Source organism: Genypterus blacodes, unplaced genomic scaffold (genome assembly GCF_046128005.1).
Source record: "Genypterus blacodes isolate CSIRO-AG114 ecotype Tasmania unplaced genomic scaffold, CSIRO-AGI_Gbla_v1 ptg000020l_1, whole genome shotgun sequence".
Taxonomy (NCBI): Eukaryota; Metazoa; Chordata; class Actinopteri; order Ophidiiformes; family Ophidiidae; genus Genypterus; species Genypterus blacodes.
This window is the reverse complement of record NW_027466833.1, coordinates 1,022,584-1,094,440: the sequence shown is the minus strand read 5'-3', so window position 1 is coordinate 1,094,440 and position 71,857 is coordinate 1,022,584. Positions and strand designations below refer to the sequence as shown.

Genomic DNA, 71,857 nt, shown 5'->3' with positions numbered 1-71,857 from the left:
TGTATGTATGTATGTACTATATGTCATGTTAGGACACGCAGATGTGCCAGTGGAGCCGTGCTGCCTTCACTGACACGTTCATGTGAGGCAGCGGCGTACAGTTAGTTTGATCTCACAGCAGTGTTTCACCACCAGGGATGTTATTAGTGGCTGATGTGCGGTCAAACTAACATTCTTCTCTCTTGACATCATTGCGCAATCATCACCACGTTTTCTGGAGATTTCGGGCCAGTTTGCGATGAATTCACCTCGCTTGCTTGTCTCTGCGTGTGTGTGTGTGTTTGCCTTGCTGTGTTGATTCAAACACACACACAGCTCCTCTCTGTTCTATCGCAACGGTTTCCTGTCCTGTGACGTGGAGCTGGAGGTGACTCCTGCCGGGGTTAATCTGGGGTCGGCGCTCGGGGGGGCGTGTCTGTGTAATGTATACGCCGAGCCGAGCCGAGCCGAGCTGAGCCGAGCTGAGGCGAGCGGCGATGTAGGCCGTCTAGTTTGGGCCGAGAAACGTGAGCGAAAGAGTAATATCTCTACACATTCCATTTCTAATAGACCCACCACAGAGACACAAACACACACACACACACACACACACACACACACACACACACACACACACACACACATACACACACACAGATGGTTACTGTCAAGTCGAGCTTAGCGCTGACTCTCACCGGCTCAGAGCTTTAATGGCGTGTTCAGCCTTTGAGGCATACGTGTGTGTGTTTGTGTGTGTGTGTGTGTGTTGTGCACATGAGGTTATCTGAAGTAAAAGTGTATGTAAGTATAAAGGCTGCAACCCCCCCACCCCCTCCAGACCCCCACACACACACTCCTACTTAACCAAAAGGCTAAAATCTGAAACCTTTCCCAGTGTTCAGACACATTTCCTCTCCTTTCACCTTTTCTGCATCCATTAGATTTTACTGCTGATAGAAGCGGCCAGTTTCTCCTCCTGGGAAGAATATTATTCCAGGGTCAGGAGCGCGCAGGGCCAGTCAAGCATCGACATTCTATCCCCCCCTCCCCCCTCAGAACCCTCTGCAGTCCTGACCTCAGCTTCCTCGGCCCTCCAGCAGGATGCATCATATAGCATGTCAGAGATGTTTAAATGAGTGTGTAGTTTAATTGGTGTTGCGTGTTATAGCGTGTGGGGGGTGTTGGACTGTCTGGAGTGTGTGTGTGTGTGTGTGTTAAATGAGCGGTGTCTGAACGCGTGGCTGTAAACATGCTGTAATTGAGCCGCCTGTTTCTGCTACATTACCTAAAGGAATGCCGCCTTTATTTTGAAAAAGACGAGAACATAAACTTCCTGCTGTGAGCTGTGAGCTGTTTGCCCTGTGTGTGATCTGTGAGTTCAGTCGGTTGAAAACATTACATCATATTTCATAGTCACATATAGACTTTGCATTATTGTTTGCGTATTAAACAGCAGCAGCGTTTAGGTTTGGCTTTATTTGAGTTTCTGTCCGTCACAGAATGAAAGTTAAGCCTTTGTTTGTACAAAGTCACACTCGGGGTTGGATTTCTGTTTGCGTAACATAATAACGTAGGTATGTTGTGTGTGTGCGTGTGTGTGTGTGTGTGTGACTGGGAGCATCGCTCTGCCTGATGGTTCTTCATACATCTGGAAAGTGAAACGTTTGGTGCCAGAAAAATGACTTCAGCTGAAGAAACAGTAAGAGAACAACACAGGAAACGGTACAACAATGTTTAGATGAAGAAGAGGAAGAAAAGGGAAGCGTTGTCATTTAGCTGGAGCGAGGCGAATCGCTTCACGGCGCCTGAAAGCCACCGACTTACCCTGCAGCTCTTATTGTGTTAATGAGGCAAAGATGGATCAGGTTGTTATTACGCAAGAGACTCAGAGAGGAATGGAGTTCAGAAGGTCGGAATCAGAATCAGAACGAGTTTGTTCACACAAACAAGTAATCTGACTCAATCTGGAATCTAAATCAGACTTAAACTAGGGATCTCTCTTCTCTATTTGTTGGCTGAGGTGAAGGACAGGCCGCTCGTGGACAAACAGGCGGTTGATCTGGCTCAGGGTGCTGCAGCTTCATCCAAACATGCACTCAGGTCCACAACGGGCCGTGGCTGCAGGCCTGCTGCTGGCCTGAGAGGATCCAGGTGTCGGCTCCCCTCTGCCTCAAACCTCCTGCTCCTCACGCTGTTAACTACAGCAGAACAAGCAAACAAGACATAAACACACACACACACACACCCTCCTAACTAGAACATACAAACATCCAGTCTCTTCTAATCATCCAACCAACAGGACAGAACCAAAGGTAGCACACTCCTAAAGTCCTTCTATGTATAAATCACAATAAAACCTAAACTTATCAAACATTTTTCGTCACTCTACTTTGATTAAAAAGCAGATAACCTCTTTCACTCACAGGAGGTTTTGATTGCGTGTGTGCAGAGTGACAAAGTGCTTCATAACCACAACAAGAGGCGAGCGGCTCCACGGACGCTGAGCCTCGTTCAGACAGAATCATTTGTTTAAGTCGAGGAGGCTTTGGAACAGAAAGACGCTCGCACATCTGCAGTGAATGGAAGCGGCTGGATACGATACCGTCCTCCATGAAATAAGTAATGTTCTGTTAAACAGGAGCAGCTGTGTTGAAGCCAGATGCTCCGTAGTTCGGACACACACACACACACACACACACACACACACACACACACACACACACACACACACACACACACACACACACACACACACACACACACACACACACACACACACACACACACACACACACACACACATACAGAGAGAACACTGGCTAAAAGCTTTGATCACCTCCTCTGTCCCTGTCCTTGACACACTTTAGCTGCGGTCCAGAGGCATGCACACACAGGCACACGCACACACACACACACACGCGCGCAAACACACCCTGTCTGCTTCCCCTCTGCTATAGTGTGTCAGTGTCTGAATGCATTCTCAGAGAGGGCTTGGCTGGTACTTGGGTGCCAAATGCGTTGGGGATGGGTTTGGCGGCACAGATTCAGCAGATAGCGCCGAGTGGAAAGGTCAAGTCCCCGTTAATGCTGCGACCTCACCCCGCGGACACACACTCATACACTCACACACTCACATACTGACCATGGCTTTCTGCTGTTGCCTCTTTTTCAGAGACTGCGGCGGCTCCGGGAGACGCAAGTCAGGTAAGAATCACCCCAATCTTTACTTTCATACAGATCCATTCATCAACAACTCTGTGTTCTGTTTGCTTTACGTCTTCATCTGACTCACTTGGATAATATTGTGATTCAAACGATATCTTTCAACTTTAAATGTTCCTCTTCACAGTCGATAACCTTTTCTCTGTTGCGCTACTGTGCGTCCAAACACACACCCTGACCCCCTTCTGTCCTATTGTGATGAAATGGTTAAGAAAATAGCGTTGGGTGGGAGTGGACCACCGGTGTGTGTGTGTGTGTGTGTGTGTGTGTGTGTGTGTGTGTGTGTGTGTGTGTGTGTAACTCAGCTGGGGATAGAGGCGTAGGAGGCAGCAGGAAAAGTATGAGAGGGGTTTAGTGCACAGCTGCGCAAGTGTAGTAATCGTGTGTGTGTATCTACAGAGTCTCAGAATACACACACACACACACGCATGCATTACTGAGTTACATGTGAGTTGTGCAATCAGATGCTGTGCGTTGCCTCGGCCATCTTTCCTTCCCTCCCCTCTGCCCCCTGAAGTATGACATCATCGCCTCACTCAGTGACCTGTAAGTGAATTTTCTGCTCCAGAGACAGAAAACGCCACCAAACCAAGCGAGACCTCAGCTCTAACGTGGTTATGTGTTCCACCGTATCCACGGCTTTACGTAACAGAGAATTCCTGCGACGTAGCAAAATGGAAAGTTTGTCTTATTTCAGCCGTGTGAGTGCGTGTGTGTATGTGTGTGTGTGTGTGTGTGTGTGTGTGTCGTGGCCCACATTCAGTCTGTGTAAGATATTAGATTGGTTTCCAGTTGTATTCATATCGGAAACTTGCTCACGGGCTGCATCCCGGCTCTAAATGACACCGGAAAGCCGTTTCCCTGGATGGTTGGGTCAGAAAGCAGATTTGTTATCAGCTGCACATCTATATGCAATTATACAAATGTCATACTTGTAAGGATGTGTGTTTGGTATCCATGCAAACGGAGCTGCTGCAGGCGTCTCACATTCCACAGATCAATGGAAACCAGTGACCATCATGGTTTATGTATCACAGTATTCCAGGTTGAAGCTGTACGATTGAAGTGAAGTTCTTGTGCGTTTGTGTTAACTCAACAAAATCTCTCCAGTATCTGCTTCCACACACTTCTGCGTACTGAAGCTTTATTCCGTTCCAAACAATCCTGGCCGTGTCCACAAAGTGTTTTCACCTGCGCCTCAGCGTCACGTGAGCGCAGGAAGGCAGAGCTCACATGGGATTGGTTGGTTCTGCTCCTTTGACATCTGGAAATTCCACATGTGGCGGCTTCACTGTGTGTGTGTGTGTGTGTGTGTGTGTGTGTGTGTGTGTGTGTGTGTGTGTGTGTGTGTGTGTGTGTGTGTGTGTGTGTGTGTGTGTGTGTGTGTGTGTGTGTGTGTGTGTGTGTGTGTGTGTGTGTGTGTGTGTGTGTGTGTGTGTGTGTGTGTGTGTGTGTGTGTGTGTGTGTGTGTGTGTGTGTGTGTGTGTGTGTGTGTGTGTGTGTGGTGCTTTGTATGGGTCCACTCCACCTTCACTTTGCCACAATAACAAGTCACCAGGCTTCACTTCTGTCTCTCTCCTCCTCATCTGACATCTTGGAGCTTTAGTTCTGAATTGATGTTGTGCGTTAAAGAGCGATTCATCAAGCCGTGAGTGAAATGACAAACTAGGCTGAGAATTAGTGAGCAAACCTGCAGAGAACAGAAACTAAATGCTGAAAGTGTCAATGGGAGGAAATACTACGACAAATACTCATCTAATCACTTTATTATGTCTTCAAATGTGTCTTTAATTACTTTTAAACACCGACAAACAACTTCCTCCTCTGTAAGTCGCCCCCGTGGTCCTCATGCTGGACTTTAGCGCTCATTTCATCTGAAACATAATATCGATCTCCGCTTCTTTAAAGCAGGACGGCAGATGAAGTCCACAGTGAGTCTGCGGTGAGTTTGTGCTGCGGCTGCAGCTTATGGTTTCCATAATTACAGAGTGCCGCTCTCTCCTGTAAGAGCTTCACCGAGCCCCTACAGGAGAATGTTGCCATTCAGCCACAAAACTGCGAGCCCTTAAAAGGTTTGGACCGGCAACTCGAGTTTTAACCTGGCAAACGGCGAAGACGGCGACAGATGATCCGTCACTGTTCATCGTCACCGTCGCGTCTCATTAACATCCCAGCTACGTCGTCATCGTTATCGTCACACTCGCGCTTCTTTCTCGTTTGTCTTCGTACGTCTCCCTCTCTCTCTCTCTCTCTCTCTCTCGCTCTCTCTCTCTCTCTCTCTCTCTCTCTCTCTCTCTCTCTCTCCTTCTTAAGGACAGAGATCAACCTAAGATTCACCTAAAGCGAGTGGAGAACCTTCTAAAGGGAATTGTGTTATTTGTTTCACCCTTCATGTGTTTTGATTCAGATTCTGGCCTGTGAGTGTGTTATTGTCCTCCAACTTCACATTTGGAAGTCAAATGAGAAACACTTATGAGTTTGAGGCAGAAAACATCACAGAGAAAAGGACTTCCTATCATCTGAATGCTTAATGTGATGGATTAGCATGATTCTACCCGATCTAGGACGCGTAGATGCACACAAACGAGAAATGAAAACTGAAACATTCACGCCTAAAAAGAAGCAAAGCTGACTCACTGAATCGCCGATCGGAATCGTTCGATTGCCTTCAGATCATTAATGACGACGACAAGGACGCGGCAGAGGATAGGAGATGGAGCCCACGACGAGGATTGAGTAAGAGAGGGAAAGAAATGGAGTGCTCGGGGGTGTAGTGCATGTGAAAAGCAGATGGAGAGGAGAGGAGAGGAGGTTTACGTGGCAAGTGGAAACCATTTCAGTGTTGAGCACGGACGGAGGGAGTGTGTTTATGTGCGCAGACTTGCTGTCTTTATTTGAGCTGCAGGTCTCTGGGGGCATATAGTTTGCCTGTGGTGTGTGTGTGTGTGTGTGAGGGGGGTGGGGGGGTGTTTACTTGTGTGGGTGTGTGTGTGTGTGCGAGCTCTGAGGCAGCCAAGGGGTTAATGTTAGAGGGTGGGAGGGTCAAGAGGTCTGTGTGTTTGTTTGTATGTGCAGATGGATAAGATTTGACTGGCACAGAGAAGCTTTGTGACAAACGAGCGCTCGCAACTCATTCTGACAATCGTGTAACAACACCATCTTCTCCCTCAGCGACTGAGGACTGAAGGGAACTGGAGGAGGTTTACTCCGCCGCACTCAGGCTTTATCTCAGGCAGGCTGTTTGCTGTTTTCTTTGCAGATTCAACAAATGTCTCTGCTCCTGTTTTAACTGAAGTTGTTGAAGAGTTGCCCCAGATTGTAGCTTGGTTTGGAGATCTGAACCAAGGTGGGGTTTCATTCTGGGTGGGTCGGAGTCCGAGTTGAGGTTCTCCACCCCTCAGATGTTGGGCGGGTGCCTCCAATTTTGAGGATTTCCATCTTAAAAAGGTCTTAAAGTAGTCTAGTGCCATATTTTCAATCAACAATTCACCTCAATAAACAGCTATAGAGTATTTAAAGGATGATTGACAGTTATGCTCTGCGAGTGTAATCAGATTTAAATTGAGCTTCAACGTCCAAACATGTTAAAGTTAGCATCACATTCAGACGGTGTGTGTCGGCCCTCCAGCAGAGGACGGATTTAGCACAGAGCCCTGGTGTTCCTGATTAAGTGGCCGTTTATCAGCGTGGCCTCCTGCCTGGCCCCTCCCACCCTGCAGCCTGGCCCCTCCCACCCCTCCTTCCTCTTCTTCAAAACATCATATGCAGGCCAGAAACAAAATGTTCTGCGATGGATTTGATTACAAACCGAAACCAAAGTCGACATTGCCCTGACTTTATTATCGGATATTGCGCAACCCCGGGGGCGTAATGAGTGACATCTAAGGGGCTGGAACAGAACAGTCCAGGTTTAAACGGCTTAACTGTTTGTTTTCTACCTCATTTCATAGTGTATTGTCGTATAGAATGTGACAAAAACTCCTAGTCCTTCACCTAATGCTACAGCCGGCCAATCACAACAAGATTATCCAGGGGGTGTGTCTTAAAGGGACAGTACCTGTATTCTCTAGGTGTAGCACTGATCCACGTGATTTTTGTGCGTTAAGCTAGGTCATAAATGTAAGAAAGGACATGAAACCGGAGGATAGGATGTCTTCTTTACACTTGGAAGGGCAATTACTGAGTTACTGAGTGGAATAAAGACATGACTCCACTCTTTGCTCGCTGAGACACGCGTGCATCGTTAATAATCACGCCGGCCGCTGTTTGTTTATTGTTGTGGAACGCCGCGCTGCACATAATGGTTGAATCTGTGTTTGATATTTCTGCGAGTCAGACTTTTGTGCCTATTTCCTGTGTATTTTGCCGTGTTATGACAGTTGCTCGCTTTGATCCGGAGTGATTCACAGCACCGCTCAGTGTCACAACACCACCAACAAATCATACGAGATGATTTAACAGCCGCCTGACAACTCGGTAAAGTCTTTGTATGTTGGTTTTGGAGAAAGTTTCTATGCTATTTGTTTGCGGTCTGCCCTTCTTCATCCCTCAGGGGTCACATGTTGATTCGATGACTCCGGTGCATCTGTACTACATTGAACAGCAGTGCGATGTCCCTTCCTAATCCCGCTGCACATCTGCTGCTCATGAGCCAAACAAAGCCGCCGTGCGTTGCCAGATTTCACTGCTCTCCTTCTCAAATCCTCCCTCTGATAAAGATAGCCCGGGGTAAATATGAGACTCGGTTGCCAAATACGCTATCAACCCAAAATAAAGCTAGATCTGGAAGAATCTCCCATGAAGTAGAAATTCCTGGGCATGAACAGGCAGAGCCCTCCAAACTCTCCAGACTCCCCGGTTTCCTCTCCTCCTGATGATGAATTACATAGAGTTCCCAACTGTCGTCCCCTTTGGACGGAGCCGATGATGGGTGAGCGGGTGGGGGTGGGGCGGGTGGAGTTTGCGCAAAGGGTGGGGAGCAGGAAGCTTGTGTATAAATCTGAGTGAGGAGAGACATAAACAAAGCGAGTGGCTAATAGGGCTATCTGATGGAAGCCAAGAGGAGAATGCTTTCTTTGCAGAGCTCATAAATACTTTGGCTCTACGATTCCTGATACATGCGTACATTAAAAACACACAGACACGGAGTGTAAAAGCTCCTTTTTCAGGCATTGAGTGACAGAAGTAGCTGCTTTATTGCTCGGTGATGTACAGGCTTCACACACCCCTCTGCATACAGAAAGGCTCTCTCACCTCACACACACACACGCTCCCGGTGCTTTGGCCTCGCTCTTCCTACTGTTGCAAAACATTTCATTTCCTGAACAAGGTTGAAATATTAGTTTTTGTTTTTCAGGCCTACTGACTTTGCTGACAAAGTCTTTACTCACTCTCTTTGCTCTCAGATTTACACCTCACACCCACCCAGCCGTTCGTTGCTCCAGGCCTTTCAGAAACGCCCCAACGCTTCATTTGGCAGGTTTAGAGTTCTATCAGGTCATGAACTCATAGATTTTCTGTGTGTGTCTGTCTTGAGGTTACACTGTTGACAGGCACATGTTTTCATTCCTGATAAGAGATGATCAAGATGTGATAGGATTATTGGAAGCAACAGGTCAGAAGAACATATGGGACATAAGTAATGCACGTATAGTTCTGCAGATGAATGTTGTGTAGAGGCAAAGTCTCTGTTGAGGAAAGGTAAAGAATGGGTATTGAACTCTATATAGAGTAATGTTTAGGGCAAGTAAGACATTTGAACACTTAAATGTATTGTTGTAATTTCGGAAGACATCAAACTGTAAATCCAAACTAGACTAGATTAGACGAGACTTTCCTTTCCTACCTTCCCTACTAATACAGTGTTTTTAATTAGTGATAAACTAATGAACGTCTTTATAAAGAAAGCTGCAGCGCCGTAAACAAATGAAAATGACTTCATTATTTCCCATTATGAGGTGAAGTCTCCGTCTCTCTTAGCGAGAGCTCTTAATGGATACAGAAGTCAAACAAAACCACCAAGCAGGCGTTTCCAAGTGTAACGTCCAAAGAAATCTTAGCATTTACTCCTAACTTAAGTAATTTCTGTCATATTATACTTTTGAAGGACAAGAATCAGTACTTGGAATTTGAATCATCCATACTTTCCAGCGCTTCTGCACCCAGAGTTTTGGTGGTTTGACAAACGTCTTGTACAAATAACATGAAGCTTCTCCAACCGCAGCCTAACCGCTGTGATCAGTGCCAGACACGGGCAAGGTTAGACTCTTAGACACTAATGGCGCTGAGCTCATCTTCATAAGTTATTAGCCCCCTGCCACTCCAAGTTGACTTCTTGAATTTTTGGAAAGTTGAAATCAGATATTATCGGAATCCAGTGAAACAATGTGAATCTCTGGTCTGGAGGAATGTGGACGGCTCGGCTCCGGGGGGAGAAATGGCAGCTTGGTTCCAAACCGTCTCAATCATTCCTTATCTAAGCCTCAGACCTTCCATCTATTGGACTGGATTCTCCTTATTTTCCATCCTCGGAGTGAAATCTAAACGCTCGCCACCAGAAACTGTGTTGACCACATTTTGATTTGATTTGGACTTTATTAACTTCACCCTGCTATTTGTGACGATACTTTCTCTGACATGTTTGTTGATTATGTCAGAAACAAGGCAGCAAACCAAGCCCCCACCCTCTCCTGTCTTGTTATTGTCAGTTTAACATCTATTTTAAAGCCTTTGCAATCCGCTCTCTCCTTCGCTTACAACACCGCTGTGGACACTGAGTGAAAACAGGTCTCCCTCCAGAAAACCCCGCTCGGTTCCTGATCGGCAGGCCGTCTCAGGCCAAACTCACGGTTGCCGGCCAAACGCTGCATGCCTCGCACCTCTGGGGTGTGTTTAACCAGGGGAGTGGTGGGAAATCTGTGTGTGTGTGTGTTACATGTTGACGTAATCATGCTACAGATGTGATACAGATTTCAGGGCAGCTCAGGACAGATAGGTTTGTGTTACTGGACGCAATTATGTCCGAGTAAACCTCAAGGTAACATTACATTACATTACGATCATTTGGCAGACGCTTTTATCCAAAGCGACTTACATTATATTACCACCATTCGCAGAGGGGGGAGCAATTGAGGGTTCGGTGCCTTGCTCAGGGACACCTCGGCAGGGACTCGAGCCGGCGACCCGCCAATTCCCAGGCGGAAGCTCTACCGACTGAGCTACTGCCTCCCACGCCACTCAGTCCATACGTTTACATACACACAAGACTCAGGAGTGTTTGTCCGTACTGTGATTAAAGGCGGCAACAAAGAGGTTAAGTACTTTATTAGTGTACGTGTTGCTAAAAATGCTGATTGAGGAAATGCACACTGAGTCCTTTGTGCCAATTTCGACATCAGGAAAAGCTGATTTATGTCTTTAATTGCAGTATAATCCAAGTTTTCTAGTGCATGTAAACATACCTGGTGGTCAGAAGGAGTTTGAGATTATGTGGGAAACAATTTGGGCTGGTTTTAGACTCCAGCAGATGCTTGTTTGTCCTCCTAAACTCCTAAACTCAGCTTCATATCCTGACCTACTCTTAAAGACTCCATTCTAAACTGAGCCTCACCTACTGGGCTCTATTCTCATCTAGTTCTGTCGTCAGAGGGCACTCAGATACTTGGACAGCGTGAGCCGTGTGTCGGTTAAGTAATGTGAATATGAAAGCGCTCCGAAACTCTGTAGAAAGTAAGTCACAGCTGGAGCTTACATGGTTAACCCAGTGGAGCACAGAGGGGAAGGTTTCCATTGGCTACTCTGCATGCTGGAGTCAGAGCTCTAGTGTTTCATGGAGACAGAGGGCCATCCCTCCCCGCGCTGCTCCAGCCCCTTCATCTGGTTCTATTTAAGGCCTCCAGTGCCGGCTCTTACGATTGGCCTACACAACCCCCTACTCTTCCTCCAGCTCCAGCCCCAAACTGAGGAGAAGGAGGCTTTTTAGCAGATGGTTTATTTTCCAGGGGAACAATCTCCCTCTCTCTCTCTCTCTCTCTCTCTCTCTCTCTCTATCTCTCTCTCTCTCTATCTCTCTCTCCTACTCCGCTGTCCTGTCCTCAACTGGCTTTAGGTCTCTGTCACCGACTCCTTCTGCTCTCTGGTCAGCGCTCTCCTCTCCGCAGGGTTAATGTGTCCAAACACATCTCCTGCACGCGTCTCAGCTTTGTTGGACAGTAAGGATGAGGCAGCTCCAGTGTCTCAGGATGGATTCTCCTCAGTTGGCTGCTTGATTCTTCACCTTTTGGAGAGAGAGGTTTTTGTAGGCTTCCACCGTCTCCACTGCCCTTGATGTTGGGCTGGAGAGGGATGCCGCTCTATGGCCAGACTCCCGGGAAGATGCACCGAGCTCTGTGAATATTGTGATTGGCCGAGCTCTCCTGACAAATTGGCCTATGGCACAGCGGGTGCCCAGCGGTCGTTCTTCTCGTGGGCCCATGGCCGGCAGCTGGCTGACGGCTTGTTTTTTCCCGTCAACCCCAGGTCTGGACGCCTCGGACCCCATGCTCCTGGAGCAGTATGTGGTGGTGGCCAGCTACGAGAAACAAGAGCCTGCCGAAATCAGCCTCCAAGCGGGAGAGGTGGTTGACGTCATCGAGAAGAGCGAGAGCGGTGAGTAATCAAAACAAATATGGTACAAAAACACATAGAGTATGAACACACAGCAAACATACTGGACTCGCACAGGCACGGTGTGTGTGTGTGTGTGTGTGTGTGTGTGTGTGTGTGTGTGTGCTGTCAACACAGTCAACCATACAGAAGCCAGCGCAGACATTTCATGCATGGGTCCATATTTGCTTTCTTCCCTGTTGCCTGTAGCGTTGTGCTCCTCTCCTGTTTTCCCTATCTCAGCCCGCTCCCCTCCTCCTTTGTCCACAGCTTGCTAGCTGTTGCTTAGCCCCATCTGGAGGCTCACTTTGGCCTGCAGTCAGCCCTGTTTTTCCCTGTGTTGGTTTAGGCTGCAGGCCAGAATGTTGCCTGGAGCAGGAGGAATGTCTTCCAGACGCATATTAATTATTCCACCTCACTTTAATGGAAAGCCAGGAAGACATGCCGGATTTACAAATGCCAGCTGTGGAGAATCCTTAGTCAGCTGTTTAACCGCAGAGTGGGGCTCACAGAGCGGGCCGGGGCTTTAGTTTGGGCTCTATGACATTCATGTAGTCAGGGTTGAGTATTCAGTGTGTGTGTGTGTAGGATGGAGACTTAAAGCACAGAGCCATGTGATGCTGTTTATGCTTCTTACATCTTTGACGGTCTTGGCCACAACAAGGTCATGGAGATGTGATTTGAAATGAAAACCGGCTAAAAACAAAAAAGCAGCAGTTAAGCTTCCGAGACGGTGATTAAAAGGGTTTAATATGACGTCACACAGGTCCGTTTACATGCACTTAAGCTTCAGGTATGATCTGATTAAGGCAGTAATTGTGAAAGCAGCATAATAAGATTGAAAAAGGCTTAAATCCACATGTAGGTCACCTCCACAGACGTTTCCTCACCTGGTGGACTCCTGCTGCTGCCATTACGCAACTACTTACATGATGAGTGATCCCTGGTTACAGCAGCTGAAGGCTACAGGCCCACGATGGGGTTTATTATTAAGAGTGTGAGCGAAACAGGACAGGCCCCAGTACCAGGCCCAGTATCAGGCCCAGTATCAGGCCCGGTACCAGGCTCTGACGCTGAGCTTTGGCTGTGTGCTTGGGCAGTAAAACAGTACCGGGCCTGGTGTTCACATGTTCTTCAGAGGGAAATGGAGCCTGGATGGGGAAACGGTGACCGGGGTAAGCAGTGAGACTTGGGTTTCATGTTGGGCGTGAGTGAAACCCCACGCCGCCCGGGGGCCGCACAGAGAAGAGTCAATAGAGTCTGGCGGCTTTGAAGTGTCACGTGTCCCGCCTGTTGGCTCCGTGTATTTGTTTTCGCTCAGCGCTCCAGTAGGATTTCAACCCAACGGGGAGCCACAGTGAGGCGGATACTCCCAACACCTTGAAGTCCTTTAAGCAGGGGGGCCTTCCAGCAGAGGGTTCCTCCCCGCCACATGGGTTTTAAGTGGAGGCCCCCCCCCCCTTACATCTGTATCAGTGGACTGGGCTGCAGAATGTGACACTTCCAGCAGCTCCAACGCAGATTTAGTATTTTCAGTTCAGCCTTATTAGTTAGAGTTTCCATGCTGCTTTCACTTCAGATCATTCATCTCCACTTCGTTGGAGCTTGACAGGAGTTTCTAGAAAGCATAAGTGCAGTTGCGTGGGCTCGTTCCACCACACCCAGGCCGTCCCTCACTTTTATTACCCACTCCTGGACACTCCCGCCGAGGCTCCGAGTCAAACGCAATCCACCTCCGCCTCGCAATCGCCTATTTCCATCCGCTCGGATTTGACATCGATCTAGAAACCCCAACACCTCCTGCGTTTGGAAGTAGGCTGAAGCTGCTGCGCTTTGGCCGCCTGACACGACTCCACTTCCTCCTCTGCCAATACTTACAAGCCCAGGTGTGTGCTGGGAAGGTTTCAGAGCCGGTTCGGTTCAGCATCCATCCCCCCCCAACCCGGCAGGATAAGTGGAGGCGGTTTAATACCTCCTGACAGAGCGACCTGTTAATTACTGAGCAAAGTAGTAAACACGCCGCTGGTTGTTATGACAAAAGGCTGGTGTGGGTTTCAGAACTGTGACATACATTTTCCTTTAAGGCCACGGTGCTCAGTCAAACCTCCCCGCAGAGGCTTTGGATGCGTCCAGTGGAAAATCTCCTTGTTTGGTCAGGAGCACGTTGGCTTTCCATACGATGTGTTGCATTCAGGTGCGTCATGTCAGCTCCGTATTATTCTACCACTTATTTCTCTGCTTGTGGATGCTCTCTCTCGCTCTCTCTGTGCCGTTACACTTCTCTTTACCTTGGATTAGATAATGTATGCCTTTGACAGATCTTTGAATCTAGGTCAGAGCTATAAGCAAGCTCAGCTTTCTCCATTTTTCCAGCCTGCTGTCCCGAGCCAAGGCAGTATTTTCCGTTGCACTGGTTTGATGATACTGTTTTTCTGTAGTGGCCCTTCTTTTTTTTTCACTCAGTACAGTAATACACTTTTACGATGCTGTAGCTTTGGGTTTATTTCTGTTTGTTGTGTTGGATGGAGCCGGAGTGCAGCATGTGTTCATCAACGGGGGAGCAGATGTGAGCAGATGTTGGTGTAGTTTATAATCTCTTCTTTGGAATGCCACACAACAATCCTTCTCTGCTCGGATCCAGATAGATGGAAGTCTTAATCTACATGTGGAAATATGGAAATATCTGGAAACTCCCAGGAGCCTCATTCATCACCTCCAGTCAGAAATGTTGCTCTCGGTCCTTAATTATAATTTGCACGATGATCATTAATTCTTTCCTCACATTCTGCATGAGTGCAGCTTTTTTATTTGTCTATTTGATCCAGCTTGCCACGGGGAGACGCTGGCTCAGAGCGACGGAGCAGAGCAAGGGGAGAGAAACTCTGAGAGAAAATGGAAAAATCCATTTCCTGCCAAAGTCAGTGGTTGAGCGAGGTTGGTTCACTCTAATGGCTTAATGGATCCTCCAGGATGCCTCCTCACTTTACACAGTGCTGGAGACATGTTAACCAAAGCTAGCAGCCTCCTTGGTCAGTTTAAATATGCCAGATTCAAACTTTGGCCTCTAATGGAATATCGTGTAGGAAAGGGGAAAATAATTTGCAGTCCTTTGGAAATATTGTAACCTTTTACAAGAGAGCTGCCTCTCACCTCAAGAACAGTGTTAGTGTGTCTGTGTGTGTCATGTCCAGTCCAGAGGAGAAACTCTGAATCTCTCTCCGGACCAAACTGGGTTGGTCTTGTCCCCGGTCCAAGTGTAGATCATCTTTTGTGAATTATAACGTGCCAGATGAAGTCCAGGAATGCCTGTGTGAGTGAGGGAGGGAGGCTCCCCCCCCCAGAGCCCCCAGAGCCCCAGACACCTCTCACATGTCTGCAGCCCCACCCTGGTTCAATAAGCAAAAGGATGAGCAATCCAACTGTAATCCTCGTCAACACTAACGATTTGAAGTTTGGCACGTCTGACTCTTTAGTTACAAGCATCTGCTGCCTGGCACAAAGCCCAGGGGAGATGTTAGAGTGAAACCCTGGCACATGCAGAAGGTCCTGCCCTTAGCTGGGATGTGTAGGACGCCTACTGCACCCTGACATGGAAACATAGACCCACACACACACACACACACACTCCCAGCTCAGCGCTCGATCTTCAGGCTTGGAGCAGGATGGAGTTGAGGCCACACAGAAAGCAGAAGCTTCTCCAGCCAAGTCCCAGAAGTTTTAAAATCATTCTTTTGTCAAACAATGCTGGACTGATCCCAGGAATTCCATATCAGATATTGTGAAACAGTTTCCTGGTCCTTGGTCTTGTTTATGAGGGTTGCTCCTCTGTTCTGACGTCGTGGAGATGCTGGTGGAGGTAATAAACCTTTTAGGATCACGACCCGCTTGTTGTTCCACCTGGAAGGCGCTTCACACTGCTCACTTTTATCGTGAATGGCTTGTAAGTCGTTGTTAAGGCGGTGAACTCTCTCATGCACTGAGTGAGTAATGTAACCAGAAGCCGTGTTACCCAATTTGTCCGCACTTGGTCAATCAGTGCCTTTAGGGAACCACGTTACATTTACTCTGCTGATTTTGGCGTCGATAGTCGTCCCAAATTTTATCTGGGATGAGAATGAGGCTTCTGGACCAGCCGGTGTGTGTGTGTGTGTGTGTTAGTGTGTGTGAAGCAGAGCTGAATGCCTTTATAAGCAGGAGTTCCAGACGGAGCGTACAGAAGAGCCATTATCCACCCATGAAAACCCTCATTCTCCACTTTCATTCAAGCAAGCGAGGAACGAGCACGTCAAATAATTAAACGTATCCTGTTTTTACTGAAGGGAACTGAAACGTGGCCTCACAATCGATGCAGGTAGAGAGAGAGAGGGAGAGAGGGAGGGAGGGAGGGAGAAGGAGAGAGAGAAAGGAAAGTATTCAGCCAGCACGATATCGCTCACAGTGATCAACGTGTGGAGCAGAAAGGTCTCTCTCTCTCTCTCTCTCTCTCTCTCTCTCTCTCTCTCTCTCTCTCTCTCTCTCTCTCGCTGAAGAATTGACCATTGAGTAGAACCTGAGTTTGGAGAGGGGGGGTAGAAGGGGGGCACTGGCTGGGGGGGGGAACTCAAGGATGTCTGTGTCTCCAGATCAGTGGACCTCAGTGAGCCCTGGAGCTGTGGGGTCCAGCTCCAGTCCGGAGGCATGAGGGGGTCCTTTCTCCTTCCAGAGGCCTGGGAAGGAGAGAAGCTTGTTCCTTGGGTCAACATGGAACTCTTGAAAAGTTGTTGTTGTGCCGTTTTCGACCCCCCACACCCCCCTCCTCCTCCTCTCCTCCTCCTCACCTTTCGCGCCACAGCCACCCAAGTCATTTAAACTCTGTGTTTTACTCAAACGGGAAGTGTGTGTGTGTATCACCACCTCCCCCCTCCTCCCTCCTGCTGCTTTGATACTGGATCTACTGTTAATAAATACAGAAGCTGAGAGAAATGAATGGAGGTTTCTCTTCTTCTGCTGCTCTCCTCCACAGTGGTGTCAGATAACTGCAGGACTGCTGAGCCGCTGCATTCCTCCTCATTTCAGGTCCTGGAAACGGGGGAGAAGAAAAAAAAGAAAGAGAAAAAGATGAAGTGCTCCTCCATGCTGCTGAATCTGTGGTTTGGATGTTTGTGCTAAATCTGTAGAAAAGTCTTGTGCGACGATTACAGATTCGACCCAAAGCACCGAGCTGGGATTGTTTGTGATGTGAGACAGTTTGAAGGAGGACGACAGCGAGACGAGAGAGTAAAGAGAGTAAATCATAGCGGTGACACGCTGCTCTGATGTATGCGGCTGCTTAAGCATCACACTTGATTGATTATATTTTATATACGGTTTGTTTTCTCTGTGCTTTATCCCGTCGCTTTAAGGAAGAATCCAAAATGGCACGTGTCCAGTTTCTGCTTTCTTGCTGCAGCTGAGAATCTGTTGTTGATTACAGAGAGAGAGAGAGAGAAGGAGTCTTTAACCTGATAGAGTTTCCAGATGGCAGGTACTGTATGTGAGACAGACGCACGCTGTCTCTCTCTCTCATCATCTGTCTGTCTCTCTCTCTCTCTCTGCCCTTGTAGAGGTGGAACATAGGGTGAGCGGGACAACGACCACGGCTCTGCTGGGCTTTGAAGTCAGAGCCGAGCAGCATCTGTGCCCGACATCGTCATATATATACATATATCTTTAAAAAAGGAGAGGTTGAAATCCATATGACATTGCCTCTCAGTGTGCTCAGTGGTGCTGCAGCAAGAAATGTATACCTACATCCGCTTGAAGTGTCTCGTGGCGTCTCGTAAATTAGTCTGCCGTTGTTTACTTCCTGTTCCCTTTGAAATAAGTGGAATCACGCAGGTACAGGACTCAATAAAAGCAGCAGGTGGCGCCGCAGCTCGGCCTCTCGCCTGCTCGCACCACTTAAAGCGAGCTGAGTTTGGCGGTCTCCCTCGTTGTTTGGTTTCCCTCTGTCTCTCTGGTTCTTGACATTTGGGGGTGCGTTTGCGGTTGTGATCCGATGGTGTGATGGTGTATATGCGCGCTCCAGCAGACGGCTGCGGGCTCAGACGTTGTCTTGCTTCACCGCTGACCCTAAACGTGGCGTCATGCATGAAAGTGAAACATTTGAAAAGCTTTATTTGATTTACTCTGGATGTTAACTCAAACGCCTGGGCTGTAATATTGAGTAATCACTCAGGACGGCTCCTGCCAGCGAGCTCTTGGCCGCACGTTTCCCCCCCCCCTCTGTGGTTTTTCAAGTTTTTAGCGATGATCCGTCTCCTCTTCCCCCCACATGAAGGCAGCGAGCGCTGATGAGAGGCAGGCTGATGTGGATCCACCCGCCTGCAGGAAAGGAGCAGCCGGGATCAAAGATGCACACAACCATAGATGCACACACAGGTGGAGCTTTAGATGTCTCACACACACACACATATGGACACAAGCAGACACACACATGCTTATTCATCTTTATTTCATCCGAAAGAGAGTAACAAAATGAGCTCATCTCTTTCTGAACCTGAGCACCATTTTGTTTACCTGCACAGTTGTTTAACCCTTTCAACTGTGTGTGTGTGTGTGTGTGTGTGTGTGTGTGTGTGTGTGTGTGTGTGTGTGTGTGTGTGTGTGTGTGTGTGTGTGTGTGTGTGTGTGTGTGTGTGTGTGTGTGTGTGTGTGTGTGTGTGTGTGTGTGTGTGTGTGTGTGTGTGTGTGTGTGTGTGTGTGTGTTTGTATTGTATCCACTGGCTAAACTAGATTATCAAGCCCCAGCAGCTCAGTCCTGACCTTTGCAAAATACCACAGCAGTCCAGTAAATGTTATAAAATTCAGAAAAGTATGCAGTCCAGGATGATTTCATGGAAATCTTATGCATTATTTAATCCCTCAGAAATGTCTTGGCAACGGCAAAGAAACTCCATAAAACTGTTTACTATAACAACCACTGTCTGCGGTCGGGGTCGCCATGACGACTGTCCAAGATAACTGTGTCAGATATGTGCACATCCTTCCAACACTGAGGAAACCACTCAGTGTGAGCAGCGGTGCTGCAGCAAAGCAGAGTAGACGTGGATCAGTGGAAATAAGAAGCTGAAGTGTGAAATCATTCATACCTCCAATGAAAACAACACTTCTGTCACTCACTTCAGTTTATTTATGACATTTCCTATAATTACAACCTGTCTCATATACACCTGCACCACTCTCACAGGTGTGTGTGTGTGTGTGTGTGTGTGTGTGTGTGTGTGTGTGTGTGTGTGTGTGTGTGTGTGTGTGTGTGTGTGTGTGTGTGTGTGTGTGTGTGTGTGTGTGTGTGTGTGTGTGTGTGTGTGTGTGTGTGTGTGTGTGTGTGTGTGTGTGTGTGTGTGTGTGTGTGTGTGTGTGTGTGTGTAATGACAGTTTTATTGCCTGTTCTGAGGTTCAGTGAACTCAGCCTCAGCACCATAACAAACGTAGAGAAATCCACTGCAAGCCACCAATAACAGCCCGTATTGACTCAGGCGTCTTTATAGCGTATTTATATCCAAACCCAAAGAGCCAGAGTGCCTTTAATTGATGCCGATTCCGACACGTTGTTCTTATATTTACTTACGTTTGTGCAGCTGTGAGTCAGAATGACGTTTCCCCAACACGCGACCTGTTTCTGTAAGGAGCAGTTAGATTTAATGTGCTATTAATGACGCTGCTGTTGCCCTTTGCTGGTATATCACACACACACGCACACACGCACACACACGCACACACGCACAGCACACACAGCACACACAGATACAGTTTGCAGTGAAATATCTTTTATAATAAAACTAAAATTAAAAGTGCAATTAAAGAACAACAGAAACAGCAGCAGCTCCTTGCTCCGTTAGTTTGAGGTCAGAAGGAGGCAAAGAAGGAGGGATAGAAAGATATCAGGCCATAATTCCTAATATGCCAAGAGAATAACTGCAGCCATTAGAGAGAAGAAGTAAAATGGAAACAATAAAGGAAGGAAAATAAGGTTTAGGGGTGAATTTGTAATGCAAACGCTGCCCACATTACATGGCTGCTTAGGGCCTTGAGCCTTAGCCAGCATCAGAGGGGGAGGAGCCTGGACCACCCTAACCCCAGGCCGACACACACTCCCTTACATCCAGCTGACGCGAGTTTATCAGCTACACACACATCATCCGTCATGTGAGACACAGAGGCTGCACGTGTGTGTGTGTGTCGGGGGAGGAGGGTCACCCAGAGATCGATCCGGTTCAGTCGGGGAAACATGATCATTACAGCATGACTGAGCGTCTCCAGGTCCAGATCAAATCCCTCAGAGATCAATTTCCACTCAAGTAGAAGAGGGTGACGTCTTCCTCTGGGCGTCGGTTGAGATCTCCAAGCTCCTTCTGCCTCGCATTTTTGCAAGAGAAGTGAATTTTCCTTCTTTTCCCTGCTTTTTACTGACAAACGGAACGGAGCAATGAAAGCGTTAAACTCTGATTTAAAGCCAATAATGACATCTTTGATGATTTAGAAGATTTTAATCTCCACCTGTCTGACGGAGCCTGGGACATAAGGCCGTAATGATGTGGAATCTTCCGTTAAGTGTGCAGGAATAACAGCCAGTATCTCCGCTCGCTCCTATTAAACGCTTTATATTAGAAGATCCAGTGATGTATTCAATCATTAATGAGGTCATCGCCCTGCTTTCTGTTCCGGCCGTAAACGCCACAGATTGAATATTTTTTATGAATCCTCTGCAACATTTCTATAGGCAAATCCACGCTGGAGGTCCGGAGCAGCTGTGCGCCGGCGTGACTGGCGTTCTCTTTACGGCCCGGCCACACAGCTGTCGGCCATATTACATCGCCGTTACCACAGCAAATAGCCTCAGTGTGTCATACACACACATATATAGTGTGTATGGGGCCGCTTCTGTGCCAGCTTTGTCACCTTGTTCACTCTGAAGGAGGCCCGAGGCTCTCATGCCCGTCCAGAACCACGACCAGAACCTCCACATGAGTCACCTTAACGGGTTTAGCTGCAGCTGAATGAAGGGAAGGAGGAAGGAAGGAAGGACGATGATGGAAGGGAGATTTAAGGAACATTTCTCATATAAAACGTATAAGCCGAGGCTGAAAAGTAGGAATTCCACATGAAATATAGATCCTCTGTCCTCGTCATGTTAAAGCCACTTCAGCTCAGCTTCTCTCCACATCTGCTTATTTATTGCCGGTGTTTCCGTGGAGTCGCCGCTGAGTTACAGCACATCGCTCCTACACTTTACTACCAAACAGCATGGATCAACCTGCAACAATGTGATCACTTTATTTCTTTCTATGACTTTCAAACTGAAACACGACTGTGTGTGTGTGTGTGTGTGTGTGTGTGTGTGTGTGTGTGTGTGTGTGTGTGTGTGTGTGTGTGTGTGTGTGTGTGTGTGTGTGTGTGTGTGTGTGTGTGTGTCATAAAGCAGCTGTCAGGGCGATGCTGTCATCCCCAAAGGGAAGCCGCTCAAATCAGCTGCAACATTGCAAATGAATATTTTGGCCGCTTACATCAACAGAGTCCTGCTCACTGACAGAATGACGGATGCTGATGAAATGCAGCTTTAATAAAAGGCCGTCACGAAGCTGCTCAGCGGCCGGGCGCCGTCTCTCTCTCTCCCTCTCTCTCTCTCTCGCTCTGATCTTATTGGCTCCCGGCACAACTATAGATTGTGGTGTGGAAACGATGAAGTGGCTTTGTTTTTCCTTTTCCTCCTCGTGTTCCAGCTCATCCCAGTGATGCGGCGCAGGCTGGAGTCAGACGTCATCGTGCGTAATAGGAGAGGGGAACGCACGATCCCATCAGCAGATATCCTGATCGTTCATATCTGCTGTCGTCTTTTGCGTTGGAGGTTTAAATCTTGTAATTTCATCTCTGACGATGTTGAACAAGCTGCTAAACGCTGTAGATCAGTTTGTGTGTCATCATGAATTGTATTTGAGTTTACCCACTTAAAGCAGCTGGTCACACACACACACATTGGCATCTGGCCAATCAGAGCAGATGTGTGTGTTCAGGTGGGAGCCATAATGCGTCTGAAAGCATCACAAAGGTTTACAATAGACACTTTAATGAAAATAAGGACACGGGCGTTTAAACTGCTGCCTTAAACGTTTCACCTCCTGTGTGAAGCTCTGGATGATATCAGGGCTCAGGATTTGTGTTCATTCAGAATATAAACATGAAAATTGCACCTTTTTCTGCTTAATTTTCTGTGTTTCTATGCTTCTTGCTGCGGAAGGAAACATATTTTGGACGTTTATGGACAAAAACCTTCATAAGAAGTGTTTAAAACTGTGTCTTATTATGTTTGCTGATTAAGTACCATCTGACACATGTCTCCTCTGTCCTCCTGTGTGTGTGTGTGTGTGTGTGTGTGTGTGTGTGTGTGTGTGTGTGTGTGTGTGTGTGTGTGTGTGTGTGTGTGTGTGTGTGTGTGTGTGTCCTTGTCCTTGTCCTTCAGGCTGGTGGTTTGTCAGCACGGCGGAGGAGCAGGGTTGGGTCCCCGCCACCTATCTGAACTCCAACAGTGGAACACGGGACGACTTGGAGCTGGGCGCCTCCAAAGCTGGGGAAGGTAAAGACGCTGCAAACACTCCCTCCCCCTGCCACACACACACACAAACACACACGCACACACAGCCACCACCTCTGCCCTGGATCCCCTGCTCTCTCCCGGCCTACGCTACACGCCTGACGCCTCGCCGGTGTGAACAACTCTCTGTCTGGCCAGCCATCGTAAGCAGACTGGAACAGAGTACAGATTCAGACCTGAGTAAACAGCGAGGAAGAGGAGGAGGAGGAGGGGGAGGAGAGACCAAACCACAACCTGTGTGTGTGTGTGTGTGTCTGAGGTGCACAGTAACGCTCTGTACGGCTGAGATGCGTCGGCGGCGGCGGCGGCGGGTGATATGGAGTGTAGCCGGTGAAAGAGGCGTGTGTTCCCCTGCAGCAGCAGCGCCGAGGCCGCTCGTTTCATGAGTCATCCTCGTTAAATTCATGGCCGTCGTTAATTCCGCCGAGCTCTGACATGAGTTATGTGGTTTTACGTGATGTCTGCTTATCATTGTGGGTTTTTCGCCGATGAGTTACGGCGCCGTAGACAGTTATTGATGTGAGGTTCACTTCAGGGTCCAAAAGTTGTGATATGAAACACACGCACACACACACACACACACACACACACACGCGCACACACGCACACACACGCGCACACACTCACACCTTGGATGATCACTCTGGCACGTTAAAGCAGCGTTCCCATCATGCAATCATCTTGATTTCCCTCATGCGGCCTCGTCAGACACGGCCATCGCTTCACTTTACAGCGACTCCTCTCATCACATTCCTCAACATGACTGCGGGAACACTCGAATTCTCATCGGTAACGCTCAATTAGTGTCACACACTCGAATTACCAGCGGCGGGAGGAGCAGAACCGCGTTTCTCTGACAGGTAAACTGCGCTTCACATGTTCGGATTAATGGGCTTTGTGTGTGTGTGTGTGTGTGTGTGAGAGAAAACTCAACAGAGCGGCGGAGCGGGAATCATTACGTTCCATGTTACACTTCCAAACAGACGTTAAGATTTTCCAGCGCCTGGGCCAAAACTTTTTGCTGTACAATTAGTGTTGTGTGCAACAACACGGGACCCTGGATCTCCACGGTGATGTGAGGCCATACATCAAGATTACAGCTTCACAACATGCTCAAATGGCCTTTTGGACGTATAGGAGACATCAGCGAGACGATTGCAACACACGCACACACACACACACACACACACACACACACACACACACACACACACACACACACACACACACACACACACACACACACACACACAGACACACACACACACACACACACACACACACACACACACACACACACACAAATGCACAAAAGAAGAGAGCAGAAGATTCCTGCCAGGAGTTTAAACTTAAAGAAAGACAATCTGACAGTATGATCAGTGTTTATGTGTCTGGTCATGGGTGCAGCATTAAAGCTCCTAAAGCTCCCAAAGCTCCTAAAGCTCGTCTCTGTCCGTCCCATAGCGTCCATTGTCAGTGAAGACCAGATATATTCCTGTAAAAGTGTCTCTGGACTTGGCGATGTGTCTCTGAGCGCTCAACATGTCTCTGTCTCTCCCAGACACTTTGCGATGTCCCGAGCCTCTCCAGTCGTATCAGAGCGAATCATCATTATGATAAAAGCCCAGCTCATAAATCACAAAGTTCGTGGACTTAAGTCTTGAAACGGCAAGAAACTTTTCCCCCCTCAACTTCTATCTCACAAATCTCTGGGAACACTTGGTGATTAGATGAAAGGCTTTTTTCCGGGGGAAGATGATTTACACGTTTGCCTTTTAATGGCGGCTGGTGTGCGACACCAGAACTCCCACAGTTGGCAGAAATCATTCCCATCTCCCCACAAAAAGGTATTATAGACCTTCAGAGACGTGCGGCTCCGCCCGGGCCAGCGCCGCTCTCAGCTGCTCCGTTAATTGGATGACATTCCTGCAAACGGCGATATGCGTCCCAGATGCTGCAGCGCGACAGGATGGGGTTGAGATCGTGCTAACAACATCCTAATTACAAGCCACGGCGAAGATGTCTGGGTTTAACACTTCCTCTATAACCTCCGCTCGCTCCTCACCCGTCCACTCACCCATCCACCTCTAACACTCCTCCTCCATGTTGTTGCTTTGTGGTCTAGTGTTTAACGTCCTTCCATGTAAGCTCAGCATAGAGTTAGATCCATGCTATGTGCGTGCGTGTGTGTGTGTGTAACATCTGTGCTTGCTCTCCATGTGTTTGTTTGTCTGTTTGTGTGTTTGTCATCGCCGTCGTCTGGTCACCATGTGTGGCTGTCAGTTACTAAGCGACATAAGGCCCACCTGAAGAGGCTGGACCGGAGATGGACGTTGGGGGGCGTCATCAGCAGGCAGCAGAGCCGAGGTGAACTGAGACAGACGCCACAGCAGCTCCACCCCCATCTCCCTCCCCTCCTCCCTCCTCACTCCCTCACTCACCCCCTCTCCCCTCAGTCCTTGTCCTCCTCACCCCACCTTCACTCATCACCTCCTCTCCCTCGCTGCCCCGGCTCCGTTCTCTCTCCGTCTGCTCAGTCTCGGGTCATTATCGCGACCCAGCAGCTGACATTAATATGACATTAGCCTGCAAAGCAAAGGTGAAATCAGCTACTTTATGTACGGCAATTACGCAAACCGAAACTTAAACGACGTTCCAAAATTGCCCCGTGTAAGCATTTTGTTATAATTAAGCTCTGAGCGCCAAAAGCGTTCTTTTGACCGAAGAAATCACACAAAACAATTCCCAGTCATCAGAAACGATGGCGTAATAGACGTCTGGATGCTGAACGCTGTGTTTTAGGAGCGTGTTTGGATTCTTTAAGAGCAAATGAAGCCTGACTGTAGATTTGTAAAGCAAAGAGGCCGATGTTTATCATGTGGCGGCGCTGAAACGATACAAAGGAAGTCTTTATTAATCCGTGCTCGGTCAGGAGAATAATCCAAACTATTTATTCTTGCCCGTCCTGTTCTGTTCTCACCGAGGCCGCGGCTTCTCTTTTTATAGGACACGGAGTTGGACTGCAGACAGAAAAGTAAGGATAAGCTATTAGGTTCAGCCCAAACTTGTGCTTGGCAATCATTTCTCAAAAATGAAATCTGCTCTCTGGAGTGGAGAGAGATTCGTTTCCACCCAGCAAGACTGAAATCCTGCTTTGTGTTAAAAACAGAGCGAGCAAGAGAGAGAGAGAGAGAGAGAATTTGTGCTGACTCCACAAAAACAGTTGAGAACACTGATGCAGGCGATGCATGTTGTGGTTAACATAACATCTGATTCAGAGTTTCCCCACACTGCACGGCTGGATATTGTTTAAAAAGGTTTGCTGAGAGGAAACGGCTCAACCCAACCCCCGACACAGAGAGGCCGGAAGAAGCAGGCAAAAGGAAAACAAAGCTTGCAGAAACATCCAGAAATATCCTGCACCCGTCTATCTCCGGGGTTTGCTCAAGAGTAAAGGCAGTTTACAACCCCACACACACACACACCGGCTACTCCACAACTCCCTGAAAAGGATGGAGAGAGAGAGAAAGAGAGAAGGAAAGAAAGAGAGAGAGAGAGGGCGCGTGGACATGGAAAACCCTGCCGGCAGCATGTTGATTCTTGAGCTCAGACAGGAAGGACAGAGCAGAGTGGCGCCTCTCTCTCCGGTCTCCTCTCTCTTTTGAACGCACCGTGTCTCCCAGTGCTGCGTGTCCTTAGACAGGAATTTGTGTAATGACAGGAAAAAGGTGTCTCTGCTTTGCCCTTTGGCTTGCGGGAATGCATAGATCAACAACATATGTGGACTTAGGAGCTGCCACAAATCTCCGTTAGTATTTACCATTGTGACTTTTACAATGTTTTGAAGTTGTCCCACAAAGTTGCTGTTAATTACACTTGCAGACAGAGTTTAATATAAAGGGTATAAGCTCAGGAATATTGCACTGCTGAATTCCACAGAAACGAGTTAAGAAGATAGAGATCTACTTGGTGTTGTTTGTTTTCCATGCAGATCCAGTTGTTAGTTTGTGTTTAGATGTTGCATAACTCTCACCGTCGTCTCTTTCTGCTCTTTCCGCTCTCTGCTCTGGACCCGGCAGAGGAGAAGTTCATCACCGTGCAGCCCTACACCAGCCAGGGCAAGGATGAGATCGCTTTTGAGAAAGGCGTTATCGTGGAGGTGATGCAGAAGAACCTGGAGGGTTGGTGGTTCATCAGGTAAGACTCCGCTCATGTTCCTTTCTTTTGAGGAGTGAACTGCTTTCTTTAAAAAAAAGCTCTTTCCACCCAAACAACATTTCCAGGTACCAGGATAAGGAAGGATGGGCTCCAGCCTCCTACCTGAAGAAGGTGAAGGATGACCTCACTCCCCGTAAGAAGACTGTGACGGGCCCGGTGGAGATCATTGGCAACATCATGGAGATTAGTAACCTGTTAAACAAGAAAGCGTCGAGTGAGAAGGACGTGCAGAGCGAGAGCGTCCCAGAGAGCCCCCTGGTGGCCAAGAGGGAGATCAGCCTGCCAATCCCGTGCACCGACCCCAGCCCCACACACTCCCCGCTGGATGGAAAGAGCAAAGTGGAGCCTGCTTCACCTGCAGTCGCACGGATCGCTCCTCATCGGGTGGAGATCGGTTAGTCCTGAATGTTCAAGTTTAAAGTACAAAGACCTTGAATTATATTGTATTCAAAGAAACCGTTTGATATTTATTTTCAAATGTTACTGTTTATGAAAGATCTTAACTTATGGTAAATCATAGTAATCAATCCTGTGGTTATTGTTCAGGTTCCCCAGTTCTCAGGCAAAAGCCTCCTCCTCGAAGAGATGCAACCCTGGTAAATACAATGACTTTGATCCCATTTGTTGATTTTTTATTTATTTAAATGTAATCATTTTGAATGTATTTATTATTAATTATCATCTTAAATGTGTCATTTCTCTTCAGGGATTTCAGTTGCCCAGCCCGCCAGAGCCCCCTACGGTTGAAGCAGAGTATTACACCATCGCAGAATTTCAATCCTGCATATCGGATGGTATCAGCTTCAACGGAGGACAGAAAGCAGATGTAAGCTATTTTATGCCAAAACAGTATTTCCCAGGGTAATCCTGCATAGTTCCAAGGTCATTAGTCTGAATCCTTCTCCGACATGTGTTCCAGGTCATAGAGAAGAACTCTGGCGGCTGGTGGTATGTTCAGATCGGAGAGAAGGAGGGCTGGGCTCCCTGTTCCTACATCGATAAACGTAAAAAGCCCAACCTGAATCGTAGGACAAGCACCCTGAGCCGCCCAAAAGTTCCCCCGCCGGCTCCGCCTGTCAAGAAACTCGACTCAGTGGAGACCGCACCGCCCAGCAGTCCTGGCTCCGAGGCCCCGGAGTCCCCTGTGTCTCCGGGGAGGCCTGTGTATGAGGAGCCTGAATATGATGTTCCCGCCATTGGCGATCTGGATATGGAGTCTGAGTTTGAGTTTCTGAGAGGGGGAAGTTCCTTGGTGGATGGGAAGATTGATGACGCGTCATCTGAGAAGGGATCCCACCTGTCGTCCAAGCCATCCCCAGCATCCTCACTCCACAGCGCCTCCTTCAAGATGGGCGAGTCGTTTGAAGAGGGACACGAGGCAGAGGGCGAGGCGGAGGGAGACGATGAGTGCATCTACGAGAATGATGGTTTCCGTGCCTTCAGGGAGACTCCAGAGCGGCAGAGCAGCAAGGACTCAAATTCCTCTAAGACAAGTGTCATGTCAGATTTTGGCAGGACTGCAAACTCAAACCCAAAATCAGGGGTGAGGAGATCTGCAGGGATCAAGCTCAAGATTGACTTGAACGGAAGTCCATTTTCATCCAAAACTGAAGAGGCGTCAAGTCCTAAATCTGCCTCCACCGAGTCCACCCCAGATCTGTCTCAGCAGTCCAGACCAAAGAAAGACCAAGAGGAGAACAAGGCATCCTCCCCTACCAAGTCCTCCTGTAAACTAAAACCAGTGGTGAGGCCTAAACCACACCTGGCCAAGGCTTCCAGTGCAGAGAAGATGGACATCAGCACCTTGAGAAGACAGCTGAGGCCAACAGGGCAGCTAAAGAACGGCATCAAAACCTCCAAAGGTGAGGACTCGGAGACGGCTTCAGTCATCTCCTCTGAAGACTCCTTCTCTTCTCAGAGCACGTCCGATCTGTCCTCACTCTACTCCAAAGGCAGCAGAGGGGACTCTGACATGGAAGGCTGTATTCTTTATCGCACCACAGACCGGTATGAGAAGGTCCAGGATTCTGAGCTGAGTTTCCCAGCTGGAGTGGAGGTAGAAGTGCTAGAGAAGCAGGAGAGTGGCTGGTGGTATGTCCGCTGGGGGGACACTGAGGGTTGGGCTCCGACCTTCTACCTGGAGGCTGTGCGGCAACAAGATGACATGGCAGGGTCCGAATCTGATGGCACCCCAACTAAGCCTGGAAGCCTGAGCAAATCCAACAGCCTGGAGAAGAACGAACAAAGGGTACAGGCCTTGAACAACATCAACCAGAACCTGAAGAAGGTGACGCCTCCGATCCCCTCCAAGCCACCAGGGGGCCTCTCCAAACCTTTAGGATTATTTGGAGGAAAACAGAAGCAGAACAGCATCAAGCAGCAGCAGGTTGTCCGACCCCAGTCTGTCTTCATATCGGCCCCCATCATGGACGGCCCCAGCTCGGTCGTCTCTCTGAGGAGGAATGAATCCCTCAACTCCACTGACCACCCACGTTCCAGCCCCACAGTGCGACGCAACGCCTCCTTCGGCACAACGCCACGCAACTTCGGACCAAACAACTCGGCACTGCCCAACTGGAACAGATCCGCTACTGGTAGCTCCGAGTCCCTGGGCTTCAGCGCTCCGAGGAACGCCGTCCCCGTGTCCACCGTGAAACCAAAGCCCCACATCATCCATAACAATCTCAGAGAGGTGTACGTCTCCATAGCGGATTACCATGGCGACGAGGAGACCATGGGTTTTCCTGAGGGGACGAGTCTGGAGGTTCTTGAAAGAAACCCAAATGGTTGGTGGTACTGCAAGATTCTGGACAATGGCAGACCAAGGAAAGGATGGGTTCCGTCAAATTACCTCGAGAGAAAGCACTAACATTCATGAACCGAGCTGGCAGAACTCTGTACACAAGGTTTAACCGATAAGATGTTAAGGAAAGACTTAAACACTTAACCGGTACCTCTGCTATCCCGGGCAGTCGGATCACATTGAGACTTTGAAATGATAAGAGACATCTGGAAACACGAGAGGACACGATGAAGAACCCGAGACGGCGGATTCGGGACTTAGTGACACGGCCAAAGACAACAACAACAAAGAGCAGAGGAATGATTTTGAGTTCATTAGTTTGCCATGCTTTTCGTTTGGTGGTTACCTTTAACTTGAAATAACAAATCTGAAAGTCGTTGTGTGTCCAATCCTTGAACCTTTTTTCTAAGTGTATTGTGTATTTTGTATTTTAAGCATTTAAAGCTTTTTGCATGGAATGATTTAGTATACTGACAATGCCTTGGGCTGGTAAGAATTAGCGTCTTCCTCCTTTTCTTGAAGAAAACTATTTGCCAAAGCTGCTTTGTGTTAGTCTCATCTTGATACTGTCTGTTTGCATGTTTGTTTTTTTTAATATCCTTTGTTTTATTCTAGCCATTAAATTGTGTAATATTGTCTCTCTTGTGAGCATCTCTGATTAGCATACTTTCTATTTCTTTGAATGTTTTTTAAATCCTGATTCCCCCCTGAATTATATTCCCTTATTTTGTCCAAATTTAACTTCAGCCAAACCCTATATTTATTCATTACTCTAAAAGTTATTATTTTATCATGACTTTACTGATACACAGTTCTTTTTTTTACAACCGCTAAAACACTTTGAAGAACTGCTCTATTAGTCATAATGTTAACCTTTAAAATTTCTGCTGGGCAGTAAATTTGACAGAACTCTTCAGCTGCAGTCGTCCTGGGATGCTCACCTTTGTTTGATGTTAACTGTGTGACCAATGATGATAACTGAAGTGCCAGAAAATGAATTCAATAAATGCACTTTTGAACTCTGATCAGTGGATTCTTTTGAAATCATCATCATCACTTTTCGTTTCCTGTTTTATTTTGTTATAATCACCTCTGCTGTCCTTTCTGAGACTTCACTTCCTGCTCTTTGGTGATGGATGAGTCGCACCTGTCCCTAATCAGTCTCACCTGTCCCTGGTTAGTTTACTCCTCCAGCCTGTTTGTCCTTCTCCTCTGTCACATCCAGCTTGTTTGGCTCCTGTCGTGTCTCCTGTGACCTTGTTGGATTGCTGAGATGTTTCCTGACTTCCATGTTTGTCCCTTGAGCTGACTCTCCACGGCCCTGTGACTTATTCCTCCTGTCTCTTCTGTGTTTTGCCCTCCTCTTTGCCCTGCCTGGCTTTGGGTGTGACTCTGCCTCAGTCTGGAGTTCTGGTCTCTTCGTGGCCTGAGGCTGAGCTCTGCCCGTTTGACGTCTGAGTTTTATTAATAAAGACTCTCTTAAACCTTATTTTTGTATTTGCCTGCGTCTGCGTCTTCACCCTACAGCTGTCAGCCAGTTCCCCGTGACAAAAGATCATTACGGCTCCCCGGTAATACTTGGTATAAAACAAAAGCTCACTATCTTAATACATTTATCTCTTAATTAGGCGAAACCCATTTAACCTCCGTATCTGTGCTCCTGCAGCATCGCCCAGGTGTCTGACCAGAATGCTGTTATCCAAATAAATTAGCTGGCACTTGCTTGCATGACATCTCTTTATTTCATCCACGCAGCGCTGAGCGGCGGCGTGGCGCTGTAAGTCACTTTGATTGGCTCCGTCTGACAGGTTCTGCTTCAGGAGAACCTGCACACGGCGCTGCGTCGCTTTGGACGGCTTTCTCTCCCCGCAACTCACTGGGCAGCTTAATTTAGCATCAACTGACAAAGCAAAAGTTTTAAGTTACCAGTGAGAAGTTGCACTCTATAATACCGTCGCCTTCAGCTATAATCAGAGGAAAACCAATCACACACCAATGCAGTTTCCAATGTCTGACAGTGCATTTTGCTGATATATTGAATTCAGTGTCTGAAATGTAATAAGATTTACAGCCCACAGTATTATAATATGAAATATGTGCATCCCACTGGCTGCTCTCCGTGCTCAGATCTACACACACACACACACACACACACATATCACCTTCACTGGCTTGGAGATGCCTTATGGGTTTCTGCTGATCATCTCCACACTCTTGTTTGTGTGTGTGTGTGTGTGTTTTTGTTTGCTCACTTAGTGTATTCAAGTGTGTTAAGTGTGTGTGTTTATACCGCCATAAAAAGTGATTAATGAAAGAAGCAGAGGTTGAAATTAACTAAGTGCCTTTCCTCAGGTACGCTGTGTGAGTCCTGTTATCATTCTGTGCTGCTCTCAGGGTCACCTGATGACTCCGGCTCTAATTAATTTAGAAATTAGATAAACCTATAAAATGTAACTGTTGCCAGGTAAGAAGATTGTATATCAACCTTGTTTCACACATCTTTAGAGTTGTTTAATAAAGGGAAATTGTGTGGAATTTACTGTTGGGAGGCAAGCGACTAAATGGGAGATGCAAGGTAGTTGGTCAGATTACGTTTTGATTCTTCTTCACTCCAGCAGACGCCTGAATGCAGCACAGGAGTGTAATGCAGGATTGTTCTGTTGTGATTTTGGTTCTTTCACTCCAGCAGTTTATTTCTAGAATGTCTTCCGTCCTTGCGTGGGAGTAGAAAAGAAGAAACAGAGAAGCAAGTTGTACTGGGAAGATTACAAAAATTGTTTGAATTAATGCGGTTCAGCCGAGGTGCTGGTTGATCAGTCAAGATGAAAATACAACTGAAACCTTCACCTATGTACATGTCATTTGAAAGATTGAGGGAAATTATGAATGGTAGTGTGTGACTGCTCAGGTGAGACGTTAATCTCATTTCTCTGAGATGAAGTGTGTTTGTGCAGAGCCACCTGGAAAGGTCAACATCAAATATGTTGCCTCTACCATGAAAATGGTAATCAGGACTGTTTATATGAATGAGAAATGAAATATTCCACGTTGTCGTTGTTTTGGATAGTTGAGACTTGACTTGTTGCTGTTCTGTTGGGGTTCTGTTTTGAATCACGGTGCTGTAGCTCCATTTGTCCACTGGAGGGCAGCAACACTCAGTATCTCAATGCAAACTGAGCAGCCACTTTCATCTTCTCTTTCAAATTCATTCAAATTGCACAGTGAGGAAAGTTCTACTTTCTAATACAATTGCCCTTCCACCCCAGCCGCCCCTGGCCCCTGCTCCTCCCTCACTACAGCAAAATCTAACTAAAGAGAACATTTTACACCACACTGCCAAAATCGCAGAACCTAATCTACAACAAAGAAACAAACCCAGTCTCTCAATATCTGATGCCTGCTTAGAATTCCAAATCAATATCGCTGTGCTTTACTTGAATACAAATTTGATCCTTTAATAGACGGTGTGTATCTTTGGCAAAACAGCTGTCTAGAAGAGATACCACAACACTGCTCAAAAAGCCTGCCAAGCCCTTAAGCCTTTAGGAGGGACAGCAGCCAGGTTCACACAGAGGTCTGAGTGGAAAGTCTGTGCATACACAGACACCAGTGAGATATACTCTATTCATGTCACTTTATGTGTATTTCCCTCTCACCTCTGAGTACACTTGGCCACGAGCTGCAGCCACCATTGCCTGTTTCATGTCCGGACGTCACAGGCTGTATTTGTGCCGATTGGAGTACAGCATAAAACAGTGGTGCATTAGGAGCCAGGCCTGCAGGGTAGTAAATAACAGATGATGCTCGCTCAGGCCAGGTCTACATACCTCGACTCTAAACAGTTTCCCCCTGAGTTATAGCTGTTTACTAAAAGCCCTTGCCTTTGTTATTCATATAGTATATGGTGGGATGTTTCACAAGAATACTACTTTGGAGAGTGATGGTAGACATCTGAGAGAGAAGGCTGCTGTATTGTTCCTCAGCCGTTATCTTCCTGAGGAGGATCTTCAATCTTTTAAACATCTGCATCATGCAAGGACTTTTGGGAAATGGAATAACATGGATGGATGTTTTATACTGTGTATAAAACGTAACCATTGTGAAATAGAATAACAGTTTAATGGCCTTTTTATGACCCATAATGTGTTGCATATGCAGATGTTCACCTTTTGAAAGGTAATGGAACCTGGAACAATCTGTATTCTTACCTTGAATATAGAGTTTCCCCTCACAGTACATGAAACGGATGTGATTTAAAATCCAATCAAGGAATCTGGAGAGGGAATCGCTAAACTGCCAGAAATGCAGATGTCAGGCTTTCATTTGAATCGACTGGAATGTCAAAGCAAAATTTTAGCTTGAGGTGGAACGGAACAATGATTCTGTAGTTAAATACACACAACATCCCTTCAATTCCTTAATTATCCTAGAATCTGAACACATGAATATAAACTCAGACTTTTTTCAAGATTAAGTGACTTTGTACTTAAATAACTAATTTATTTAAACCTAATTGCTAATCTAAGACTGCAAATGTGAGAAGTTTAAGGAATGTTTGGCAGTTATTTTCCAAAATGAATCTTAACTAAACTACTCTGTGTATAATCAATAAATGCTAAAATGGCCTCAAATGTTTTTAATAAACTAAAACCACAAATTTTGTGCAACTATTCATGTCTAAAATGCATCATTGTGTGTGTGTGGCCACATGAAATTTAAAAAGTGAAAATGCAGGCGAAATCAATGAGAAACTCATTTGTTATGCAATATTGACTGAACTAATTTTATTCCCTTATTAATATATTTTATAGTGAAAATCTGCTAAAACAACCACAGTGCCTTACATGAGAGAAAGGTTTCTATAATCTTTACCTATGCAACAACAAAGTAACAATATATTTACTTCTTGACACAATTGGCTTACATATAAAACTAACAATATTTCAATATAGTAGCTTTTGACAAAATAAATTAACCTCATAATGTACAGTTATTATCACCAAAACGTTCCACAAAGTTTTATTTCTCGGTCATATTTGGTCAGGGGTGAAATAAAAATGTAAAGGTGGAGCCTCTGTGAAGAAAAAAACACGATTCCAGTACGATGAAGAACAAAGAGGGAGGGGAGGAGGCGAAGTTCAGACGTTGTGAGCGTATTCAGAGCTGAGATTAGAGTGGGATCAGCATTCAGACCTGAGAGTCGCCTGAGCAGCTGCACCTTCTGACAAGATCGTCTGCATGCAGCAGCATCTCCTGGGCTGCATGCTGAGCAGCAACGCTTTATCAGGCTGGGATCAAAGTTTTGTAGGAATTTAAAGCTACTGTCTGGAACTTCACCTCAGCTGGTCCCCCCCACCAAAGACCGGCCCACCACAGAACCTGAAACTGAGGAGGATCTAGAAGGACATTCCTGAAAAGTGAATCCATTTTTAGACACAACTTTATGGCCAAAGTCCCACCAAACCGATCAGTTTGATGTTGGATGCAGGTGGGATTGACACTGACTCTGAGGCTCCCCTTGTGGTGATTGATTGTACTTCCTAGTGCTCATTGGATTGATCCACAGTAGGGGGCGCCAGAGAGACCTGATTGAATTCCCCAGAGTGGCTGAATGTATAGATTCCTGTGGACTAATGAAGAGACCGTGCAGCACTCCAGCTCTGAATACGCTCATTTATCTTTTACAGTGAATGTTTCTACTCAAAGGGACATATTCTATAGATTTCATTTAGTGGATCTAGAAACCTCTGCAATGCTGTAATCTGCATAAACACATTGATCCGTTTCTACTCTCCAATTGCTGCCAAACCACTGTGCCCACTGAGTGAAAATGGGCCGTCTCCTCTCGCCCCTCCCCCTCCTGAAAACCCAGCATAGTACAGACACGTCCCTTAACAAACACCACAAATATGTTTCCCCTTAAGGACACATAAGGAAATGTCTGCTTAATCACAACAATATGAACTCGTTACTCCTATTTTTGCCACCGGTTTCCACAGTGCGACGCCTGACTGACCAAAAGTATGAGACCAAAAGGCACACGAGGAAGTTTTACACGTCACTGTGACCGCCGAGTTCCCTGTGAAAGTTACGAGAGGACGCGAGCTTCAACCACCGCGGGAAGGAAAGAGGGAAAATCAGCACTTAATGTTTTTCCGTGAGAGAAAAACACCTGAAAATAGCTGGATTCTCTTTACAGTTCAAAGTGATACATAATGCATTAGATCAGGCAGGTGAGAACGCTGGAGGGGTTTGCTTTTTCTTTTTTTTTCCCTTTCTTTTTTTTTAAACACATAGAAAGCAGCACTCAGCAACTGATATGCAAATTTAAGTCCCACAATAACAAAACACATCCCGGTCCAGGACTGCACGCACGTGAATTGATTTTTTGCGGCGCAGGCAGGAGAAACCACTTCATCCCGTACAAAAGTAGACCCTCTAATTTAATCAACACATTGGAGAGGCGTGCGTAACCCGTCGGGAGGTTACACCGCCTGAACAAAACCAGATTATGAGTTTCTGAAAACAGGGAGGCGCTTTATTCTTCCTCCTTTTGTGCTTTCTCAGCGAGAGCCGGTGTGAAAATACGACGTTCGCTGTCTTTTGATGAAGTCCAATTCCGGCGTCCGACCAGTCTCGCTCGGCAGCCATATTTGGGGTCGGGGAGCCGGACATGGCGACACATGCAACCCCCCTCCCCCCTCCCGGTTTCATCGCCCTTCACACGTGGTTTTGATGTATGTTGTGCGGCCTGAACGCTGTGCAGACGCACGGCCGGCGAGCTCCTTCCTTCACTGTCTCGTCTCAAAACGTAGCACATCCTCCCCGCTCCTCCTCCTCCTCCCCCGCTCGCCGCTGATTTACATCCTTTTTTGGTAAGAATGTTAACATGTTTCCCTGTCTCACCCTTCACGCGGCCCGACTCTGTGTGTGCCTGACGTTCACAGAAGCAAACCGCAGCATAATAATAAAAAAAGGAAAATACATATATTAGTTACAATTAATGACTTCTTCTGTCATGAACGCTTTGTCAATCAGCAGCAAGCCTTTAATCAGAGCCTCTGTTTGGATGCCAGGTTGTGAAAAGTTCCTTCAAAAACCTTAACCAGACCAGGAACTGTAAGTAGGTTCTCGCTGATGCTTTCTGAGGACCTGTGAGGAGCCTTGAAGAAGAAGAAGAGACAGCACTTGCTCATGTTTCCGTCTTCTTCACGGCTCTTGACGCACGGTTGGTTTCAAGCACGGAGCTCATTTCAGTTCATGTAGCGTCCTACAGCAGACACTTCCTGGTTGAATACATCAGGGGCCTTTTCTCGGTATGTGGAGTAACGAGTTTCTTTGAAGTGCTTGTTGGAGCTGCTGTCATGGCAACACATAATTTATGTGTAAACTTTTGCTAACCCCTGTTTTTTTTCCTCCCTCATTCTCCCTGATTTTGCAGTATTTCCTTTAGTGCATTCTGCTTTTGATTGAAGACTTGTTTCCTCTGATTTCTATCACTGTCGATCCTTGATAACTGAGTCAAACTTTGCCTATCAAGTTTGGTTGAAGGAGCCGAATACCCAGTTGGGTGTCGGCACGGTTACGAGATCCCGTATAATTCGAATACCAAAAATGAATGAATAGAAACTGGAAAACCCCAAAAAAGAGGTTTGTTTTGACAACCTGGCGCCCAAAACGTCTCCTTACTGCTGCGTACAGCATCAACATTCATACAGCCATTAGTTAGAACGCATGACGTCTTTATAAAGGATGATTTATTACAAAGTGGTACTGACTTCTGCCTTTCATTGTTTATTAATCCCTCAGTGGCTCCGGGAACCAGGAGGAGCATTGAGCAGTCCACTCAGCCTCAGCAAAACACTGATCCTTATCTTAAAACAACACTGTCCCACCTGAAACCCTCTGGCCAGCAGCGGAGGAGCAGCAGCTGCTGAGCCCCGCACATTTCTCTCTGGCTTTCTCCTGCCGGTCCTGGACTGTTTCACGTCTCCTTCAACGATGGAGCGTAGATGTTATCAGCGGCAGAACGAAGGGTTATAATTCTGCTGCTGAGTGAGACAGATGCCTCGTCACGTCACGTCACGCTTTCTCCTCGGCAGATTCCCCAGACAGCCCGGGTCAAGGTGCGTTGTCAAAAACTCTGCATTTAAGACATCGTTTTGTTTTCCTTGACAATTCTATACTTGTCATGGTCTTTGATGCGTCCCATCGCCGGTTCCTCGCTGAGATGTGGCAGGAAGGAGACGCTGCCAGCCTATGCGTCCAAATATAACACAAATAAAAAGTTAATGGCAAAGTTGAATGTCCTGCTGTATTGTACCTGAGCCTGATTGCACACAAACGAGCGTCCATTAATCGTCTCTTATAGCCATGAGTTACACGTCGTTTGCGGCCTACGTGCTCCTGTAGGTCTTGATGATGTCTTTGATTGTCCTCCTGCAGATGGGGCAGCAGGCGTTGGCCATCTTCTTGAGCTTCAGGCCGCAGGTGTAGCAGAGACACATGTGTCCGCAGGCGTACAGGACGGTGTCCACCACGTTCTCGTAGCAGATGGTGCACTCGTCGCTCCACGTGCCCGAGCAGGACGGGAAGGTGGGCGACTCGGGGTGGCTGGAGAACGGAGAGCCCGGAGTCGTACCTGAGGAGATGAGACACACATTACTCCCTACATCATCCAACTAGCGTGTCCTGCAGTTTTGGAGCCCAGGCGGTGTTTATCAACCACTCAAAGCAGCAGAATCTCTCCTCAGGTGAGCTCTCTTCACTGGCAGACGCACTAAATCACATCTACAAGGAGTATCTCTTGAAGATTTGTGCCAATTTAAGCGTAGCCCCGCTCTTACTCTTACTCTTATTGCCCATCACTGTCGGTCCGCCTGTAAATCCCCGAACATGGAGGATCTAATTGAGGCCAGGGGGCTCAGTTCCAACAGCATCCACCAGCACTCCAGCTGAAGTGGAGTCTATAAGTATTTATTTAGTATTTGGAACATCTGCTGGGGAGGGATGGAAGTGACTGTTTGAGTGGGGGACCCAGATATGACTGTTTATGGCTTCATCAGTGTTGTAGAGTGGCTAGCTGCCGTCCCTCCTCGACCTGAGAATGCATGAAACACTACAACCAAGCACCCGAAGCTCTTTGATCTGACAGAAGGGGAGAGAGAAAAAGACTAAGCTTGGTAGAAGTGGGACACATTGTTTCTGTTTCCAGCTCTTTGCCATACAAGTGACTGACAGCTGAATACATGTTGCCTAGCAACATCAAACCTCCCTCAGCCAAAAATGTATCCATGTGATTTGAGATCAGAGCTGCAGGAGGGAAAAGCGCCGTCATGCAACTGACTGGATGTGTTCTGGGCCTCAGTGTGAGAAGCTCTGTAACAAAATCATGAGAGAGAGTCGAGGCCTTCAGATGATGACAGAGACGACAAAACAAGTGGGTGCTGAGAAAAAGCAACGACTGAAGCCAAAGCAGAGGGAGAACAAACCTGTGGAGGAAGAGAAAGCTGTGTGGTAGTTGGAGCCGAGGCTGGAGTTCAGGTTGATGTTGAAGGGCAGGTGGAGGTTTGGCTCTGAGCTGCCGCCGCACAGCAGCGTGGGCGTGTTGGGCGTGCAGGACGGCGAGCCCGGGACCGACTGGCCCGGGTGCAAAGAAGAACCTGGAGAGGCAGAAAAAGTTTTGGATTAGAGACAGGAAATCCACAAAGTTCTCCCTGCGTGTGACAAATCTGAGCGGCGACGCGGCCAAAAGCGGTTTCGTAATGGAGGAAGCGAGCTCACCAAGTTAGTCAGAGCTGATAATTATCAAACGGAGGAGGCGGCGAGTCGCGGTACATCTCCCACTCACTTTACACGCACACACGCATGCGATGTCTGTGCCATCGCCGAGCAGATGACTCGTGAGTCCACAGTGTCTGCGTGTGGGCGTGTGCGACTTAGTTAAGAGCCTTTGAGGTGGCTCGCCGGCGATGCCAAGGACCCCCTCCTCTTCTTCCTCCTCCTCCTCTTTCTCCTCCTCTTTCATCTACCCGTGATCCCCTCTGGATAAATTAGAAAATAACTCCACTTCAGAATGCAAATCCCCATGAACATCGACTCCTCACCTCCTGAACGCCGCCTCTGATTCCATAGACAAATTCTTATCTCGTCTGTCTGTCAGCAGCAGATTCATTGTTTTTGCTTTGTCCTTCGTCTGACCATGACTGAAATATCGCTGCCCTAAACTGAAATATTGCTTTTCTGGCTGGCTGGTTGCTCGGCACCAGCATTCTACCTTCCATGCACAGATTGTATCCATCCAGACACGCTTCCTTCCTCCATTCATCACAGCCAAGGGTTTGTTTGTGAATATAAATCTAACCAGCGGTGTTAAAAATTAAGATTGAGAGCTTTTATGGGAGGCCGCTGCTCTCAAAAGTCTACACCACACACACACACGTCACACACCGCACCCTGTGAATGTAACACACTGCACGTCCCGATCATGGGATACTTCATGTTCACAGGCTGTTTGTACTTTTGCAATTGTTCAAATTAGATTCTCGGTGTTCAATGTTGAAATTTGTGAGAGAGAAATTGAAGCGTGGGTGTGAATCAGGATACAGACACAACATCTGATGCTCATTTGCATTTAATCTCCATTTCTCTCCCTCAATTGGAGCGGTCCTCACCATAAGACCATCTCCAGCCAGCACACACACAAGTTTTCCAAAGCCAAATGAGAAAACAAGAGGATTGCAGGCAGAGAGTTTAAGATATTCACTAACAAGTAGAAGTAGATCCTAGTAGGTGACCTGTGTAGCAGCCCGGCTGTTCGCAGATGTCTCCCTCGTCTCTATTAGGATAGAATAGATATGCTTCATCTCTGCCCGTGTAGCCTTTCATCAGAAGTGGCTCTCCACGTCTCTCGTTATATAAATGTACCGCCGGCTCTGTGAGCGGGAGCCAGAATGTGAAGGTTCTGAGCTATGCAGGCGGCACAGGAGGCCTAAACTGGGAGGGCAGCTTTCAACACGCGCTTATCAGACATGGAGATCTCTGCCAGGTCCCACACACCTCACCAAATACACACCGAATATATACAATCCAATGCTAGGATGCTTGTAACGAGGGAACAGGCGAGCGAGTCTGGAACTACACACAAACAATGGAAAATCTGGGTTCCTACACTGAGAAAAATGACTGAGAGCAGCAGACTCCCATCTGTTCCACTTCACAAGCTCGGCAACACCCAACCATGACAAACTGTCACTTGCCTCGGTGGCTAGATGTTTCCATGGCAACTCATGGCGCGCAGGGCTGCAGAGAGTGGGTGAGGGGGGTCGAAAACGTCACAAATGCACTTCCCACAGCTGGAGTGGGTAATGACTCAAGCAGCGTTCACACCCCGAGAATCGAGAGAGAGAGAGAGAGGGAGCGAGAGAGAGAGAGAGAGAGGGGCGGAGGAAGTGAGGAAGAAAATGCAAAGGGAAGACAGGAAGTGCAGACGATGGGAGGATCGGCCGCGTGGGCGAGGAACCCACCCGGCGTCTTCAACCTCCATGCAATTACATTTTAATAATGCATATGAAGGGCGACATAAAGAGCTATCACACACTTCAGATACAGAACGCTGGCTGCTGGGAACCCACGCAAGATAGAAATAGAACCAGTGAGGCCTGGAGTGACAGAGGGGGGGAGGAGAGAGAGAGAGAGAGAGGAGGGGAGAGAGGAAATGTGAGGAGGGGAGGGAGGGGGAGAGAGGGGAGGAGAGGAGGAGAGGAGAGAGGGAAGCAGAGGAGCAGAGGAGAGGGGAGGAGGAGAGGAGAGAGGAGGTGAGGAGAGGTGAAGAGAGGAGGACATTTCCTTCTGTTTGAAATAAAGAAATAAACACACGCAAATCAAAATAAATGAGTAAATCATGTATTGATGTATTGTATAGATTATTATATGCAATCTTAAATTCTGTATGTTGAAGAGAAACATATTGTAGAACAGACGGGACCTAATTAACAACGCTGTGGCCGTAATGTAAAGAGGAGGTGGAGCAGATTGTAATTCAAAGCAATGAAGACGTATGAGATCATCTTCAGGGACAGTAAACGCATCAGAAACGCTCACACCGGTGCTCACAGCAGTTTGTGCTACTTCACAGTCATATTGTAATACAGTACAATAACATCTCAGGTGCTGCGGCGCCGTGCGATGAAAAATTGAGACATTTGCGTCCCAAAAGTGCAAAAAAAAAAAGTTTAAGTCAGCTTTTTATATTTCAACATTAAATTTAATTTGCGTGAAAAATGGAGAAGAATCCCAAACACATTTAGCTCCTTATTGACCGTGTGTGTGTGTGTGTGTGTGTGTGTGTGTGTGTGTGTGTGGTGTTCAGGGAAAAAATAAGAAACGGATCTAATGCTTGTACAAGGAGACACAAGCCACTTTACAAAAACACTCACCAGTGAACTCCAGACAAACAATCACACATCCTGCCATACCTCCCCCAAGACCCAACACAGATCAGATGAATAAAAGTAGATTTGTTTTTGGATCGATATCTGGAACTGTTATTACCGCAAAATAAACAAATGTATCAGAACTGTTTGCTTCATGCATCATTTGTTTGTTGATGGACATCGACAACTAAAAATGTGGCCGCAAACGTGTTTAATCTGGAACAACATCCTGCTCTGAGCTAAATTGTCGTCATAGCGATGTGGCATGGAAGGAATAGAACCAAACTATGTCTCCATCTGTATGTTGTTTAAAGAGAGACGCTGCTGACTAACAGACAGAGATGCCATCTGGCGACACATTTACACTTTCACTTCTGTATCAAAATCATAACGAGACACTTTTTCGAGGGACCTATGAACTGTAAATTCATATTTATATTTATTTATTTATATCAATTTGCAGTTGTTCAGTTTGGAAGTATGAAGTGTCTCCCTACTGACCAAACTCAATCACAGCAGCCCGGTCCTTTGTGACCGCTGTTTACAACAAAATCCTGCTGGAATCGAGCAGCTATGGGATGGATGTTTACATTCACACGCACGCTGTCGAGAGGAGAATGTAAATCCCCCGGGAGAGACTTACGAGTTGATGAAAACTGGGAGAGTAACACAGAAAGAGAAAAAGAGAGAGGCAGGAAACTATTTCCCGACTTGGCAGAGAACTTTGCAGAAGGGTCATTCCAGGATCAGACATTTACAACCACCTACAACTGATGAACCATAGCTTAGCAACCACAGCATAGCAACGCTTTAGACTGTGACTGTATATCTTGACGTTAACAGTGTGACATAAATTCTATACGAATAATAGTTGAGGGGAAATCTGAGGGACAGCTGTTGTTTTCTAATGTTGTCTTGGTCTCTACTGGTACGTTCAGAGACACAGAGCTACATTAGCAACCCAATGGCATCACTGTTGATCAAGCTCAGTGTCTTGAGCTGTTAGATGCTCGACTTTCTCTTCCAGTGTCGTATGTTAGTCTCATCACAGCTGCTGTGTGTTACAGGTAACACAGCTGAGGAAAACCTGTCCCGGTAACAATAACAGGGGAGTAATGGGTGATCATTCTTTGTTCCTTACTACAATGAAGGCCTTCACGTATAATAATAAGGGCTGAGATAATGAGGCTGTGGATGAGGCAGAGCTTTGTGTGTGAACCTACCTAGAATCCTGAGCTGTGTGATGGTGCCGTGCAGACCGTAGAACATCCAGAGCGGCCTGGAGTTATCCACGCACAGCTGCATCCCCGCGTTGACTCCGTTATGGCTCAGCGTGACGTCGCCCTCTGCGTTCACCACAAAACCCAAGATGTCCCCGCTTTGAAGAGGCGCCGCCACCCTGCACACCGCCCAGAATTCCTTGCGGTCAACCAGCGACTCCGGGTTGTAGGGCAGGTCGCTTGGCCTCAGGGTGGCCGGGTCGCATGAGGTCACGCCGTAGGAAAGAGCCCCGTGCCGCGCGGCGCCGGCCTTTAACACCTTCACAAAGACGTTCTCCGAGCTGCGCAATGGCCGACTGGTGAAAACCAGCGTCCTCTCATCGCCACGGTGATCCAGCCGCGCCACCGTCTGCTTATCCAGGGCGGTGACGTGGATACCGTGCACGGAGTGGAAATGCAGATCGCTGTCTAACTGCGTGGGGAGCAACGAGCACTGCTGGGAGTTTTGAGCGTTTTGGGGCACATGGCAAGAGAAGGAGGTTGAACTCAGGGGCTGGAGCTGCTCCTCTTCCTCCTCGTCATCTTCCTCCTGCTGCTGGAGGCTGAGGTCACACAGGCTGATGGAGAGGCGGGGGTCATCGCCGTTTCGCTGAATGGAGGCCCGGTGGGCGGCGGCGAAAGAGCGAGGACGCAGGCAATCCAGAGGGAGCATCTCACTGTCTGTGGGAGATCAAGCAGAGCGTTAGCCAATCAGAGAGGGAGATTTAGACTAAACTTTAAAGTCGGCCTTTACTTATAAGAAAGTAAATAGAGAAAAGGAAGTCGACAGATATGCACACGTCAATCAATACTAATCATACTGGATGTAGTCTGCTGCAGATCAGCTTTAAGCAACCGTGTCTGTGAGCGCTTCATCCATCATCTGCGTCGCCGCTATCAAACACCTGCTGCAGGCGTCTCTGTTTTAATAATTCTGTCTAACACACGCAGACAGACACACACACACACACACACACACACGAGCCTGTAGCCCCATAGATATGAGCAGATACATCAGCATTTACATGTTTCCAGAACATATCAGGGCTGTAAGTGGGGACGTAGCTGCAGGCCTCCAGCTCCATCACAGCAAAAGAGACATAACAGCTTCATGTTAGGCTGTCGCCGGAGCCGCTAACGGGCCGTAAAGCTGGGCTGTTTGAGGTCCGTGCCCAGTGCCACAGTCTAAAGTCATTACAGCTGTGCCACACGCCGCACTTGAACTGCACACGCTCCCCCCAGGATTAGGTTCCAACTCCGCTCTTCACGGGATTTTCTCGTACAGGCACCGAGACGTTTTTATGAGCCATTAAATTCAAAGTTTGGGATAGTTGAACTCCAGTCATTAAGGAACAGGCCACACCATCCCCTCTGTGTGTGTGTCTGTGCAGTCATTAGAGTAGATAAGGGAGTCTGGACGGCCATTTTAGTGATTTTTATTCGGTTTTGTTTTTATTTAATGCATTTTCAACCGTTTCTAGTTTAATTTTTTTCCCCCCCAATTCTTTTTTATTATTTTACGAGAAAAGAAGCGGCTCCCAAACGACAAAAACAGCATAAAAGTCACCGTGACGAGCGGCAAATCTTTAAAAAACAATTAGGTGATGACGGTCGGGAGCAGAAGTGCGACTCCTCATCGACGAGCTGTCACATCTCAAAGGCCCGTCGCTCGCCCTGGCACTTTTCCAGCACAGCAACACTTTAACTTTCATTCCTATTAATGAAATACCTTTGTTGTCTTTCTTCACGGGTGATGATAACCTTTTGTATCGACACAAAGCGTCTAAGTAGCGCTCGCTTAAACGCTACAATCTTTGATCTTCATGTAAACAAAAGCCGCAGATAGGAACATGGAACTTTCTCTGGATAACAAGCGTGTAATCTTCCTGCTGGAGTTTGAGTGAAGCCGTATGTGCCTGGTAATGGTGGCACAAGTGTTATTCCAGACGCAGCGGCTTCCTCCCTGTCGTTCCGTCCTCGCCTGCTCCCCCGCTCACACCTCCTCTGTCACACCTGAGGAGAGGGAGTCTCTCTCTTTGCACGTTCATGTCATCTTCTCCCTCGTCTCCTCTGGGTGCTCGGGTCAAGAGCTGTTACTGTGTATGTGTGTGTGTGTGTGTCTGTAAAGCCCCTCGGAGAGATTGGATGTGATACACGTCTATACAAATCAACTCTATTTGATTTGACTTGACAGATGTATATGAAAACAAAGCTGTGAGACGAGTCAACATGCCGTCCAGCACCAAGGTCTGAATTGGTAATATTGGTTCAAATCATTCATCCAAGGAAGCCACACCTTTATTTTTTCATTATGATCATGTGAAGAACTCCCTATGCTCACTACTAAGCAAAGAATTATGCGTGTGGATTTATGATTTAATAGGATTGGAGCTCTAATTAATCATATTCTACCTCATGTGTCTGACTTCCTGTCCTGTCATTCAACAGGAAATGTCTCCGTGCTGTGCAACACAACTCTATCTTTATCAGCTCTGCTAATTTAGAACTGAAGCCCCATGGGATCTCTGCTGCCCCCCCTCCTTTAAAGAACCACATGCTGCTCTATCCAGGCGTGCAGTCGTTACAAACAGACCTGCATCATCGCACGCTTGGGGACAGGCTGCCAAATTTAACACGGCCCTCTAACATGCGGGCTAAAATTAGCCCGATTGGACATTTGAGAAGAGCGTGGAGGGGACAGGACGAGGGGATGATGGACGTGATGGCTAAACTGTGCGGCTCTCAGCCTCATCCCGCTTTGGGCTTCCCCTATGGGGAGCGGGGAGGAGAGGGACGGAGCCACAGAGGAGGGGAGGGGGGGGGACAGTTTGGAGGAAGGGCGCACCTCATCACCCGCCTCTTTATCGCACAAAGACAGCACATCTCCGGCCAGCAGCTGATAAACCGCTTGACCTTAATTACTTCCTCAGTCAAGAGTGTCCACAACCGAGCATGAGGCTCTTATTATTAGCAGCCTTATCGTCTTCAAGGCAAAGTTAGCCGACGACGACGATGGGACACAAAAGATCATTTCTGTTCCAGTGATTTCTCTTTCTGACAACGGAGCGGCAATCAAAACAAGCCGAGGGGGGGGAACGACATTAATGCTCTAATGATGCGTTCACATCTCGCAGAAATATTTCGAAAGACGTAAGAAAGATGAGACGAAGCAAACGCAGGCATGAGCCCAGACAAACACACATGACCTTCCTGCTCAGATCCTCTGAAGAGTCAAGGGTACAACTACACAAGTAAAAATATAAAGACACACACACACATATCAGTTTGAGAAACACAATACAGTGTTTTTATGGCGCGTGTCCTCACAAGATAGTGTTTATGTGTGTGGGTGTGTGTATCAACATTCACTGCATGTTTGCATGCAAGGACATATAACATACACACACAAACACACACACACACACAGGACACAGCAGGTTCACGTCCAGGCAGTTGTGTATCTCATTAATCATTCATCCTGCAAACAATCTATTTGTCCACTTCTGGGGTGTAAGCAATATAAAAAAGTTTTTTATCACAGCTGACACTGAGCCAGATGGAGTAACTGTTGGTTTAGAGCTGGTTTGTCTCTCTCTCACACACACACACACACACACACTTTCACACAGGGCGCTTTGTGTTCCCCTGCTCGCTCATTAAAATGTCAGTCACACACAGACAGGTGCAGGCTCGTCTTTTGTCATCTGAAGATCGTTTGAAGCAATTATATTACAAATTATGCCCGGCATCTGCAGGAAACTCTCCGTTGCCAAGGGATACACACCTTTTTCGAGTTTCCTGTTTTTTAATGGCTTCATTTGGCAACACACTGCCTGTTTTACAATAGGTTATACTGACCATTATGGTGATTATATTCTACTTTGAAATTTTAATGTCTTTGAAGCTGAGTAGCAGAGACTAATCACTTCTTCTTCTCAGTCGTGGCAGAAAACAATACAGACTTGATTAAGTACGAGGCTGAAATTGCCCTTGTAGAATTAAGTGGTCATTGTGTTATTGAACTGCTCCAGCGACTCCGGTCTCTGGAGGAAAGCAGCATTTCAATTTCTAAAAAAAAAGGAGGCAGACCGGGCCGACACAGCGAGCTGAGAGAGAAATCTGAAATTAGACGATCGTTAGGAAAGAATTTCTGGGCGACGTGGAGGCAAACACACACACACACACACACACACACACACACACACACACACCAACAGAAACTCAACCTGTAGCGTACACGGTTCACAGTGCAGAGTGGAGGAAGAGATGTCGTTTATTTTGCGGTTTGCTTAATCAAACACATTGAAACCGCCACAGAGCGTCTGGTCAAACCAGTTGCTGCAGTGTGAGATGTGTGTGATGTGAAGCGAGGCGCGAGGAGGATGTCCGGGATCTGGTTAGCAAACATGGCATCCGATTTCCCTCTGCAAACACACTCCCATCATCACACTGTGAGTATCGTGGTTATAAAGGCTTAACCAAAACAAACACCTCACCCTGTAGTGTCACATGCGTGCCTTGCTTCTGTATTAGTCGATGTATTTTTATCTTTTCAATTCACTTTAGTATTTTTATGTACGCAGCTTTTTTTAGTCTTGAACGGCGCTCAGTCACACAACGGCCTGGAACTGAATAGACGGGGAGAGTTCGCTTCATTCCTTGGCCCAATGGAACAGGATTAGGGGGCTTTTGGGGGTTTGAGTGTAGCTGCGACCTCTACACAAGGTCAGCCGCGGCAATTGTGTGTGTGTGCGTGTGTGTTTGGGGATTTGCCCTAAGCGCGCATGCCTATGGGGGCCTATCCAGGGCGTCTGTCTAGAATGAGTGAGTGAAGTCATCTGTCATGAAAGGAAGAGTGAGGGAGGGGAGAGGGTGTGTATGTGTGTGTGTGTGTGTGTGTGTGTGTGTGTGTGTGTGTCCCAAAAAGGAGAGACAGGGTGGCTTTCGCTTATCAAGTAGAAAAAAGAATGGGCTCCAGGGAAAACCTGTGCGGATGAGCTTTTAAGGAGTGGTATCCCAGTCAAGATAGCAGCCTGGATATACTGTGTGTGTGTCTGTGTGTGTGTGTGTGTGTGTGTGTGTGTGAGTGTGTCTGAGTGTGAAGGGGGAGGAGCTAACGGGCTCAAAGATGTGGATGTGTGGGAGAAGCCCAACAGTTTGAATGGAGTCTGAGTCTCTGAGATGCCACGAGCGGCGGATTCAACATTTTCAGCGTTTGTGAGAGATGAAGAGCGACCCACTGGTCTGGTCTCCTGCCAGATGTTTGACTTTTGGATCATGATCATGGATAGAAGGTCACAAATGGCAGCTGGCAAAACCACACACAGTTAAAAGCCTCTTCAGATTTAAATATCTGAGGTTTTTAGATTCACAAAACAACACGGATGTTTGGTAATGGATTATTTTTGGAGAAGATATGAATCTAAATGAATCCTCAGTAAAACTCCAAAACTGACAGCCGATAGTTGTTGTACTCCACTAAATGTGTGTAATGAAGTTCCCATTGCCCTATTTGTCATTTGAAAGATTTGAAAAAATGTGTTGAATTACTTTAATCAAAATAATGAAATTATGGTTGAAATCAAAGAATACTGACGTCCCTGAATAAGAATTGACCAAAGATTTACACCCTAATGTAGCTCTAACATCTTTGCTTTTTTATCCATAATCTCTCTGACACTGGAATACCTTCTTCCCTGGGAGTCTTAATCTGATCTCAAACATATTACTCCAATTATAGATTCATCTCAATGTTTGCTCAGAGAGATACGGGGAGCACCTCTGTGTGTGGGAGCGCTCGTTCACAGCTGCACCGGGGCCAGGCCGTGGTCATCTGAAAGTTATTAGCCTCCTCTCTGACGGCTTCCCCCACGGACGCCCCGGCTCTCCCAGATCCAAACCTGACAGGCTCCATTACGATTCCTATTTTGATTTCTCCGCAAATCTGCTCAATTCCATCTGGGCCGATTAAATCCCAGCTGAGGCACTGTCGTCCCGTCCGCTGGCATTTATTTTTGCTTCACCAAATCAAATAAATTCCACGTGTTGAGATCACATGAAACGGAGCTCTTGTGAATACATGAAGTGTAAAGCCCAGTGTGTGTGTGCTGGCAGATGTTTGGTCAAATGACACTCCTCCACTATTTTACTCCCCACTTTCTTCCCACATTCCAGTCTGACTCCCTGACAGGGTGAGACACAAACAGAAAAATCAAGATATTTGCTCATTTTAGCAGTAAATTATCAACTATTTAATTAGCAATGAAGCCCAAAGAGTCAGTGGATTCTTAAACAATGTGATTTACATTTAGGTCTAAACTTTGGTTTAGCCTTCATAGGGTTAAACTTGGGGGGACAGAGTAAAGTACTTTAAAACAAAACAGGATAACCAACTAGGGAAAATAGGAAAGAAGCCCAGTGTGTGAGACCCCCAGGGGCCCCAGAACGCTGGCTCATCTTCACCTGATTAACTGCAGAGACGTTTACAATGACTACAACTGAAGTACAATATCTACTGAAACGTGAGGGGACGGCCCACGTAATCAAGAAACCTGCTCCAGTTTGATTATAGGTTACAATCCTGTAGGAGTTCTGGTATTTGTGTCATTTTTAATGAACAATACAAATAATATATGATCAAGGTAATCCATAATGTAAAAAGTTTGCGCTCATAAATGTTGGCAGCAGTGGTGAGGGGGGTTTGAGGTCCACAGGGGCCCCATAGCAGATTTTAGCCCCGGGACCTCCTCGGTTGCCAGTCCGGCCCTGAACTTAAACAGTAATTATACTTGAGAAAGGGGGCTGGGTGGTTGTTATCTCAAACTAAATGTTAAGAAGTTAAGTGAAGATAACACCGCTCTCATCAGTGTTGTGTTCCTCTCCTGTGGTCATCTTCATGTCGTGTTTATATATTTTTTGTCTCAGCCTCTCCTGCTGTGCGATGATCCCACGTAATTGGTCCATGGTGTGTGTTGAAGACGGTGAATTCAGCTTGTCTGTCTGTTTTGTCTCTGAGGTCACCTGAGGCTACCGCCCGAGGTCTCTTCAGTCCTCCGCATCCGGCCAATAGCAAATCACCCAGAATCCCCCACAGGCCCCACTGCAGGCCAACTTACTGTACTGAACTTAGGCAAACTTTCACTCTCCACTGTATAGTCCACTTTTGGACATTAAGCACTGCTGTCCCAATTTCCAGCGAGGCTTATTATAACTTATACGTTTCAACAAATGAGCCCATAGTGAATAAAAGCACCAACTACTATTATGCACTACAGAGACAGAAGGGAAAATGGGCTAAAGAAGAAGAGGAATGACCTCAGAATTTCATCCATCCATCCTCTAGTATACCCACACTTATCCTGTGCGAGGTTGTGGGGGTGGGGAACCTATAGTTTATGCTTGCAAAAGTTCCAATTCCCTGAAGGCTTCATTTCTGTAGGAATATGGCGATATTGTTGTAAATTGATCCTATAACCTAACCCCTAACCTCAACCATAACCTCAAAAATGTATAAAACATCAGTATTGGTACGATTTATGGACTTACAGGATGGTTCTTCTTCTGTAGTGGTTACAGGCTAAAATGACATCATGAGCTAAGCATTGTCCACAGAGGGAGAAATCCCCCCTCGCCTCTGGCACCATCTTTGTTGAGCCTTTGCCACGGTGGGCGGAAAATATGTAGCACTCTGGACAGGTTGTCATGCTATCACATGGCACACAACACACACACACAGACAGGAATTCACACTCACATTCACACCTATGGGCAACATAGGTTTCAAATTCACCTGCATGTCTTGAGACAGAGGGACGAAGCCATAGGATCTGGATCAGTATCCCACACGGACACACAGGGTAGATCATGTAAACCCCAAACCTTCATGCTGTGAGGGGATTACTGTTGTTTGTCCAGTTTCAGAAACACTTATTTATGAACCAGTGAATGTCTGCTTTATTGGTATGAGTCATGTCTTTGCCAACCTGAAGCAGTTTGTGACCCACCTTTGTTACACAGCTGCTGGGCTTGGGAGGAGGTTTGTGATTGGCTGAATGCTGAGATGCATGGAATGTCTTTAGGAAGCATCAGTGTCCAACATGGCAGGAAGAAAGTGTGAAGCTATTGGGAAAGTGACCTATGGTACCTAAACATGGAGAAGGTTACAGACAAGAATTCTTACCCAAAAAAGGATTCAACCGGGCCTAAATGATCCTTTGACCTGAACATTTGGTTTCAGGCTTCAGTGATTTCCCAAATAGGGGAACTTGGGACATAACCCAAATCTTAAAGGGACTTTAATCAGCTTTAAATGTCCAATGGTTTAAATGGGATCCATTTTCAGATGATGTATTAGTGTGATCAGCATAATCAGAGGGAATGTAAGAAGGAAGGAGAGACAGAACAAGAGAGGAAAAGGGAGCAACGTGCTGCAGTATGATTCATGATTTTGGTCTAATTCTGCCAAAAGAGTTCAGCTCAAGGAAATTACTAAATGTTTACAATATGGAGACATTTAGCATCTCTCTTTGCCTTTCTCCTTCTCCCTCTGCTGTTTGCCTTTGGCTGGAAGCTGACTTTTGACAGATGACTTTGTACAATGTTATTACCATGCTGAATTTCCAGTTTATTGCTTTAGGAGGATTTGGCCGTAAGCACCAGACCAGAAATTGAACACATTAGTACTGAATCTGTTTCCCTCAGGATGGAGCCTTCGGGCCTATCGCATGTCTTCATCAATCAAAATTAACAGACATGATGTTTTGCTTTGCTCCCTAATTAAGTATAAAGCTCTACCACACCTACACGTTTTGGTAAACAGTCGTTTGTCCTGAAAGATGTGGCGTATGTACAAAACTAACTCCTAACTCTTACTCCTGAAGATAAGACGTGCATGTGCATGTGTGAGTGCATATTACTTTGTTTATATTCAGCCGAGTACGAAGTGTCTGATTGAATTTTGCAGATAGGTTGGACGTGGGTCAAAGAAGAGTTGATTAGATCTGCATCGGGTTCCAAATACAATATTTTCCTAAGCCAATGTGAGATAAGGAATTCGTTGACATTTTTGCGTATTTCTCAAAAACAATGACACCAATTTTATTGAACCAAATCCAAGCATCTGTATCCTATGAGTGACTATCGGCAGGTGCAATTCAGGACAGATTCAGGTATTGATCTTAATCTGGTGGATGAATATAGATGTTTTTGGCAGGTGAGGTACATCAACAAATATGATTGTGAACCTATGTGCTTCAGCAGGATAAAACAAACACAGATACAGATCCAGAAGAAGGAAAAATAAATAAAATGGACAAAGAATACCACAAATATGCACAATAGATCATCTGTATACATCTGGGCCCACTTTCCTGAAAGCATCTCAGAGTTAAGATGATCGCATACTTCATCCAAAGTGCCTGTCAGAGTGTTGGATGGTTGTGGAAACCCCCTTTCCAAAAACACGGAGATTCCATTGTGCAAAGATTAAGAAAGTATACAAAGACACAGAATTCCCCTCCTGACCGATCGGTGCAGGTTAGATGGGATGAAGCTCATAGATACACAACGGTACAATAGTAAGAGGTTTGGTAAAGGCATGAAGTGAATGCAGTCGATGCTTTTAAAACAGTCACCGAGCCATTTTTACCTCTGTTGTTTTTAAACTGGAAGCACTAGGCTGAACCTGAGCCGTACAGTTATCCACTTACGTAAGGCTGCACCTATCAGAGCGCTTTATTCACGTATCAAAACCCTGTATAACTCCACATAATACCTATGTTGACAAGTGGAACAATAAGTGAGATCTGTAGCCAGCGAGTGTGAATGTGCGTGTAGGCGCACAGTGTGAACTCAGACGAAAATAGACACAAAGAAAGGAAAGCACAGCACACAATCATGTTCAGGCGAACCGACATGTTTGTGCAGAACAGACCTTTTCAGTATTTCTACACTATCGCTCCATCTGTTGATATAATGAGTGAGTCAAAGCCCAAGGATTCCTTTACTACTATCAGACGTTTTCAACTCGACAGCGCGTTCAGATGAGATTGGGCGTTTTACATGCTGAACCCAGAGGAAGCGTGCACCTTTCAAACACGACACCGTTCTAACTCCAACTGCCTTACAAAAGCTGTGAAAAAGCATCAAAACATTCCGTTAAGCGAGAGAAAATGTATCAATGGCGATTGATGATCATGTTGAGTATGTTTCTCAGTGAATATAAGAAACATTTAAGGGCTTCATATCAGTATAACTGTGTTGCCTTCAGTGGTTTATACAGTCAGTCAGGATAAATAAGCAATCTGAAGACGTCACTCTGGGCTCCAGGGCCCTGTGATGGGCATTTGTCACTATTTGTACATTATTTCATTCATCAACTCGTAACAAAAACAAACATGACTTGGATCTCAAAGACTGCACTGACTGCACAATCCTTCTGCCCTATAGGAACAAAAACCGTTTGACTTTGTCTCTTGAGGAGGTAGAGGTAGCGACGGCAGACAGAGTGTGTGTGTGTGTGTGTGTGCGAGCCTGAAAGCAAACAGCAGATGGTTTTCCTCACTAGGATGTTTTATAGGTCTAATGTAATGCTAAGCCACGCACAGAGATGATTGATGTCAACACCCTCCTCTTAATCACCTGAGAGCTACGTATAGCCTCCTGACAGTCTGGCAGCCATTTTGGATTCCTCTCTAATGACTACAGAGACAGGTTGCAGATGATGTTAGCTGATGCCAGTCTCACGGATCACTACCATTCTGTCAGTGATTAAGTGTCTCATCTAGCCCTGGTAAACAAACTCTGAGTAGAGCATCTTGCATCCATCAAAAGATGCCTTTACTGGCTGTGCATATCTAACTTGGAAGAAATCCATCATACCTGTAGGAGCGGTGGAGGCTGTGTGGTCTCTCAGGATCGGTCCCGTAAACAAACAAACTGTCCAGACTACAGCCAGACACGTGGGACAGGAGCTCAGTCGTTTCCACATTACTTATTTATAGTGTTCCTATACATTCATGTTACATCAGGGAAATGTAAGAAAAACACTTTCAATTATTATTTGTGACCTCCTGCTGCCGTCTGAGGGAGGAGAGTGGAGGAATATTCCCAATATGAACATGGAGCAGCTCCCTGATGAACATATGACATTTAACTTGTCACAGCTCATGGCAAACGCTTCCATGCAAACTATTGATTAGAGTTAAATTCCTTGATCACGGCTTATAAGCTCCACACACACACATACACACTCTATGTGCTTGTGTGTAAGAGTACAGTGTCTGTGTTTCCACCACCATTATTCCCGGGAGCTCACAGATTTGCAGTGAGGGCTGTTTATGGGCTGCAAGTAGAAGTGGGCTTCACCGACGACAAGGCTGCTAGGTGCAACGCTTTAGGTGCAGCGCAGCAGTAAACACTGAGGGAAAACAGCACCTCAAAGGGCCTTAAAGGGACAGTACCCCTTTTAAGGTCCACCTCTGACAGTGTGACTCTTACATGATGATGTAAATATGCAATGGAAGTAAAGGACAAGTAGTTCAGGACCTTTTAGTGTGAGCTTTGCAGTTTTGACACGTTCAAGTGTCACAAATTTACATTTAGCTCTTGAAGTATCTGAGCGCGTGTTCCTTGTTATATAGTTTATGTAAACTGTTTTGCAGACAAAATCAGTGCAAATGCATTATAGCTTGATTATGTGACGAATGCTTTGGAACCATATTCTGCTGGCGTTACATAATACACTCGAGTAAAGCTTTTGTCCGTCCCTGCAAAGGCTAATGCGTCGTGCCACGTATGCTTAACAGGACTGCATGTTCTTTACAAAACACAAGCAGGGCACTTTACTCTGCAGTGATACTGTAGCTGCACGAGGAGCACATGTGCAGTGATGTAACGGATCTTTCTTAAATTGCATGTGCAGCATTGTTGGTCTGGACAACCCCCGAGGGCTCAGTTTGATTTCAGCAGATTAATTTAGCCTCCTCGCTTACGCAATGCCATCTCAGCTTTCAAGCGCTCTGACTGATCTCAGGATCACCTTTGACTCCTTGCATGGGTGGCTAGCTACTGAACGGCGCTCCCTCCATGTCGGCTTGGAGAGGAAACGACACTGTGCTTGAACAAATCTTTAAACATCAGAATGAGGCCTATTAGCAGGAAAGCTAAGTGGGAGACAGCGGCGGCGTGGAGATAGCAGCAGATTGATGCTTTGAAGAATTCCTTAATAGAGCGTGTAAGGCAGGAGGAGATCAAACAGACAGCGTGGCATGAGAATCCTGCAGAGCATGCGTTTGATGTGGATTATCCACTGCTAAAAAAAGACAACATACCTATGACGGCAGCTCTGCTAAAATGGATCACTTTCACAGTAGGTCACCTCTATTAGATGACAACCTTTCCAAAACATCGGCTTAGACAATCACTCAATTCAGAACGTGTTTATCTACAGAAGCACTCCGGCAAAAGGAAACAAACCTGCGAAACCTGCAAGGGATTTATCAACACAATAAGACAAAACGGCAAAAATAATCAAAACACACACACACACACACACACACACACACACACACACACACACATTACATTACACGTTACATTTACTTTACAGATTTTCTATGGAAACAGTTTCATAATGGGGTTTGGTGACAACGATCAAAAGATAATTATATAGTTTATTTACATCTAGAAAGCCAAAACAATGGGCTCGGTGGGGCTAAAATCCTTTTCCGTTTAATTCATCAAATTCACCCTGACACATCACAGCCATTTGATATCATCTTAATATTTAATAAATCTCCGTTATTGCAGATTTATCATAATAGCAGTAATTAATGACGCCTGTGCTGTCATTAGTCCAGGCTCACTCTGCACTCAGGTGACGCCATGGAAACGTGTGACAATTACACTAATGTACCGTGATGACATGCGACCAGGCACACTTCTATAATGAATCCATGAATTATTAAATCTGATTACTGAGCTCTGGGCCTCCGTGAGTCTGAGAGGCATCGGCTGCTCTGGCAGGTTCAGCTCGGTGATGAGGTCATGACACCAGAGGGTAAATATTTTTAGGGGAGCAGGAAATCTGTTATCGCCGCTCATAACTTTCATTTTGTCAAAATACGGAACACAAAACTCCTAACACATTATTATCTCCTCTCCAAATTATTTCCTCTCGTATTTATTTTCATTTGCACATTCGACATTTATCTCAAAAGTCAAATCAAGGTCACCCAGCCGAGCCGCTGTCTGCTCTCTCCCGAGCTTATTCACAGCAGCACGCTCCATTTGTCTGCTGTAAGAAAACAACTGCTGCAGACCTGTAATTCCCACCTGGACAGATTGTGTGATAAAGAGCTTTGCCCAACAGGTGTAATTTGGCCGAATTTATCAGCTGTTGTAGCGTTAACGCCAGACCACAGTGTAAGCATCATTAAGTATAAGAATGCAGCCTTCTGTGAGAGGGAAAATAAGCCCATGTGCCGGTTCACAACACCAGACTTTGATATTCCGGGGACTAAGTGTTTGCTGAACTGCAGCCAACTGCCGAGACAATCCCGAGCCTTTGAGATATACCATGCTCTTGACTGCTGACGTTCTCAGGCTATACGGGAAAGCTGATAGCGAGGTGACTCTTTAGCCGGCGGCGAGTCAAGACGACATTTAAGGCTTCAATGCGGGGGGATAAGCGGCATCGACGTGTGAAACCAAGGGATCGATGTGACAAAACGACAACGTAGGGCCGCAGAACGACAACAGAGAGCCACAGCTTTAACAAGAATGAAACTTTAATTGAACTCAGCTGTCTAAACGTAATCATATCCAGTAGAACAACCACAGCGTTCTATTCTTACCATAAGGTTTAGTGGACATTCTATTGATCCGCATTACATCATAAATCTGTTGAGTGCATACAAGAGAGAACCAATGTTTTCCAGTGCGTTCCTCTGAAATGGTTTCAGTAATGTGACATTCCCACCTACGGGCAGTTCAGCTTCCATTTCACCTTGCCTGCACGTTTTCTTTTTTGTTTTTTATTCGGGGAGGTGGGAGGAAGGCAGAGCACCTGCAGGAAACCCACGCACACACGGCTGGAACATGCAAACTCCACACAGAAAAGCCCCCAGTGGGATTTGAACCCGGGACCTTCTCGTTGTGAGGCATCGACAAGCACTTAAAAAGGAAAGTGTACAGCATGTTCAGTGTCAGCCAGTGGGCGGGGTGCAGGTTGTGTGTGAGATTGGTTTGATTCCACAACCGCACAGTGGTTCATGCGGTTGTGTAAACCGGCAACTGATGATTTCTTTGAATTTGATTAATAAACAAATGGATCTATTGCTTGATTTGCATTTAGTCCCTTCCTCAGATTTTGAGAAGCTTTACTGAATAACACTTCCTAATAATTAACACTATATTGACCATGATGAGCAGAGTGGTGTGTTGTTGTTGCCCCTTCTTTGCCTGTCTTAACGGTGATGTCATCTCCACCAGCAGAGATACGGCAATGATGTCATCAAACAACAATGTCACATTTATACATGAGTATATTATAGATTTCAGAATAGTATGAACCTTCTGGATCACCTCTCGTTCATCTTTGGCTCTTCCCATTCTTACTTATGCTGATACGAGTATTAAGCAGCTTTGTAGAAGTGATTTTGTTGGCGTCAATGTTAAGATTAATGGCGATAACAATTTTATTATTGTTGCTGCTGTTAATGATGCTTTGGTGGTAAAGACGGTTCTGTATTTTTGTGTTGTCTTTTTGGAATTACTAGTTATTTAATTGCTCTTTTCTTGTTTTGGACACATCTTGGTTCTGGCTCTGTTCCACCTGCCTCCTATTGAAAGCAGAGGAAAGACAAATTGGACGGTTAAGAACGGACATGAAGGCAAACTGTGGCTGGGTTCAGCGTGTGAGTATCTCTCGGGGGGGAGTGGTGGCGGCGATCACTTGTGTCGCCAGAAGAAGCAGTCAGTCTTGGACCCGGAGAGTGAGACATTCCTCTGGCTGGGACGGGGGACAGACGCCTCAGACGTGTCGTTACCTTACATCATCCCTCCTCTCTCCCCTGTCCTCTGGTGGACGGCGCACACGGCCCTTGTCGGGGAACAAGTAGCTGCGTGCTGGTCACCACCACGGGGCCAGTGAACCCTAGATAGTCGCACTCTGGCGCTGGATACCGAGCAGCCCATCACGAGATAGCACACGACTCGCTGTCAACCAGCACCACCAGAAATGAGGTTAAATGGCCCTATCTACCACACAATATGGGAGCCTCTTCTATTTTTATTAATGGTGCTGACAGCCTCTATTCTCTGGAGAGAGGCCGTGCAATTCTTGGAAATGGTTATAAATACATGCCGAGGTGTCGTGAAGGATTCCTGTTGATCTATTTTACATAGTTTAGGTGTGTTTAATAAATGTGTTTCCAGCTGCACTCCAAACATTCTGCACAGAAGTCGGTGGAGCGGAAAAACAAACCAAGGACCTGTTTGCTCTTAATTTCTTTGATCTCATGCCGCTTTGAACACGATGAACTTGTTAGAATGGGTTTCAGACATTTTCTAATTCCCCTTTTGGGAAATTCTTTTGATACTAATGACCGTGATATCTATGCAATCTACCGCCATCTTTTTCCACTGAGCCATTAGGGTGGGTGTGGGAAACATCACCTTCAAACTATGATACAACAATCAGCTGCCAAACCTTTTACGCATGAAAAACCCCTGGAATATTCAATTTAAACCCAGACATTCAGCATTTCCCAGAGCAAATGTCACTCACCGAGCAGCTGGACCCCTCTGGTGAGGCCGTAGACGTCTATGAGAGCCCAGAGAGGCTCGGAGACGAGCACCCCGCTGAAGAACAGCATGGGGCTGGAGTCGTTGATTCGGTAGAACACGCGGCCCTTCTTATCCACCCAGAAGGAGATGACGCTCCCCTCATTCGAGAGCTCCTCCGGCAGGGCCTTGGCCCAGAAGCCGCTCTGAGACACCAGGTCGGGGCAGGCGTACTTGGGTAAGGTGTCCGGGTTGATCCTGGACGGATCCTTGGACGTGAAGCCGAGACGCAGAGCGCCGCTCCAGCAGCACTGCTTCTTAGTGATCTGGAGGAGAACAGGGCCTTCATTAATCAAGACAATGAGTGTGTCAACATGTGGAGCAATGGGTGGAATCTTTACATTTAATTAGAGGTTTCTTCCCTGATGAAGTATGAGCTACACTCTATCAGTGTTAAACAAACTAAGCTTGTGCACCTTGGTATGTTTATCACCTGCAAGCCATTTTTGTCTTATTTCGAGCCTCGATTTAGTTTGCATTCAGCGCACAAAGATAAGATAAGAGTAATCCTCACATGGCAACGCTTGCCCTGCTCTCTCACATTCGAGACATAGATGGCCTGATAGGTGGAGTGGAAACTTGTTCTAAGCTGCTGCTTTGGCCCACACAGGAGCAGAGGAGAAAATGATGGAAATCATAACAGGGGAGGAAAAGAGGAGGGATGAAGAGCAAGAGAAGAAGAAGGAACACTGAGCGAATATAAAAGGGGTCAGGGAGGAATCAGAGGGAGACATGGAGACGAGTCCACAACTGCTTCGTGCCCTGAATCCATACGGTGTGATGTGATGAAGTACAACATGCACTCACATTTCAATGTGAGCACAGTGGAGCAAGAAGTGAAGCTTTAAGAAGAATCCATCACCGTATTTAATCGCAACGGATCCAATAACCGTTTAAGAGATTTCACTTTGTGCCAAAATGTTGAGATGACAAAACGACATCATCATCATCATCTTCATCATCATCATCGTCGCCCCTTCAGCCCGAGCCGCTACAGTGACTCAAATCTATATTTCTGAGATGTAACTGCAGCCTGTGAGAGTCTGTGTTTTCTCTCGCTGCTTGTTTCATGTTTTCATCTTTTTCAGTTGTCAGCAGGTGCCACTGATCAGTATTGCCATGGAAACAGCGCTCTTAGATCAGGCTGAGGGCAGGGTGACTAATTTTTCACCCTTATATTTGTCAGTTTGTTTTGAAAGCGAGCGTGCATTTTGATGAATCTCAGAGTTATTTAGTTATTTTCTGAGGAGTTCAATTATTAAATGTATTTCAAGTATTTCTTTTTTTATATCTTTTATAAAAGTGTTATTTTTGCTCATTCTAGTGCAGAGATTCATTCTGTTCTGTTCTAAGAGACCGGCACTCAAGTCTAGAAACTGAAATAAGTTTAAAATGATGTGTAAATGTGTGTAAATGTGTGTAAATGTGTGTAAATGTTTTACAGTAATGTGAAAATCGACCCATAATGCTAATTTCAAGCTTGAAAAAAATCACAAGTACAGAGTAAAATCTGCACTTCCAATGATTTAAGACTTATTTACCTTCAGCCGAACCTGCTCGTAAACAGCGATGGGCCTGTTGCTGAAGGTGATGGCGTTGCAGAAGCTGGCTTGTCTCTTGACGGTCCTCTGGGACATGTCCATGACGATCTGAGAGCCTTTGGTGCTGGGGTGGAACAGCAGAGGGAAGGAGGACAAGCTGCTGCACGGCTGGAGGGGCAGGAGGCGCTTGGGTTTGTGGCGACATCGGTGAGATGTGGCGGGAAAAGGCCCATTCAGGGAATCTGGGAGCAGGAAACCAGAGTGGATAAGATGGAATGTTGTTGTGGCCAGACTGGGCCACCTGATGAAGGGTTGATGACATTAGGGAGCAGAAAGTACACACAATGTTGACACGATTTCAAATTAGATGAGATAGTGGAGCTTCTCTGTGTCAAAGCAGGTTTAGTTTAATGAGATATACTGACATGTAGGTCTAGTTAAGTTTCTGGAGACTCATATCTTGTGTTTAAGTTAACTGGCATTCCACAGACTTTTGCCAAATGGGGCAGATCACACAGCTCGGCTGGTGTTTGGTGAGGTGTTGACTCAGAGGCGTTCACACATTACGACCGCCGGTTTTCACAGATGACGACCGGAAAGCCAGCCTCTCACCGCCTCCTCCTGAAACCTGCAAAATCCCATCAGCATCGCCTCACTGTAAGACCTTTCCCCCTCTTTCATATCCGGCTCGTCTTTTGCATGAGCTCCCATCGGGCTGTCGGCAGCTCCGGTCTCAAATTTCAGTTCGTCAGGTTCATGATACAAATCTGCCTGATGAAATCTTTGCCGTTCCAAAGGAGGCGGAGGCGTGGGTCTCGACCGCAGTCACACTAGACAACATTCCATCCCAGACCTGGAGAGCCTGATTGGATCCAGTTGGCCAAGTCAGGAAATGAGGCAAAGGATCCTGTAGTGTGAGCTCGGCTGAAGAAGCCATTGACAGTATTTGTAGTAGTCACTATAAAGTTACAAGTAAGTATTGGAGTGAGACAGATCATAGATGTGAGCTACTATGAGACACAGAGCAGCTCTAATAGATCATTAGTGAAGCTGAACCTGACCTTTGGATGGATTACAGGTTTCCTAAACGTAACGCTTGGCTGTTATAAATATATTAGGGTCTAAAGCAAAAGACCAGAAAAGCCTGTCTGCATTATGAAGATCAAAGCTGATGCTGTGCAGACTAAAGAAACGTCCAAATGGAGCTTTGACTGACATTCACTGTGCTCCAGTTGTTCAGAGGAAGTGGCGAAAATAACAGCGAAGCCACATGAGAACATCTGACTCACAATGTGTATGGGAGTTTTTAGCTTTTTTCCCATGGGAACGTGTGAATCACGTCTGCTCCCCTTGGCTGGAACTCACAATACGGCCAAATATCTAATTTCACAACACATCTTTTGTTTTAGGTTGATAAGGGAATTTGCTCAAAGCCATTAACGGTGCTGCTTTCACACACACGCACACACACAAATAGACACACACACTCCTTGAACTCTCCTTTCCCCCTTTGTGTTTTCCCATTTTTCTTTAAAGTGCAGAGCCAAGGTCACTGTGCCGTCGATCAAGATAACCTGAGGTATTTGGTCCCACGCACACAAAGCAGGAATATTAAGACATGAATCTTGTTTTTGCTCTGTGTTTGAATGGTATAACTCTCTCCCTCCACAGCAACACCATCAAACCTGTGCAGAGTTTCCAGCCCTGGAAGACAAATAAATAGTTTGGATCCGATGAACAGCTGTATATTTACACTCCTAAATGTGGAGGATCAGAGCTGCCAGTGTGTGTGTGCGTGTGTGTGAATGTGTGTGTGAGAGAGAGAAAAGTAGGGTACACATGCCCTTGCTGAAAGGCGGCTATTCTGGGTCTTATGAGTGACCTCAGCGGGTGAAAAGCTTTATAGAGACAAATCAATTAAGGCGGGATTGGAAATCATGTGGTCGGGTCTATTTTGATGATACGGCTTCGTGCGGCGGACAGAGAGATATCCGTCCGGCGCGGTTTACTGAAGCGAAACTAGAAAACTGCACATGAAATATTCTCGGCGAGGAATCTCTTTCACATATTTCCACATCGGCATGTCCCACTGTCAAAACACACTCTGATAAGCTCTGCCAAGGCCTTCTGGGCTCGGGAAAATTACAGCTTATTTGTTTGAAGCCCCGAGATGCTCTGGCCACTGCAGAACAATGCCGAATTGTGCTCCGTGCACAACAGCGCGTTAAAATGGAGTCCGAACTAATCCTTCAGACATATTGCATCCATGATGTCATATCACACGCAATGTCTAAGGGGAAACACAACAGGAGTGTATTGTGCTTGCATCAATGAGAGGCTTGAGTACAGTGAGAGACGCCTGGGAACAGAATCGCCTCATCATGGGGCTTAGAGGCAAAACTGGGACTGGGTTGTTTACGTGTGGAGGTTATGTAACTCCACACACATACATGTCTATTTCATTGGACATTAGCTGCATTAACTGTTCAATTTGTGTATTTCTGGACTATAATCGTTGAAATGGAATGGTTGAATGTTGAACCAGACACTTGATTGGAATCCACAAGTTTGACTCTGTGTTGCTGGTGTAGCTGAGAACGGTTTGGTCGCTCATCCAAGTGTCTTCCGGGGAATTGTAGGAAAGTGCCGGTGCTTAGATTCACACCTGTCCATCCATCCAGTCTGCAGCTGGCCACCAAACCACCGTCTCACTCTCTGCTATCTAAGCTTCACTGGAGCCAAAGATTGGGATTTCATGTTCCTTCATGTTTCTTCCTTTCTCTCTTTCTCGCTCTTCCTTTCTCTGGTAAACCTCAGGATTGCGTTAAGTCCAAGAGAACGACACGCCTACCCACCAATCAGTGGACATTCAGTCGTCTGTGATCTTTGCGTTTGTTCCCCTGCCGTTCCTTTCTCTTTGCCGCTTGATTAGGATGTTAGTGGTGATTGCAGCAGGTTACGGTTTGGCCTCAATGTCCTCACTTTCATAAATGGAACATTTGGAGGACGTCCTCTAGACTAGACGGCCGTGCAGCAGTGATCCTGAAGCATCTAATAAGGGAATCCACATACTCCTTTCCTTCTCAGTATATTCCTAAGTCATTTGTTGTGTTAAACGTGTCTCCAGTTAGCTACAGCAGCTTAAATTTGGATTTGGTTTACAGTGTTCATCATGAGAGAACAGAACATGGAAGACTAAAGTATATCAACTGCAAACAAATCCAACTAAATATCTAAATACGTGGAGGAATAGACATTTTTTTTGATTTGCACCGGCAGAGTGGCTGCTTTCAGCCAACAGGCCCGATGATGCAGTGACTGTCGACGCGTGTTAACAAAGTCACGCAACCTGACAGAGAGCGTCGAGGTAAACGGTGAGCAGAGCCCGGCCGTGATGAAGAGCGTCGCCGTGACGAATGTCAGGACAGAGCGTTAAGGAAGGATAATGTTCCTTAATGCAGCGCCGCACACAATGCCACTGCTTTTTTCTGCCATTAATTGGAATGGACAAACAGTGTGTAGACAAAGAGGGGCCCTGGCCAGCGTCACCTGGCCTCCTGCGCCTCCTCGCTCCCCCGGGCCCACAGAGGCTTCAGCAGAGGCTTCAGCAGAGGCTCTAATGTGGCGTGACGTTACTATTCAGCCTCCCTGGCCCTGTTTAGAGGCTGTAGCATCCTAGAGACCCACAGGGCGAATGTGTGTGTGTGTGTGTGTGTGTGTGTGTGTGTGTGTGTGCTTTTGTTTTTGTTTTTTTGCGCTGGCAACATGTCATTGCTTGTGCAGTTTCAATAAAAGGTAAACACCAGCGATTCTCATGAAGTTACTCTCATAATGTTTGAAAACATCTTCCGGGAATCGTTACTGTGCACCATCAACTGTTACTTTTACAGTTTTGGTAACAGGTGATGAATTATTATGACAAGCATGCAGCTTTAATAGCCCACATTTTCAATATAACAACATGCAGACACCACAAGCTGCTTCCTTCACTCACTGCTGTATTGGCGTCTGGCCTGATGGGACGCTCATGAAGTTTGATGGAGAGATTTTGTTGTTCTGTGCTGTATTGTCCAATGGTTCATGTGTGAATTTGTGATGAACAGAACACAACACAACACAACAAAGGCCTCAATGTGTTGATTCATTGATGTTATTTTTAATTTGAGTTTGATTTGTATTTTTTTTATTGGATTTACAGGATTACTGAAGTTAACATACTCTGAAATATGACAACCTTTCAATCCATAACTGATCAATAACCTTTATACAATTGTGCAAATTTCCATTACAGAGTTATTACGTCATTTGTTAAGGGAAAAATACAGGTGATTGGTCGTTACTCTACTCTCATTTACCCTTCCTTTGATTGGCCGGAGGGGGCGCTATACCAGTTGGATTGGCCAGAGGAGGAGCTTTTGCAGGGGTTTGTTTATTGTTTTGCATGATCACATTACAAAACTAAAACTTCAGCTCAGAGTTTTGAACGATGAGGTCAGAGCCAACTTATACAACATAAGGAACTCAATGGAAACCTGTAAGCGTCCAATACCAAAGTAATCATTCACTAAACAGAGGCAACACTCAGAAGAGAGCGCCCCCTATCGTACACAAGCTTAACGGACTGCCACACATACAACTCCTCAAACAAAAGATTTATATATAAAGCATTTAGCAGTAAGTTGCCAAGAATGAACTCAAACCGTTCAAATTCAACCTGATAACAAGAATAACAATTAAGGGAGCAACAATCTGCTTTACTTTACTGTCATTATCAATTGGAACATAAAGTGAATGATATTAAAAACGCAACTGATTCCGCTTAGTAACTATAACTATCTTTGCAAATTAATGATATGGAAATAATGACTTTAAATCCAATAATCAATGAAAAATCCAGTCACCGTTGAATCTTATTGTTTATATAAAAACCTCCCACATATGTGAAATAAACAAACGCACCTGTTAATGAAGCACAAACCTGCTCGTCCTTCTGCAAACACTAAAGGACGCAACGTGTTGGACAAAAGCGCAACTCTGGCCAAGTTAGTTCGGCTGGAGAGAGAAACTTGCATCTGTGGGACTTTTCCTCCAGCAGCAGGGAGCAGAATCCCTGCTTCAGTCAGGATTCCCTTTATTCAGTATCGATCAAGCAATTAGTCGATCAATTCTTAACAACACAGCAACTTTTATTTCTAATTTACACCAACATTGCGCCTGTATTCCATCTATTTCATCTCTAAACGCGTCTAACTTCCTCCAGTCATCCTCCATTCTGACAGATTACCGGTTGATCCATAGGATAAACGGACGCTCTTACCGTAGAAGGTGTTCCTGGTGATCTGACCTCCCATGGCTGGATGCAGGTGCGTTCACCTCTTCCGATGAGATCCGCAACCGACGATCAACATTCAGCTGCGCCTCCCCGGAGGCGACATGACACGGACGCGGCCGCGATCAACCCAAAAGTCTCCGCTGCGTGTCGGTCGGCGGATCGTGGCGGCACAGAGGCTGATCGAAATGGGCTGAGAGCAGGCGGGCGGGCGGGCGGGCGGTGCAGGCGGGCAGCCCACGGATCCACGCAGCGCCCCTCCACTCCGCACACGGATCACGCTGGAAATTAACATAAAAGGTGCTGGGGGCGGAGATTCGCGCAGGGGGGCGGGGCTTCGTGCTGGAGCGTCTGGAAAGAAGAGGAGACCCCCCTCTCATCCCCTCTCCCCCCGTCTATACATCAGCATCAGAGGCGGAATGTAAATGTGTGCGTTTGCTGTCGTGACAGAGGTTGATTGATAAGTTCTGAGCCATAACTGTGGTGTTTTTGTCCCTATAGACCGCTTCAGTCACACGGTTCTATTGAGTTGTAGGAGATACACACACACACACAAGGTGAAGGTGCAGTGATTATGCACTTGTTTGCTTATATTAAGGAGTGAGTTCAGGACCAGTCAGATTTAAGGCTTAAGCTGGAACCTATTAGGCCTGTGATGGGATGGCGATGCCGTTGCCGAGGCTTCCACTTGTTGACAGATGCGTGTTGACTCATGATGTGTTTATGTTGAAACAATGAGACTGGATCAGATCCAGGTGGGAGCTTTATGTGGCAGGCACAGAACTTTCCTATCTTCCTTTTTGGGAGATTTCCAGCTTTTACTCCCCTTCATTACAACTGGTAATATTTGACTTTCTCCTCCAGTGAATTTGTCAGCTTACTCTGCAGATTAACATTTAAATGTAAGACATAAAATCATGACTATAATACAAACATCTTAGTCTCTTCCTTCTCTCCTTATTCTGGCTTATCTCTCTATGTAAGACATTATTTCTTTCTTTCCTCCATTCATCTGATAACAGGAAATTGCCTGAATTGGTGGAAATACGAGGGTTTTCATCCAACAGTGAAATTAAACTGTACACCTCACGGCTCACGGCGAGGAGGCTGAGCACCGATCACTATCATATTAACACAGGCAGGGTGGGGAACTTCATAAGGGACTCTCGTGTCTGTTTGTTGTTTTCTTTAAAGGTTCCTTTCCGGACTCACCCTGTCCTGAGTCCTGACCCTATCCCAGGCCACTGTATAGCTTTGTATCATAACTCCTACTGGATTCTAGTCTTATTCTGTTTCTCCAATCTCTAATATAAAGTTTTGCCTACTTTTCCATTCATATCATGCAGCCTAGATGTGCTTTAGATCAGGAAATTGATAGATTTGAGTCTGTAACGCTAAGATTTAACAACAAACTTTGCCTCATTTTGGTGCTGTAGGTCCATAAATGAGGGTGCAGGGAGGCAAACACCATTTCTACTGCTGGCTCCATTTGTAAATCTGCAAATGAGTGAATGAATCTGCCTTCAAGCACCCATCTGGAGGTATGAGGGAATGAATGAGACCAAGCGTCCATTCATCACGCTGTGGCTGAAGGCCACCTATAACCGTATGAGAAACACATGACACATCATACTGCTGTACTGTGCTGCTTCTGCCGCAGATTAGAGGTTTGGCTGGTCGGTGTTCGCTCAACACAGTTTTCATGTAGTTGGCAGATTGCTGGAGGATGAATGCTGATGCTTGTTGACAGTCTTGGCGGCAGAATCTCAACGATGAACATACAGAGACAGTGGGAAGCTTCAGGCTGCACGAGAGGATCGAGCTGAGACGAGGAGCCAGAACACCAAAACAGCAAAGAGACACAATTTTATTTTCAATCAGATAGCAGTCGGAATTAATCGACAAATCCAAATAAGAGACCTGTTTTTATTGTGCAATTTCGTCCATGGCTGAGTTGATGTATGTTCAGCCAGCGATGAAATCCTCTTAATTCCATCCATAAGGCACAATCTGGAGTTCTGCCCTTATGAAGATCAGATAAACATGTTCTGTACTGTGTGCATGTAATCAAACTGAACCATGGATCAAAGCAAAGTCACATCTACAGTTTACATTGTGTTCATCCAGTGCAACACTATTTACACTCCACAGATTTGAGACGACGCAATTCCTCACATATTTCCTCCAACGTAAAGAAATAACTTGAGAAGTCCTTTCTGCAGCGTCAGGCCTCGGAGATTCCAGGTTGGTGCGTTGGCCCCGGTCCCCGGCGGGCACCTCTTAGGGTCTGCCTTGTCACTTTAGCGTTTACATAACTCGTGTCGGCAGCCAGGCCTGTGAGACAGCGCTCTGGCTTGGTAGCATGAGCCATATTCTCATGCTGTTTATACAAACTGATTGCGGTTAACTTCAATGTCTGCAAGCAATTTCCAGTGAGAGTGAGCGGCTTTTGTTTTGTTTTTTTTGCAGCGCTTTACATCGCGCTTTGCTACGGGAACGGTGCTCAATGCTTTTGTCGTACAAGGAAATAGCAAAAAACTAAAAATACAGATAATAAGTGCAAACGCAACACTTGATGATTTGAGATTGATGGCGTGGACCCTGTAGCTATCATGGTCACACTTAATGGATTCTGACGTGACACCTGATCACCGGACTGTAGACATCTGATTGGCTGCTCTGTCACACAAGTGCTACTCTGTGTGAAATGATAAAGCCTGAAGCCTTAAGTCCCATAGTATTACCAAAGTATTCATGCAATACTGCGTGTTTGTGTGTAATCATTAAAAAGTCTAAAATATTATATAATACTTAAACCTCAGTACAAATCTGATGTGTTTTGCTGTGTTTTTGTATTATTTCAGTGGTAAATCCTCTACTTTTTACTCCATTGCATTCATCAAATGGCTGTACTTACTTACTTACTACCTTTCAAATAGAGACGTGTCATTCAAGACAAGTGAACAAAGTATACATTTGTTAAACACATTCTACAATTCAGCTGTGGCGTCACTCGCTGTCAAACCTCACCAGTCTCTGTAAAGTACCCTAATATTGATAAAGTGTCATAGAGCACATAGTCATTTTGTGAAATAAGGGGAAATAATAGTCTTTATGTTGCATGTGAAGGATTGTGGAAGGATGTGAAGTTCTAAAGAATTACATATGTGTCGGTCGTGTCATTGGAAGTGAAATGATTATCAGTACTTTGTCCTATTTGCAAAAGGCTTAGATGTGCTGGTTGTACATCAGTGTATAGGCTGATAGAAGAGGCTGACACCTCCTCCCACAGTAGATTATTTGTAGATGGGCGCCTGGCAGGCAGCAGCTGCCCGCTGGGGTCTGCTGGCGTGGGGCCTCTGTGGACATCTTGACAGGCTTGTTCCAGGCAGCCGTGCGCTCGCTCGCTCTCCTCGGGAGGATCCATGTCGAACAAAAACACCATTCAACTCCGATTTTGGACCCTTGCCCCGCAGCCATGTGCAAGACATTACAAAGCTTCACAAGAGCATCATATGATCCTCAACAGGGGGCGTCAGAAGAAAACAGACCCCGTTTGGCAGCGAGGGGATGAAAAGGGGTAAAGAAATCAAGTTGACGTGTTGCATTGAACAGTGACGGTGACACATGTGGAAAGATTATTGATCATAAGATTGGAATCGGGCGCAGTGCAGATCTGAGGCGGAGATGTCGTACGCTGGAAGGGACTCTCTGTATTCACTGGGAAGCAGCAGAGGCAGAGTCCAAATCTGGTTTACTGACCAAACATCTGTGCGCAAGGAATTTGGCTCTGTTTGTCAGAAGCTTTGAGTGCAACAAAACATACTCACTAACAAAAATGCAGCCACTACATCAGGGGCAAATGAGTGCATAAAAGGCATCATTCATTATGCATTTACTGCTGCCTTTTGATTTAACGGAAGCTGTTTCGTTTGTCAAGGTTGATGCATAGCAGTCCAGAGTCTTCATAAAGTTCCGGGCAGAGGATTGTGGCTGTGACGCAAAGAAACAAACCAGCATTATGAGCTGGGTTTAGATTTGATTCAGCCTGACGTTCAGCGGCCTGCAGTGGGACACATAACATCACCGTGACGACCAGCCTGAAGGACGGGGGATCAAAACATGACAGAGATGTTTAATATCCTCCCCTGATCAACTTGAACTTCTTCTTGCCTGTGGTACGATCAGTTAAACACTTTTGGGAATGCGAGCGCTCTACATGGCGAAAACCGGGCTGACATGTGATGAAGATGAATCAACCTGCCTCAGAGCACAACTGGACAAACGCTCTCCTTGTAGGGTAGCTGAGAGACCGGACTCAGAATATGGAGGCGGTGGCGTCAAAATATTTAGAATGACTATATGTGATGGTTAGAGCTGTTTTGAACGCTACCGTGTGACTTGCAGAGTAAAGGGAGACGTGACAGTGTTGTTAAAGCTTTGTGGCACATGTGATATGATTGGCAACACGACAGTAAATGTTGATATAAGTCGACCCGGCTCTTTGTGTGAGCGCTCTGGTGGTTTGCTTGTTACCTCACATGGAGACGTAAATCCCACGTTAGTACCCTCGTACACCACCAAGCACCGTATCCTTTCCTTTTGTTTGGAACCACGAGATCAGGATCCTTTAAGGTGCCGGTTCTGTTTCTGAACCATTTTAGGATGTGATCTTGATTGTTGAGAAGCTGGTGGACGATCAAACAGCAACAGGGAGGTTTGCAGTTTCGTCCCATAGAACTTTGTCTCTTTGCCAACATCTTGATAATGGAACAAATCTGCGAAACAAAACAAAGCAAATAGCCTCTTTAATTCCCTCTTTTGCGTCGGTGTTTTGGACAGAAATGACACAGCTGGTTGCTCTTATTTCAACAAGTTTGTGGTTTGCTGCTGGACAGGTAACAAACAGAGTCTTGGAGTCTTAGCTGCCGTAATCAAGCATTAAAACCTGTAAATCCCACTGATCATGCAGTAGATTTACAGGTCAGGGTGCAGGATAATCTGTACAGCTGTGTTATAGATACATTTCATACATTCAACATATATTATTGCCAAGTATACAAGTCTGATGCACCGCATTAGCACAGTGTTGTATTTGCAGTTTTCCCATGGCCAGCAGATATTTTACTCAGTACTGTTTGTGAGCTGAGCAGAAGATTTAAACGGTACAATTTTCTTAGGAACTGTGTCTCATACTTTATGTTGTTTACTGTGAAAGTAAGTAATTTCTTAGCTGTAATGTAATTAGAGATGCTCATTTACAGCTACAGCTTCACTCACTTTATGTGCATTTATTTAGTTGATAAAACACTAACTGGGTGCATCTGCATCCTCTTGTTATGCCCATCTGCCCATTTAGCGAGTAATAATAATGCATATTAGTATAAGTCGTGGTGTTTTGCCATCAATTTAACACGCACAAAAATTAATGTGTCCCTTCAAGGGAGATCTCAAGTCATTTTAAAGTTCATTGTGCATTTTTGGAAGCTGCAAAACAACAAAGCTCCTATTTAAAGACACAAACGTCACAGTGGACGTAAGCCGATATGTGACGCCTTTATCAATAACTAGATATGATAGAACCGGAGCACTTATTTGAGCTTGTGAAAACAGCATCAGAGAGCCCCTCTTCCATCACTTTCATCACAAAATAGTTTAAATGATTATAATTGATCTTCCTTCCAGCAAGAAGACAAAATCCAAGCCAGAGAAAACAAACATTCCCTTATAATTAGAGCCACTATTACCGTGTCTGTGGTTACATGCCAGTGATTTTCCTCACGCTGAACTCTACCTTTCTGAAATTCAATACGCTTTCCTGTGTGATTAAAAGAATTCAAGCACAACATATAATAATTTTCTTGTGGAACATAGCGTCTTTTTACCTCCCAAAAATGTTTATTTACAGAACAGGAACGAGTAAACAGAACCTTTAACGGATTTCTGCATTAATTACTCACCGAATGCGGTTAAAGTG

At 46.2% G+C, this 71,857-nt stretch overlaps 2 protein-coding genes across 3 annotated transcripts in view; one reads left to right on the top strand and one right to left on the bottom strand.

Moving 5' to 3' along the window:
• LOC142991681 (SH3 and PX domain-containing protein 2A-like) overlaps positions 1 to 30,499 on the top strand; it is a 41,491-nt gene extending 10,992 nt beyond the window's left edge. The window contains exons 6-14 of one of the 2 annotated variants that reach the window (XM_076141782.1): positions 3,152 to 3,183; positions 11,719 to 11,847; positions 22,322 to 22,435; positions 24,737 to 24,820; positions 26,533 to 26,650; positions 26,737 to 27,065; positions 27,218 to 27,267; positions 27,378 to 27,497; positions 27,591 to 30,499. In XM_076141782.1, the coding sequence (XP_075997897.1) occupies positions 3,152 to 3,183; positions 11,719 to 11,847; positions 22,322 to 22,435; positions 24,737 to 24,820; positions 26,533 to 26,650; positions 26,737 to 27,065; positions 27,218 to 27,267; positions 27,378 to 27,497; positions 27,591 to 29,540 (2,926 nt within the window). In that variant the 3' untranslated portion in view covers positions 29,541 to 30,499. The remainder of the gene's footprint in view (positions 1 to 3,151; positions 3,184 to 11,718; positions 11,848 to 22,321; positions 22,436 to 24,736; positions 24,821 to 26,532; positions 26,651 to 26,736; positions 27,066 to 27,217; positions 27,268 to 27,377; positions 27,498 to 27,590) is intronic. The other variant, XM_076141783.1, reaches the window with a different exon arrangement.
• A 4,965-nt stretch (positions 30,500 to 35,464) lies between these two features.
• On the bottom strand, positions 35,465 to 66,081 carry LOC142991673 (E3 ubiquitin-protein ligase NEURL1-like). Its single transcript, XM_076141768.1, has 6 exons — positions 65,869 to 66,081; positions 60,552 to 60,793; positions 58,955 to 59,276; positions 43,132 to 43,848; positions 38,966 to 39,136; positions 35,465 to 38,115 (listed from the first exon to the last, which is right to left on the bottom strand). The coding sequence occupies exons 1-6, from the start codon at positions 65,900 to 65,902 to the stop codon at positions 37,871 to 37,873; spliced, it is 1,731 nt and encodes a 576-aa protein (XP_075997883.1). The 5' UTR covers positions 65,903 to 66,081; the 3' UTR covers positions 35,465 to 37,870.
• Between the last annotated feature and the right edge of the window lie 5,776 nt (positions 66,082 to 71,857).

Excerpts from the sequence above, each read along its gene's own strand:
- LOC142991673 (XM_076141768.1), bottom strand. The coding sequence starts at position 65,902 with ATGGGAGGTCAGATCACCAGGAACACCTTCTACG. Across the intron at positions 59,277-60,551 it reads ACGAGCAGGTTCGGCTGAAG|ATCACTAAGAAGCAGTGCTG; the intron begins GTAAATAAGTCT and ends GTTCTCCTCCAG. Across the intron at positions 43,849-58,954 it reads CAGAGGGGTCCAGCTGCTCG|ACAGTGAGATGCTCCCTCTG; the intron begins GTGAGTGACATT and ends GATCTCCCACAG.